Consider the following 72,089-nt stretch of genomic DNA (forward strand, 5'->3'; position numbering starts at 1 on the left):
TCTGACTCCCCTCTGAACTGTCCCCTTGGTCATCTTGTCACTTAGGAACCCACGTGGCATCCGTAACATCATAACCATCCTCTCCAGCTTTGCTTGCCTCAGACACCTCATAAACTGCACCAACAGCAGGTACTTCATCATCCTCCTCCTCACACCTTACGTCCATAGTGTCGCCTAACTCAGACATATGAGGTGGTGTAACTTGCTTAGCACCTTCATCTTGTAACAATAATGGCTGTGAATCAGTGATTTCCCCACCAAATAACTCCTGCGAAGTGTCAAATGTAGCGGATGTGGTACTTGGAGTAGCGCTGGTGGCTGCGGAAGATGAGTTGTTCTGTGTTAAATAATCAACCACGTCCTGACAATCTTGGGAGTTGATGGGACGTGCCTTCTTCTGAGCACTGTACTTTGGTCTAGGGCCACATGAAATCATGTCAGCATGACCTCGAACAGACCTCCTGGGTGGCCTGTCTTTGGGTCTGCCTCTGCCTTTTGTTTTGTCCATATCGGGGTGATGAAGTGAAAGGTATGCACTGACGACTAATACAATGTGCAGTCACACAGGTGCAGTGAAAGGTATGCAGTAACTGGTATTACGATACAATGTGCAGCTGTCACACAGGTGCAGTTAACAGGTATGCACGGACTGGTATACTAAACAGCGTACTGTCACACAGGTGCAGTGAACAGGTATGCAGGGATTGGTATTACAAATGTGCAGCTGTCACACATAGGTACCGTGAACAGGTGCAGTGACTGGTGGTATATTAATGGAGAAGGTGGAGTGCTCCGTAGTGTAACAACGCTTTATTAAAATAAATTGCGCTAATAAAAAATCCACTTTCTAGATATAAGTTAAAAACAGGCATGTAGTTTAGGCATACAGCCTTTAGATCCTTCCTGGGTGGATGCAACCTCAAACTGCCGTGGCCATCGGAGTTGAGTGGATCCAGTGGTGAGCGACCCTGGATGCTCCACCAAGGGGTATACGTGTGCTGGTGACGTTATTACGCGTTTTGGCATTCCACACCTTCGTCAGATAACGCCACCAGCTTGCACACGAGGGCTTTATATACTGTGTTGGAGGGAAATGAAAATGAGGGAGGTGGGGGCCGGAATAGTCCTGCCACTCCCAAATGGGGGAAGTACCAAGAACCGACCTGTGAATAGATGAAAAGACCTGTCTTTCACCTGCTTAGTCGGGTCCTGTGGTGGGCGTGTTTAGCCGTGGGTCAGGGGATTGGTTGGACACCTGTCATTTAAAATGTGACAGCACCATTGAAAACATAAACACAGTGCTGTAATTAGCAGATCTTACCTGGGGGGTAACGGATCATTGGCTCAGGAGGCATCCCATGACTGGTGGGCAACTATGCGGGCAGCGCTGTCTGCTGCACGCTCAGCACAGGGCCAATGAGATGATGAATGAACCGTAATTGCATGCCTGCCGCTCACTAGGTGACGTCAAGTGGGGGGGGGGAGGGGGGCGTGCTTGGGATATGCTAATATCCATGTCATTGGCTGCATTAGTCCGGGCCGCTCACCAGGTGACGTTGAGCGAGGGGGGTGGGCTGGAGATACGATAATATCCGCGTCATTGGCCGCGTTGCAGGCTCTGTGATGTTAGAGCAGCTGTTGTTATAGGCCAGCCTGTGCATCAGTCTCGGGCAGAGTGGGTGGGCGGGAGTAAGGGGCACGGCCAAGCGGGATGACGTCGACGATTGGGTGCCCTGGCAACTTGACACAACAGGTTTGTTGTGGAGAAAGTTGCCATGAACGCACTGTGCTTTACAAACAACCCGGGGAGAGGGATCCCGCGATCTATGGGACAATCTCGCTCTCTATAAATCAAAAGAGTGAAAGGATAAGGGGGAGCGGGGAACAAAAATAGCCCAAAAGTGTTACACCGCCTATATCGGTTTGCATTTGCATAATTATGAACAGACCAAGTTGAGCCTAATGATGTAGTATAGGGGCAGACCGAACTTCTGAAAAAGTTCACGGTTCTCAGCGATCGCGAACCACGGAAGTTCGCCGGTTCCCGTTTGCCGGCAAACTGTTCGGGCCATATCTACACTGGAGTGGTTCTTTGCCTGCAACTTAATGAGGCAACAGCAGCATTGTGCTCACAGCTCAGGGATTCAGTGAGCTGTGGAGTGTCACGAAAAAAAAACATAGGAGACCAATGTGCTAGCCCTCAAAAGGGCTGTTTGGGGTGCTTTCAGTGAGGAACAAGAATACTAGCTAATGCTTCCCCTACCTATCTGCAGCAAGTCTGACCCTGCTCTCACTAACAGTCAGCAACCAGCAGCGAATTAATCCAATATGGCCACCGCTACTGATTTGTGATTGGGGGGTCCAGGAAGGGGTGCTAGCTGATTGGTTGCCATGTGCCTGCTGACTGTGAGGTAAGGGGTCAAAGTTTAGCGCAATGATAATGTATAGGGGGCGAATCGAAACGCCAACTGCTCGCTGCTCACCGGCAAACTGTTTGGGCAATCTTTATTGCCTGGTGGATGATCCTGCTTTGTGTCTCAATGGGCAAATTGAGACTCAGAGCACTACATGTTACTATATTGTATATGTTTCAAACATATACAGCATACATATATATATATATACAATCATGTACAGTGTCAAAGGAGCAGGCAGTACAAGAGTCAAAACAAGCTAAGAGGTTCAGCAACAGGTATAGGTAGGTCTGCGCATGCGCCAGACTGGACGCGACTGAGCAGGTTACCGGGGCTGATCGAGGCTGAATGGAAGACCAACGGAGGACAGCGAGGGACTCACACGTGTTTTAGAGGCGGGAGGAAGCCCGGGTAAGTATCCATTATTTACACTTTGTGATTTCTGGTACACCTTCACTTTCTTAGCATTCTGTTCCTATTTTTGTAGTCTTGTGCTGTAAATTTAGTATATAAATATGTTGAAAAAGAGTAACTCCTACCACAAGTTTTGTGTATCGGGCCAGCCCAGTGCCACTGGGAGATCCATCACAAGACTCTGTGCTCAGCTAGCAGATAAGCAGATCTTGCATAAATGTAACCATTAGGTCACAATACGAGGAAGACACGTATAATTGCCAATTTAAGTAACCCTTCAAGCTGCGTTCTAACCTGAAGGTTGGTGTCAGATGGACTAAGCCTTTCATTATATCATCCTACTGCTCCACATTCACCGCCGGCGATCTTTGTGTTAATAATGGCTACCTCATAAGTCAATATATTCCAGTCACCTGATTTCTTTGCATCACTGGTGAATTTTGACTAGGGGTGTGCTGACATCCTGATGCTTTACCAAATGTCCAGCATTGGATCCTCTCAGCAGGGCTGTCCCAGCTGCTCAGCACATACCACCACCCTTGACAGGCTGTTCTGGGTTCCTGTGGCTCTCTTTTCACTGAGAATGAGGAGAAGACAATGTGATTTATTAGCTGCAGCCAAGCAGCTCGTGAGGGAGCAGGGAGGAGGTGGGTATGACTTCAACATGTCTGTCAGGAGGCGAAAGTGAATGCTGAGCAGCTTGGTGAGAGACAAACAAACAGCAACCGAAGCAAGGGACAGGTCAACTTCATCCCTGTGTGTCTATGTGTCAGCTTTCCTGTGCGTGTCCATGAATACAAAACCTCTGCAGATTTCTCCTTAAAGCATGCCATTAGCGCTTCTACCCCACCAGTAATGTAATTGTCGTTATGTCGTGGCTGGTAGGAATTTTATGTGCCACCGAAAAGCAAAGAATAAACAGTTGCACAGGAAGTGCTTATATCCAGCATCCATCCTATGGCAGTTTTTAGAATAGTTGCAGCTATCAGTGTGTCATTATCTATCTGATTATAGAATCAGCACAGTAAAGGTCAAATGTCTTTGGCCTCTATAACTTGAAATTACAATTAAAATATACATACTTCCATTCACTGTAAAAAGGAGCTCAGTGGCTAAAAACAAATTGGTTCGTCGGCCATGTTTATCAAGACAAGGCACAGAAAACAGCAACCAATCACGTTTTGCAGCTAATATTATTGATTTATAAAGTGCCAACATATTCCATGGTGCTGTACAAAGTAAGAAACAAACATGGGGTACATAATAATACAGACAGTGGTATACACCAATAAACTAAATACAGACTTGGTACACTATACAGAATTGATACAAAATGTAGAATTGGTAATTACAGTGACAAATGATGAATAAAATGTATAACAAATTCAAAGAAACAAAAGAGCCCTGCCTTGTGAGCTTACAATCTAAAGGAATAAGGGGGAAACAGGAGGTGGGGTAGTACACAAAAATCATATGTAGCGGCAGTGTGTTTTTAGAATATCTAGTAGGAGTGCAACTTGGCCTTAAGACAAAGGGGGAATGGTCTAAGGTAGAGCGTATGCTTGTTGTCGGAAAAAGTACATTTTGAGGGAGCATTTAAAGATATCAAAGGATGGAGAGTGATCGATGTTTTGTGGAAGGGTATTCCAGGGGAGGGGTGAAGCGTGTTCGAAGTCTTGTACATGTGAATGCCAAAAGGTAATTTTATAGGAGGACAAAAGAATGTGCAGATCTGAGATTGTGGGTGGGTTGGTATCTGACTGGAAACGAGTGAACAGATGTACAGGGGAGAGAGACTGTGGAAAGATTTGTAGGTTAGGCTTAAGAGTTTGAACTGGATACCCCGGTTAATTGGTAGCCAATGAAGAGCTTGGCAGAGAGAAGCAGCAGACGAAGAGCCGAGAAGAATGATTCTAATTGGTTGTTTTGGTCTCCTGCACCACCTGTGTTTCAGTTTTCTTAAACTGTCTTTATAAATCAGAACCAGCCCTGCAAATATTTATATATATAACATGAAGAATATCACTCCTGTTGTTGTACACTGAGATGGGGACGGTCAATGAGATGTAAATTTTAATGCTAATTTTTGGGGAATTTATGCAGATGGACAAATAAAATCACACACGTGTTTTCCTGTCATTTGCTTGCGAGGGACAGCTTTCCCTGCATCAGGTAATCTCAGGGAATATATTCCATATATTCCCCTACTGACTACCTAATTTTCACGTTAGGACATGTAATTCGGGGTCCAGTTATTGCCGACACCCAAATTACAGTCATTATAGTGTTATTTGGGTTGCACCACTGTAGCCATAGTTAACATTAGGGTCTATGGCAGCTCCCAAATCCAGTGCCAAGCTGCGCATATCAGGCACCGAAATGACCTGCTTCGATAAAATGTTGAAGTGGCTTCACCCACCTGGTCTATTTCAAGCTTCATAGATTTGCATAAAAATTAGCTCAAAATTCACACCAACTCAGAATTACTTGTATCTCATTGACCATTACCACCTCCATATAGTATGAGAGCGTACCTACGCAATCTGGTTATATAACTCCTATAACTGTTATACTGAGCAAAAGCAAGTGCCTAGCCAGTGCACAGGAGCAGCTGACAGTCGTTAAATTCACGGCCTGCAGCAGATACTGACTTAGGTACAGGGAAGCCTCTGGAAAGTCCAGAGGCTTCCTGTGTCCTCCTTGCCCCCACCGTTATCCTCTGAGCCTGTGTGAGTACTGGATGTGCAGTACGGCTCCTCTCATTCACAAAGCGGTGCATGGCCATGAATCGGGTCCCGTGCAATGGTAGCGGTCTCAAGGAGGAGATGGCAAGCCTCTGAAGGATCTAGAGACTTCCCTCTTCTTAGGTAAGTATCACTTTTTTATTTTAAAAATGCCTCGGGTTCACTTTAAATGATACCCGAGGTGACATGGGACATGATGAGATCAACATGTACAGTGTATGTACAGTCCCTAGCACACTAATAACTATGCTGTGTTGCTTTTTGTCTTTCTCTGCCTGAAAGGTTTAAAAATCAGGTATGCAAGTGACAGTCAGGACTGGGTCAGACTGCAACACAACCCTCACTGATAATGTAATGTAGCCATAAAACACTTTCCTATTAGAAAATGGCTTCCGAGAGCAGAAAAGATATAAAGGGAGCAATAGTTCATAGATTTGAGCTCTGGGATACTTTAATGAAGGTGTCACTGAGCAGAAACAATTAATACAGTAAAAACTTAAAAAGTAGATTTGAATATAAAATAAATCTGTGGGCAGTGTTGCTTATCACCAGCTCGTGATCACGGGTAACCTGTGATCGCAAGCTGTTTTTCCTGATCACGAGGTCGGATTCTGAATTCATGGTCGCCTCTAGATCATGGATTCAGTTTTCAGTTCCGAATGCACCCGTCCGGCTTGTGATCACGGGCCGTGATTATTACCTGAACACCCGCCGACTTTAGCGGTTAATAGCAAAGCCCCCTTACATGCTTTTTTCAAAAAGACCTTATAGTTTTTGAGAAAATCAATTTTAAAGATTCAAAGGAATAAAGTATACATGTAAATGTGGGAAATGACAGTTAATGTATTTACATGTATACTTTTTTCCTTTGAAACTTCCTTTGAAATGAAATCGATTTTCTCAAAAACTTTAAGGTCTTTTTAAACATTTCTTGCATGTAAGGGGGCTTTTCTATTAACCGCTAAAATGGGCGGGTTTTGGCGGGTTTTTAATCACAAATACTTTTTTCATTTGAAACTTTAAAATCGATTTTCTCAAAAACTAAAAGTTCTTTTTGATTTTTTTTTTACGTTGTAGCCACTTCTCACCTTTATAATCTATGCAATTTTGGTGATTGTAGCATGCATGGGGGCTTTGCTATTAATGTTAAAGTCAAATTCGGATTCTACATGCTATCACGGCTGAAATACGAGTCGAATTCGGAATTCCGTTTCAAATCCAGATCACATTCACGGCGTATTCGGATTTCGTTACTACTACTGTAATCGGGGGTATCTGAGCAACACTGTGGGGTATCTAAGAAAGTAATTTCTAGAAGAAAGAGGGTTTATGCAATTGTTTATCACATCAGTTAATTTTCATCTTGGGTGTCCTTTAAAGGGGCACTACAGCGAAAAACCGTAAAATGTAAAATATGTGCAAACATATACAAATAAGTAGTACATTTTTTCCAGAGTAAAATGAGCCATAAATTACTTTTCTCCTATGTTGCTGTCACTTACAGTAGGTAGTAGAAATCTGACAGAAGTGACAGGTTTTGGACTAGTCCATCTTTTTATAGGGGATTCTCAGGGATATATTTATTTTCAAAAGCACTTAGTAAATGGCAGTTGCTCTGTCCAACTGCCAAAAAACTGTGTAGGGAGCAGGGAGGCTGGCCAGCATCATTGTTTAAATCCTTTTTCGGGAATATCTTTATAAAGAATAAAAGCCTTGCTGAGAATCCCCTATGAAGAAATGGACTAGTCCAAAACCTGTCACTTCTGTCAGCTTTCTACTGCCTGCCTACTGTAAGTGACAGCAACATAGGAGAAAAGTAATTTATGGCTCATTTTACTCTGGAAAAAATGTAATTCTTATTTGTATATGTTTGCACATATTTTAAATTTTAAAATGTTTCGCTGTAGTGCCCCTTTAAGTAATACAAAAAAAGGTACTTTATGAGCTTACAATCTCGATCGGGGCGGGCAAACCTTTTTTCCCTCCGGTCTTCTGTAGCCAGGAATGATTGGGAGTAATTCACCCAATCGCTCGTTCCAGCTGCGATCTCCATGGTGACACACTGGTATGTAATGACCACAGGTCACATGACACCACCATTGCCATAGAGATTGCCCCTGGAATGAGTGGTTTGGTGAGTTAATTCATATATGTGCGCTGCATGTACCAGCAATTTATCATGAATGATGGGAGGGAGAAGGGGAGAGGATCGGAATGTGGCCCTCTGGTGACAGGCTGCCTTCATAGCACATGTGGGCCAAATCTGGCTGCCCAGACCTCATCTAGATGCATACAGGGTAGAAACAATTCAAGCTCTTGAACTGCTTACAGTGCATGATTTATTTGAGAGGAAATGCATTGTAGAACAGTGAAAGTTGATCTCAATTTACTTCAGTCTGGTGCTGGGAACTTCCTACTTTTTAAATCCTGGTGTAACTAAATGGACGTTTGCAGTGATCCCAGTGACATTTCTGTTATTTGTCTCTCTTATTAAAAAAAAAAAAGTAAATGACTGTTATTACGTTCACAGGTAAATACACAAATGTTGCCAAAGGGAGGACTAGAAGCAGAGAATGCTTTTGATCATTTGCAGTAAATTGTGCAAGGTATAAAGTTAAAAGCTAAAGTCAAATAAATAGAGCAGCCTAGCATACAGCAAGGTTATAGCAGTAACTATACTTAATACTCTACCTTTTCAAATGAAACTGTTTGGAACATATAGAGCCCGAGGGTTTGTTCGGTCTGTGTGCGGTGTCGTCCGTTACAGTGCCCCGCACATAGTGTGCGATCTGGAGACATTAAAAAGGCCATATTGTGCCATTTAATCAGTGCAGTTTCTAGGCTAAAATGCACCCAGGGCAAGTGTGTAAAAATTGCGCCCCCCCCCCCCCCCCCAAGCAAGGTATGGGTGCCCGCAGTATAGGTTAGCCAGGTCTAGTTGCACTTAGTATAGGTCCCCCCAGTATAGGTAGCCAAGAATAGGTATCCCAGTATAGGTAGCCAGGCATAGGTGAGCCAGTATAGTTGCCCCCGCTATAGGTTAGCCAGGTAGGTGCCTCCAGTATAGGTAGCCAGTATAGTTGCCCCCAGTATAGGTTAGATAGGCAGGCGCCCCCGGTATAAGTTAGTTAGGTAGGTGCCCCAGTATAGGTTAGCTAGGTGGGTGCCTCTAATATAGGTAGCCAGAATAGTTGCCCCCAGCATAGGTTAGATAGGTAGGTTCCCCCCAGTATAGGTTAGATGGGTAGCTGCCCCCCAGTATAGGTTAGATTAGGTAGGTGCCCCCCAGTATAGGTTAGATTAGGTAGCTGCTCCCCAGTATAGGTTAGATTAGGTAGCTGCCCCCCAGCGTAGGTTAGATTAAGTAGGTGCCCCCCAGCGTAGGTTAGATTAAGTAGGTGCCCCCCAGTGTAGGTTAGATTAAGTAGGTGCCCCCCAGTGTAGGTTAGATTAGGTAGGTGCCCCCCAGTGTAGGTTAGATTAGGTAGGTTCCCCCAAGTATAGGTTAGATAGGTAGGTGCCCCCCAGCGTAGGTGAGATTAGGTAGCTGCCCCCCAGTATAGGTTAGATTAGGTAGCTGCCCCCCAGCATACGTTAGATTAGGTAGTTGCCCCCCAGTATAGGTTAGATTAGGTAGCTGCCCCCCAGCGTAGGTTAGATTAAGTAGGTGCCCCCCAGTGTAGGTTAGATTAGGTAGGTGCCCCCCAGTGTAGGTTAGATTAGGTAGCTGCCCCCCAGTATAGGTTAGATTAGGTAGCTGCCCCCCAGCGTAGGTTACATTAAGTAGGTGCCCCCCAGTGTAGGTTAGATTAGGTAGGTGCCCCCCAGTGTAGGTTAGATTAGGTAGGTGCCCCCCAGTGTAGGTTAGATAGGTAGGTGCCCCCCAGCGTAGGTTAGATTAGGTAGCTGCCCCCCAGTATAGGTTAGATTAGGTTGGTGCCCCCCAGGGTAGGTTACATTAGGTAGGTGCCCCCCAGGGTAGGTTAGATTAGGTAGGTGCCCCCAGTATAGGATAGATAGGTAGGTGCCCCCCAGCGTAGGTTAGAGTAGGTAGGTGCCCCCCAGGGTAGGTTAGATAGGTAGCTGTCCCCCATAATGGAGGGGGGAGCAGGAGCCGCGGGGAGGGCAACCCGACCTCTCCCTCCCTCTCCTGGGCCGCCCTCCGTGCTCCCCCCTCAGATGTAGAGCGCAGCAGCAGCAGCCAGGGAGGAAGCGCTGTAAACAACATACCTCCCTGCGTTCCAAGCGCTGCTCTCTCGCCGCCGGTCTCTTCCTCTCTGCCTATACGATGATGCACACGCTGGTTCCTGTTAGCCGGAACTAGTGTGTGCATCATCGTATAGGCGGCAGAGAGGAAGAGACCGGCGGCGAGAGAGCAGCGCTTGGAACGCAGGGAGGTATGTTGTTTACAGCGCTTCCTCCCTGGCTGGCTGCTGCTGCTGCGCTCTGCATCTGAGGGGGGAGCACGGAGGGCAGCCCAGGAGAGGGAGGGAGAGGTCGGGCTGCCCTCCCAGCGGCTCCGGCTCCCCCCTCCATTTCAGCGCCCACCTCCCAACAGCGCCCCGGGCGGCGGCACGGGCCGCACGGCGCTAAAAACGGGCCTGCATTTAATATTCACATCAAAGCACGGTGCAACTATGAGAAGCATTACTGCACAACAGAGCAGGATCATCCACAAGGCAATTTAGGCAGGTGCCTGGGGCCTAGTGGGCATAAAGAGGCCCACTTGCCACCTTCTCTGACCCCTTTCCAACCCAGATTACCAAAAGGCCCATAAGAGGGAGTAAAAGTTTCCACCTTAAGTCACAGCTGTAAGTGAAGCAGACACCAAGAAGGATTTGCAGGGTTCAGCCACTTCAGCTCACTTCAGGCCCGGATTTACCTTTCAGGAGCCTATAGGCATAGATGTCCTGGCATCCTAGACTTCAGCCTCCATAAACCTACAAACCCCCGCGGAACCGCACCGCAAGTGTGCTGGCTGTCCCAGCTGTCACATCTCCCATACTTCCCTTGCTCGTCAAAGGTAGCTACAGGTGCCCCTTAAGCTCAACAATCACCATACAATCTTGGTTGTACAGATTTACCAAATCTATGTAGTATAAGGGACAACAGATTGAAAATTCATTGAATGATTGATCAGATAAGCTCTTATACTACTTGAAAGTGGTAAGATTGAACAACCAAGATTGTATGGTGTGTGTTGAGCTTAAGTATTAGGTAGCCAGAAATACCCTCAATATTAAGTAGCTTGAGGTTCCCCCAAGTATTAGGTTGCTAGAGGAACCTCAGTATTAAGTAGCTAGAGGTGCCCCTGACTCATCACTCATCAGTGAAATGCAGAGAGCAGGATGAGTAAACTCTCATCATTTACACTCTCATCAGGACTCTGCTGAGGGAAGGAGGGAGGGAGGCGCTCAGGGAGGTGGAGTGAGCCGCCTTTCCATCATCAGGAGCCTGTAGGCACGTGTCTACAGTGCCTTATGGTAAATCCGGCTCTGGCTCACTTGGTACATCCAGCGTGCTCTGACTTCAGCAGTATACTGAAGTGCGTAAAGAAAAAGGAGAAGTCAGCACTGCTTGTTACTGTATTTATTCCAACATGAGACCCTCAAACATGGCATATGTGCGTATACAAATGCAACATACCGGCGCTCAGAAGCGGTGTGGTAGTGGTGGGTGCTGGACACTGAAAGCCTAATGACCGTTTTGCGCATCAGTGCGCTTCTACAGAGGCTGAAAGCATTCCTGTGTGAAACGGCCATCAGGCTTTCTGAGCACCGGTATGTCACCTTTGTATACGCACGTATGCCATGTTTGAGGGCCTAACGTTGGAATAAATACAGTAACTAGCAGTGCCGACTTCTCCTTTCTCTTCACGCACTAAAGTTACTACCTTGCCTAGGGTCCATTTCATATGAATCCATCTCTGCACAACAATATGCATTATGGTGCACAGCGCAGTGTGCCAATGACATAACTACATCTGGACAGACCAAGTGATCTAAGGGGCCATGCTATTTGGAAGGGAACTTATCTTCTTACCTGGTCTTCTTATGAAAGAGGAGAAACTCCCCTGGTGCTCCCCCTGTAGCACAGTGGTAATGAAAGTAATTACCTCCTTTACTGGCAGCTCCTCCTCTTTCATGCAGCCCCCTATTATCATTAATTATACTCCAACTAGACTTGCCATGCCACATCAGGGAGGCCTCCTCATTCCTCTCTCCTAATTTTCCCTGTAATCTTCACAGCAAGTTGCTTTATCTTCTACAGGGTAAGAAGACATTTGTACACAAAGATTTGTAAACCATGGTGTTAGAATTCTGCCATGAACAGTTGCTAGCAGACCATTTTGGAAATTCAAAGACCATTTACTTGTTGCAGTGGAGCTTCTGGGGACCTGAGATAGCAAAGTACGGCTGTAATTCTATTTCTCCTTGTCCTACTTACACCCATTACAAACCAGGGCCTAGAGTCTGCCTGATGCGTGTTCTTACTTTGGCTTATCGCCACTAGGGATGCTCATTCAGACTCTTCGGAAATGAATTTGCATTTCTGATCAGAAATCAGCATTCCCAGTCGGCAAAAGGAAATTGGATTTCTGTGGAAATACTGCATTACTGCAACTCAGTCATTTAAGCCCAATCACAGAACTTGGACGCTTTTGACCAATCAGAGAATTCAGACTCAACTCGGAAGTATTTGGCCAATTGGGGAAGGCAAAAAATAACCAAAAGAAGATTACTTGGAAATCGGAAAATGGAAATCGGACCACAAACAGGTCATTTTAGCCCAATCACAGAACTTGGAAGCAGTGGACCAATCAGAGGATGCAGAGTCAGCCTGGAAGTATTCGGCCAATCAGAGAATGAAAAAACTGACCCAAAAGAAGACTCCTCAGAAAACAGAATTTCTAATTCCGCGGATATCGGTAATAAGCATTGGCGGAAATCAGAATTTCTGTGGAATCGGAAATCGGCATTTCTGACCATCCCTTATTGCCTTACCCTGTTAACACCCTGGGAGATACCATCAGTGTCATGAAATATGTTGGCGCATTATAAATCAATAATAATAACCACTACAGTGACAGAACCAACTTAGCCCAGACAGTGATAACCTGTATATATTTCCACTGTACTGTATTTAATGTTTAACATATTAACAAAATGGATTTGCAGCAAGAACTGTTTTTACTGTTGATAGAACAAAGGACTCCACTGGAAAGGTGAAAGCAAGAATCTGATTGGTCACTGTGGATACCAAATACTGCCCTTGAAATCATCTTCAAAAGCACAGAAGAAAAGTATTTGTCTCTATTCTCGACATATATGTGATCTGCAGTAAAAACATGCCGTCCTCCAATACATTCCTGGGATTTTACCATGTTGTGCAGACCTGTTCATGTGTCCTTCTAAATGATCAATTAACAGCTTGCTCTGAGGATGCTGTTTGACCATGACGTCTTGCTATGGGCATTTGACTCCATGCCGAGGGGCTTCATTATTACCGACCAGCCAAGCATATATCCCGATTATCCTGCTTGAGAGGCACATTCGCTCATACCTGTTTCATCTTGTACAGAAGAAACAAAATAAAGAGGTAAATAAACAAGAATGTGAAATCACAGGTATACTGCAGCTGTACAAGTACAAAAAACATGCAATTTCTTACATTTTAAGAATAATTTGCTCTACGTGATATTTTCTCCTTTCTATGAAAATGAGTACTTGCCTCCGATAGCCAGAGAAGTCTATGCACAACAGAGAAAAGTCCTTGAGATGTGACAACATGAAAACCGTCATTGTGCCACTGAAAACACAGAAAGCTTTATAATGTAAGAAACAGTGTAAAATGGATCACATACATGAAAAAAAAGCATTTGGAAAAGGGTGCAGGGGATTGCCAATAGTAAAATATTGCTAAGAGTACAATGATTCTACTACAGGATTTTGATATTAAAATATCTGTAATGTTTGTTTACCTGATATTTTACTATGGCTAAACCAAACGCTACCCTCACACTGAACCCTTCCCTGGTGGTGCCAAACCCTAAGACCCCCACTGGTGGTGCCTAACCCTAAGACCCTCCTCCCCCAGAGGTGCCTAAGCCTAAGAACCCCCCTGGTGGTGCCTAACCCTAAAACAAACCCTGGTGATGCCTAACAATAAGACCCCCCTACCCGTTGTTGCCTAAAGGTGCATACACACGTCTGATATTTCTGACTTGTAGTTCAAACAACAAGTTGTTCAGACATCATGTACACACAGAACAAGTTGTTTGATATGTTAATTTACCTAATTTGCATGTCGTTTAACCAACTTGACAATGGACTGGATAGAACAATGGACTAGATTAAATGACTGATCAAACAACTTGTTCTTTGAATGTCTTTTAGTGTCAAACTAATAGACTTTCAAACAACAAGTTGTTTGTACACATGTACGGACCTAACTTTTGTTTGAACAACAGTTAATTCATGCCGATCAGTCAAAACTGCTGCTATCAGTTTAACGATTGTTCGTACACACGCCGTCGTCGTTCAGAAACATCAGACGTGTTTACGTACCTACACCCTGTAGAGAGCAGCAGAAGCTTGCTTACTTCTGGTTCATTGGCAAATGTAATCACTGCTGGCTGAAGTGCTCTAGCTGTGACTTCATTTTTCACCTTCCCTCCACTGACACATCACCCTGGTCATGTCAGCAGAAAGGGAGGGGACAGAGGGAAGACATTGGCAGAGAGATTCTTGTCTGCAATAATTACATTTGCCGATTAGCCATAGACAAGCAAACCTGTACTGCTCTCTACAGTGAAAGTAAACTTTTTTGTACAACCGGACAGGAAAGGCAAAACGCACAGGGAATAGATGAGAATGGAGAACCTGAAGACGGAGAGGACAAAAATAATATTGTGAATTTGACTAAATTTGAGCTAAGGGAGCAGCACATTTCAGTGCTAAACAAAGGATTATCCTCCTCACCTGTTGTAGGTGGGGATCCCTTTGATACCTATAAGGATTTCCAGTTTTTTCTGAGGAATGTTTTGTTTAAGAAGATGTTTGCTAACAAAGAGAATATGTCCTCTCGGCCTGAAGAGACTCCAGAATCTGAACCCACAGTTAGATACGTAGAGGAGAGGTCACTTTTGAGGGATCTAGAAGGGTTGATAGATGAAGGAAGCCCCATCCCCATGGTGTCACAGGGAGGTAAGGATAATGGTGTTGTCTATTCAGACCTCAAAAAACGGTCAAGATACATGCCTCCACTCTCCATGGACAAGAACATTAAAGTGTTTTCTGAATTGGTCAGTCGAGATCTTGAATCTATACATTGGGGACCCAGGTTTGATAACCTATCCCCCTTGGAGAGACAGGCAGTTCTTAAATTAAAAGAGGCAGATGACATCATTATCCGAGGAAGTGATAAGGGGGGAAACATCGTACTATGGAGTAAAGAAGCATATTTTGAAGAAATGAATACACAGCTTAACTGCAAAGATACATACACGAAGCTACGTGATAACCCATTCCCGGGGATAATTAAGAAAAGAGATGAGATTTTAGAACAGGCCTTGGAGGAGGGATCAATATCTGCAGCTGAATATAATTTTATGAAGTTGCAACATTATAAAATCCTGGTACTGTATTTAATACCAAAAGTTCACAAAAATAGGGACAATCCCCCGGGAAGGCCCATAGTAGCTGCAATAGATGGACCGTTAGAAAAGGTTGGGGTCTTCATAGACGAGAACCTAAAGGGCTTAGTGGAAGAGTTACCATCTTTTATCAAAGACACCACTGAGTTGTTGAACCTAATTAGAGATTTTCAAATGGAAGATGATGATTTGTTAGTGAGTGTAGACATAGAATCCCTATATACTTCAGTCCCTCATGAGGTGGGAATTGAGGCAGTAAGGTATTTCTTAGCACAATACAGAGGATGGATGTCTAATAGAAATTGTACAGTAATTGAATTATTGAAGTTAGTCTTGCAGGAAAATTGTTTCATGGCAGATAGGTCTATGTACCGACAGACAAGGGGGACGTCGATGGGGGCAGCGTGCGCACCAGCATATGCATGTTTGCATCTGGGGGCATGGGAAAAAGGTGATGTGTATACCCATCCCATGTTTGGGGCACACGCTGCCCTCTGGCTTCGTTACATAGACGACGTCTTCCTTGTCTGGAGGGGACCAAGGAAAAATCTGGAGATATTCTTGGAGGATTTAAATGTAAACTCCAGAAATTTAAGAGTAACATACAGTATAGAAAGCGAGAGGTTATCTTTTTTAGATGTGATGATAAGGAAGAAAGATAGAAGACTACAGACAACTGTTTTCAGAAAAGATACGGCAGGAAACACATATCTTCATGCCTCAAGCTTTCACCCAAGGAGTCAAAAGTGGGGTATCCCCTATGGACAGCTCGTGAGGGTACGCCGAAATTGCTCGGAAGAGGAAGAGTTTGGGCTAGAAGTAAATAAAATGTGTGAACGGTTCAGGAAACGTGGATATCCTGAACAGGTTCTAGACAATGCCAGAGAGCGTGTTGGTGCAATTGACCGTGACGACGTTCTGAGAAAGAAACAGAAAAGAAAAAACGATGGGCAGGGGAAAGTGAGATTCATAACCACATATGGGTCTCACTGGCCCCAACTCAGGAAGGTGCTTGAAAAGCACTGGCATGTGTTAAGTCTGGACCCAGATCTGTTGAAGATTGTGGGTCAATATCCGTTGCTGACTCCACGGAGGGCCCCAAATCTTAAGGACACTTTGGTGAGGGCTGAGGTTCACTCTAAAAGTATTGATCCCAATTGGAGAAGGGGATTCTTAGGCCCCATCCCAAATGGGATGTTCCCATGTGGATCCTGCAGGTATTGCAGGTTAGTAGAAAAAACAAACGAGTTTGAGAATGCAAAGGGGAACAAAAAGTATGACATCAGAAATTTTGTGAACTGTAATTCAGAAGGTGTAATTTACATGATTACCTGCCCATGTGGACTGAAGTATATAGGGAAAACAAAAAGGAAGATAAAAGAAAGAATTGGTGAGCATGTCGGAAATATAGCTGCTGCTGATGAAAAAAGCCCATTGGGTACACATTTCGCAGTATTCCATGATAGCAATCCAGACTGTCTAAGGTACAAATGCATAATTAAACCAAAAAGGAGCACAAGGGGTGGGGACTTTGAAAAATTATTGTACCAGATAGAGAATAGGTGGATATATACTTTGGGAACATTGATCCCACGAGGATTAAACACAGAATTAAATCTGGTTCATTTTTTGAAAGAATATGGGTAGGGTTAGTCCTTGATTAAGCCAGACCTTCCTTAAATTAGCCCCCCTCTATGAGTAGTGGGATTGGCAGCGGTGGATTGGCATACAAAGACAAGTCTGGATTGCAGGGATGCTGGGAAGTGTAGACAAGTGTGATGCGAATGTCTGAGTGAGAACAGCAAAGAGAGGTGTAAATAGGATATGAGAGGGATGTTACATCTTGACATTATGAAAAAAGTATATTGCAGTATGCAAGAAGGATATATGACTGAAAATTGTAGATTTATGTGTGTGGAGGAAGAAAAAATCGATGGGCGAAAGATAGTCTCACACATATGTGGAAGAGTGATGATTCTGGTATAATGACAGAATTATTAAAGAATGAGGTATGAAAACAGCCTTACCATTGACAGTAATAAATCCTGTGCATATGAGAGGCAGTGATATGAGGCATTGAATAACAAAAAACCTATGGGGCTTTATTTGAACAAATATGGACTATATCTCCTTAAATTCAAAGTATGGGAAACTGACATGCAAAAAATACCTAGAGTGCAGAATCAAAGCGAACCCAAAGAGAGGCGTGGATATATGACATTCATGTTTTTAAAAGGAAGAGGGTGTTCCCACTATCACCCAGCCACAGCGTCATCTCACTGACAAAGCTCACGTTGGTGGGCGTAATGCGTATGTGGGCGTGGCCTACACGCTGGACACGAGGAGCAGCACTGGCGTCCATACGAAGGGATGCGTGATATACGGTCAGCCGGCAAACAGTCACGAATACAGGTACATGTATACTGCGGGACGCCGCAGAAGGAAGTCCTTGCCATTAGAATCGGCGGCGAGAAGGTAATACCTTTATGCTGAAGGGAAACTTTGTTTGGAAATCGTCCAGCCGAGCGGAAGCCAGGTTGTAAGATGATGGCATGGTGTTCAGAAGAGGGACTGTACACTTATATTCACATAAGGAAGTGTTAAAAGACATGGCTATGCAGAAGTATGTTGCAGTTATTGAAGATTAAAACTCTGGACTGTGCATCCATACTGCAGGATTAGCTATCTGGAAGTCATACTCCGGAGTGAATAATTGAAGTGGACTGAGCCACCGCAGACTGAAAATCAGTATATTAGCGTCTATTCATCTAGTTAATGGATTGATCAATCCTTGGTGGATGAATGTGGGTGTTTGAGTATGGTTGTGACCAGGAGCGCTCCTTGGAATTTCCAGTGTGGATTTTGGGGGTTTTAATAGGTGGGGGGTTTTGGAGGGTCCGTTGTTGTTAATTTTAACCTTGATACAATAAAGTGAATACTAGTAGATGAGTGACGGTCCTTGAATTTTGTGCTAAACTTTTTTTTACGCACAGGGATTGCTTGGGAATGCTTTCAAATGTTCTTTTATGCAGCTAAGAGTTACTGAAATTTTAGTTTTCAGATTAATTGACCTGAAAGATTGGATATCAGCAGCATCAACAATACATGAAAAAATGTAAAGGTAAACTATCGATAAAAAGTTTAAAAAAATAACTTTTGGGGTTCACATTACCATTAGTGCTCGGGGCACTTTATTTATTCCTACAGTTCTCTCTGTCTGCTTTAAAATTATTATTCACTCCTAGCACAGCTCACAAATACTTCACTGTGTTCTCCTCACACCATGAAGGAGAGTCTGAGGGGGAAAGCTGATCAGAGGAGGTAACAGGTAGCTAGATGTGTTATAATATTGCTGTAATATAACTAGCAATCAGGGAGATATGTATACACCACTCCTGACTGACTGCTTGTGATGTTACACTTCTGGCTCTGCAGCATGTAACAAAACTCTGGCTCAGTGCTGTCCATGCTGGAGGTGGGACCTTGATAAAGATATACTGATAATGCCTTTCTAAACAGTCAGATAATTAAAGACAATAAACACACATTGCTGTAAACTTAACCCCTTATCACCAGATGAATAATATTCTTTCAGCTAGGTGATTACTAGACTATACATTGGGCAGTTCATAGCAACCCCCCTGTGCAGGAACATGATCGTGCCCTGCACAGCCAACATCTTTTTTAACCTGGAAGCGTCCTTTAAGGGACGGTTTCCACTTAGTTGGCGTATTTCAGGGCACATGCCAGCAACTGCAGTGCTGCGGTAAAATGCCAATAGCTTTGCTGTCCAAATTGCTTGTTTTGGACATCGTGATTATGACAGCAAAGCTATTGGCAGAATAGGCAGCATTTCCACATTCAAATCGCTTGCAGAGAACAAAGAGGATCCCACAACAGTGGAAATAGGCCCTAACACTAGTGCTGACAATATTTGGTGTAGGTCAGTTCAATGTGTAAGTACTACACTGCTATTTTTAGACTGCACAGCTTTCTATATTTGTGCTTTGCATACAGAAGCTCTATTAGGTCATATCTACAACAACCTGAACAAATGGCAGCCGGAGAGCTCAGTGCTGTAGCTGGCTCCACTGCCTAATTACTGGTAAAATCACTTTTCCATCCTTTTTTGCTTTTAAAAACACGCTCCCATTGACTTGCATTAAAATCGTGGTAAAATTGCAGCAAATTGCTGTAACCTTTGCTGCAACCGCAATCTCAAAAAAACACGATCTTGCTGCAATTTTAAAGTCACTGGGAGCATGTTTTTAAAAATGAAAATTGATCAAAAATCGCTCTGCAGTGTATCACTGCCCTAAGGCTGCAGGACATAACATTAAACCTAATAATCTTTTCAGGCACTTCTTAAAACAAGTTTGTTCTTCGAGCAATTACTTAGTGAATAGCACTTTTGCCTTGCGGTGCTAAGGTTTTCATGGTTTTGGAATTCAGTTGTTTGCTACTCCTCCTTTAGCCTTCCCATATTACATGTGAGATATTCATAAGCAATATTTCATATGTACCTCATTAAAAAAATACATTAAAAAGAAAAAGTCTATATTTGAGTATTGAATGTACCAAATTATTAAAAGAAGAAAGAAAAACACTACAGATTAAAAAGCAGCTAAAGAGAAAATTGTTGCTTTCCTGTACTGCAGATTTCTCCACCTCCTCCCCCCTGTATCCTTCCCATCTCCTCCTCTCTCTGAGCTCAGGGTCCACCTATGTAAAGTGCCATCCAGCTGAGAATTACCCTACACATTATGATGTGTGATTGTAGCGTAATAGCAGTAATCATTTTCTTAGAAATTCAATAACATGCTGCATTTTAACCCACAGTTTGCTGTTTGGATTTAACGTCACAATTCAACGATGTGCTGTGTTGTGTACCAAATCAATACTGATTTCAGGTTACATAAATATTGAGTATACAGTCATTTGCTTTTTAGTAGGAGGGCTTTTTGGTCTCTTTTAGCCCCCTATACTTTCATAGTGGTTCTGGATCACCATACGCTATCTGCATATCCTGTAATAAATAAATAAATAAATAAATATATAGCAACTTGGACATTTCCTAAAGGCAAAAAGCATTAGCCAGGATCAAACTTGGGTTCTGATAATCCATAGGCAGTAATAGCTCCTTTTCCCCCCAAACCTTTTAAAGTAAAAATCCCATATACCGTAGCCTGAACTATAGTGAAATTACATTCTAGGTTTGCAAATAAGACTGTCTCACTGGAGTCTCACTATGATTCCTAGGTTCCTAAGTTAATTCGGCACTTTCTCCTGACTCAATACGATCTTGATTGCACAATCTAACCAAATCTATGTGATAGAAGTGTAAACTAAAAGGGAATATACTTTCAATGGATACTTCAGGTCATCTCAGGTATTACATAGAACAGAAGTGGTAAAATTGTACAATGCATATGCATCATTACTGAAAATCGGTAACCAACAGTAATAATCTGAAATTGCTCTAGCAGTGAAACTTTTACAAATTTTACAATTTTGCTATTGTGTGGCATATGGAGTAAAATAAGTAAATACCTGCATATAGCAGGCATCGGGGTCTCATTCACAGTGGGACGTTGCGGAGCTGCATTATAAACTCTTATAACGCAGCTCACTGCACTGCGATGCTAATCCTATAGGACGTTCACAGTGCGATGTTAGCGTTGCGTTGTAATGTGTAGCATTATGGTAACACACTGCTTCAGTGCGTTACCTCTAAACGCACACGTTACCGGGTACAGGAAAGCATACTTTTTGTTGCCTGTATGCTTTCCTGTACCTACTGTATGCAACGGTAATGTGCGTTAATGTGGTTAATGTGCGTTACCACCTATTTTTTTGCGTTGTGTTGTAATGCTGCGTTGTTACTTTAACGTCGCATTACAACGCAACGTCCCACTGTGAATGAGGCCTCGGTTATAAAACACTGCAGAGATTTTGATGTATAAAAAAACCCTACAACTCGGATCTGAGTATTTCAATAACACATAAAGGGCTTGATTCACAAAGCGGTGCTAACCTACTTAGCACGTCTAAAGTCTTTAGACGCGCTAACCAGGGTGCTAAGTAGGTTAGCACCGGATTTCTCAATTAGATCATGCGCTAACTTTGCGCGAGTAAAGTTTTACGCGCGCTAAGTCCCATAGGCTTTAATGGGCACTTCGCGCGGTGCGCCCTGTGCTCTGTGCAGTACGCACGTAAAGTTTTAAAGTTTTGCGCGCGTAAAGTTTTATGCGCGAAAAGCTTGTTTAGACGTGCTAAGGGGGTTTTCACAGGCGTGCTAACAGTTAGCACCGCTTTGTGAATCAAGCCCAAAATAGCATAGCCACACCCCTCACCTTTAAAGAGCCCATCAGCAGACAGGGCATATCTCTAAAATGCTGGGTTGAAATAGCATCCTCTCCCCTATTTATAAACATCTAATTCCCAGGATTCTTTAAGGCTGCTTGCACACCAAGACGTTACAGGCGCACGTTAGTGCGCCTGTAACGCTCCCCCAACGCACAGCAATGTAACACAAGTGGGCTGTTCACACAGCCCACGTTGCGTTACATGTAACGCTGCACGTTCTGTGCAAAGTGCAGCATGCTACGGCGTTGGAGCGGCTATAGCCGCGTTAGACTGTTTGCACATGCGCAGTGGGGGGCGGAGGAGGCGGGGAGAGCCAGCTACAGTAGCCGCGCACATGGCTACTTAATATTCACTGCACTGGCGGGCGCTGATTGGCCGGCGGGACCACGTGATGCGGAGTGTCTCGCTCCGCATCACGTGGTCCCGCTGGCCAATCAGCGCCACTCTGGGAGATATTATGGGCATCGAGCAGCCTAACGCGGCTCACTCTACCGTCGGCTTTTGCAGCACCATACGTTGTGTTAGGTGCACGTTATGCGACCTTAACGTGCCACCTAACACAACGTCTTGGTGTGCAAGAAGCCTAAGGGTAGGGACTACATTGCTTTGTGTCTTTTGAATACTTGGAACCAAGCAGTCCAAATACAAGCACAAATATATATTTCAAAATCAAATATTATCACCATATACTTTGCTAGCAGCATCATAAATACAAAAACTTGTAAGTATTAATAAATCTTGGGCTGAAAGTGCAACCAAGATCTCTGGTGATAAGTAAAACTAGGGGGCCTATTTATAAATGACATGATTGAGAAAAAGGTGTTTGTGCGTGCGCATGAAATAGAGGAAAAATGGGCGCCGGGTAAAGCCAATATAATTGTAAATGATAAATACCATTGTGCCTAACCCTAAAATACCCCTTCCTGAGTCCTAACCCTAAAATATCCCTTCCTGAGTCCTAACCCTAAAATACCCCTTCCTAACGCTGTAATTTTCAAAATGAAAAATTTCAAAATGATAACTTTCAAAATAAAAATCTGTAAGACAAAAAAAAATGTTGCTATTTATCGCATGCCGATATTTGCAATTGTGCCTATGGGTGTCACCCAAATCATCCATTTGCCACAGATGTATGCTCATGTTTGATTTTCAGAATGGTGAACACTAGAGGTGTAGCGAACGGTTCGCCGGCGAACGGTTCCAGGCGAACTTCGGGGGTTCGCGTTCGCCTGCAACAGGCGAACTTTTGCGGAAGTTCGATTCGCCCCATAATGCACTATGAGGGTCAACTTTGACCCTCTGCATCACAGTCAGCAGGCACATTGTAGCCATTCAGGCTACACTAAGCCCTGGAGCCCCACCCCCCCCTTATATAAGGCAGGGTCCGGCGGCCATTACAGTCACTCGTCTGCCTGCTATTAGACAGACTAGGGAGAGCTGCTGCAGACTTGTTCTTCTAGGGACAGATAAGTTAGGTTCTTGGCTGCTTAGCTTGCTCCTGGCTGATTGTTATTGCTTTTATAGCACCCAGCAACAGCTCTTGTCAGAGCTCATCCTGTACTTTTTTTTTTTCTGTGTGTCAAACTGACACTTTTGTTGCATGCACAGCATTGCTAATTGATAGTGTGTATGCCACTGCCAGCAGCCCAGTACATTCAGTGACTACCTGTGTGTGTAACAGGGAGCTGCACATTGTACTATCCAGTACTGCATATACCCAGTACCTGTTGTGTATACTTAACCCACCTCATCACTGCATATACCTAGCTTTGTGTTGAGTGAACCCAGCTCACTGCATCTAAATACCTGTTGTGTTGAGTGAGAACCCACCTGGCCACCTCACTGCATCTAACTACCGGTTGTGTTGAGTGAGAACCCCCCTCACTGCATCTTAAGTACCTTCACTGTTCAGTGAACCCAGCTCACTGCATCTAACTACCCAGTACCTGTTGTGTATACTTAACCCACCTCATCACTGCATATACCTAGAGTTGTGTTGAGTGAACCCAGCTCACTGCATCTAAATACCTGTTGTGTTGGGTGAGAACCCACCTGGCCACCTCACTGCATCTAACTACTGGTTGTGTTGAGTGAGAACCCACCTCACTGCATCTTAAAGGGATACTGTAGGGGGGTCAGGGGAAAATGAGTTGAACTTACCCGGGGCTTCTAACGGTCCCCCGCAGACATCCTGTGTTGGCGCAGCCACTCCCCAATGCTCCGGCCCTGCCTCCAGTTCACTTCTGGAATTTCTGACTTTAAAGTCAGAAAACCACTGCGCCTGCATTGCCGTGTCCTTGCTCCCGCTGATGTCACCAAGAGCGCACAGCGCAGGCCCAGTATGGTCTGTGTCTGCACAGTACACTCCTGGTGACATCAGCGGGAGTGAGGACATGACAACGCAGGCGCAGTGGTTTTCTGACTTTAAAGTCAGAAATTCCAGAAGTGAACCTGAGGCGGGGCCGGAGCATTGGAGAGTGGCTGCGCCAACACAGGATGTCTGCGGGGGACCATTAGAAGCCCCGGGTAAGTTCAACTCATTTTCCCCCGACCCCCCTACAGTATCCCTTTAAGTACCTTCACTGTTCAGTGAACCCAGCTTACTGCATCTAACTACCCAGTACCTGTTGTGTATACTTAACCCACCTCATCACTGCATATACCTAGCGTTGTGTTGAGTGAACCCAGCTCACTGCATCTAAATACCTGTTGTGTTGAGTGAAAACCCACCTGGCCACCTCACTGCATCTAACTACCGGTTGTGTTGAGTGAGAACCCACCTCACTGCATATAGCTAGCATCCCCCCGAGATGGACAAAATGGACAAACCAGGTAGAGGAAGAGGTAGAGGCAGGCCCAGAGGAAGGCCACCAGGCACCGGCAGGTCTGTGCGAGGTGGTGTTTCTCTGATTTCGTGCGGACCTGCCGCAAAATACAGTGCTCAGAAGAAGGCACGTGCCATCACTTCCCAAAATCGTGAGGAGGTGATTGAGTTTTTAACACAGAACACCTCATCTCCCGCAGCCACCAGCGCTACAACTAGCACCACATCCGCTGCATTTGACACTTCGCAGGAGTTATTTGGTGGTGGTGGTGAAATCACTGATTCCCAGCCACTACTGCCACAACAACAAGAAGGCGCAGGTACACCACCTCATACGTCTGAGTTAGGTGGCGATAATATGGACGTAACGTGTGTGGATGGGGCTTGATGGTGGACCACCTAAAGTTGGTGCACTTGAGGAGGTGTCTGAAGAAAGCACAGCTGGCCAGGAGGATTATGATGACGATTATATGGATACCACATATGTTCCCGGTAGAGGAGATGACCAGGGGGACAGTTCAGAGGAGGAGTCAGAGATGAGTAGGAGGAGATGACTCCATGATAGAAGCAGAGGGAGCTCGTCCTCAGAAACAGCTGGGGGCAGTGTCCGGCGCCATGTATCGCCAGCTATGGCCAGCCAGCACACATGCCCTTCAACGTCAGCTGCTGATGCCACCGTAGCGCCATCAGCCCAGGGGGGCTTAGCGGTTTGGAAATTTTTTCACGTGTGTGTCTCAGATCGGAGCAAAGCCATCTGTTGTCTCTGCCAGCAAAAATTGAGCCGTGGAAAGGCCAACTCTCACGTAGGGACAAGTGCCTTACGAAGGCACCTGGAGAGAAGGCACAAACAGCTATGGCAAGAACACCTGAGGAAAAGCAGCACCCCTCAAAAGACAAGCCACCCTCCTTCCCCTCTTCCTCCTTCAGGTGCATCGTCTTCATCCACTTTCTCCCCTGCACCTTCACAGCCACCCTCCTCCACACCGCCTCTTCCCTTGAGCGGTTCCTTCTCCTCTGCCCACAGCAGTACCCAGCTGTCCGTGAAGGAAGTATTTGAGCGGAAGAAGCAAATGTCTGCCAGTCACCCTCTTGCCCGGCATCTGACAGCTGGCGTGGCGGAACTATTAGCTCGCCAGCTATTACCATACAAGCTGGTGGAGTCGGAGGCTTTCCGTAAGTTTGTGGCCATTGGTACACCGCAGTGGAAGATACCAGGCCGCAATTATTTTTCACAAAAGGCCATACCCAAACTCTACCATGCAGTTGAGAGGCAAGTGGTGTCATCTCTGGCACACAGCGTTGGGTCAAGGGTCCACCTGACCACGGATGCCTGGTCTGCCAAGCACGGGCAGGGCCACTACATTACATACACAGCCCATTGGGTCAACCTGGTGACCGATGGCAGCAAGCAGGGAGTACGTGGCTGCGCAGCAGACCGACTTGTCACACCTCCACGGCTTGCTGGCAGGCCTCCAGCCACCTCCTCTCCACCTGCTACCACCACTTCGCTGTCGTCATCCTCCTCCTCCTCCTTGGCTGGTGCCACGATCTCCTCTCCAGCTACACAGCCCCAGCACCCCAGGGCCTATGCTGCATGCCAGGTATGACGGTGTCACGCAGTGTTAGACATGTCTTGCCTGAAAGCGGAGAGTCACACTGGAGCAGCTCTCCCGGCTGCTCTTAACAAACAGGTGGAGCAATGGCTGACCCCGCACAAGCTTGAAATCGGCAACGTGGTGTGTGACAACGGCAGCAATCTGATTGCTGCGTTGAATTTGGGAAAGCTGACACACATACCCTGCATGGCACATGTGCTGAATCTGGTCGTGCAAAGATTTGTGTCCAAGTACCCAGGCTTAGAGGACGTCCTGAAGCAGGCCAGGAAGTTGTGTGGGCATTTCAGGCGCTCTTACAAGGCCATGGCACGCTTTGCGGAGATTCAGCGTAGAAACAACTTGCCGGTGAGACGCCTGATTTGCGATAGCCCGACTCGCTGGAATTCCACCCTGCTGATGTTCTCTCACCTGCTAGACCAGGAGAAAGCCGTCACCCACTACCTGTGTCATTACAGTACAAGGACACAATCTGGAAGGATGGGGATGTTGTGGCCCAGCAACTGGACACTGATGCGAAATGCATGCAGGGTCATGGAGCCCTTTGAGGAGGTGACCAAACTGGTGAGTCGCGATGAGGGCACCATCAGCGACTTGATCCCCTACGCCTACTTCCTGGAGCGTGCTGTGCGTAGAGTGGTGGATACAGCTGTGGAGGAGCGTGAACGAGAAGAGTTATGGCAGCAGGAGTCGTGGGAGCCATTTACACACGAACCCGATGTTCCCACAACACCTGCGGCAGCACAGAGGGGCGAGGAGGAGGAGGAGGAAGAAGAGGAGTCGTGTAAGGGGAAGGAGAGGAGTCAGACTCTGATGATGGTGATGATGAGGAAGGTGTTTCTGTGGAGGAGGAAGAGGCGGCGGAAGAAGAACAACCGCGGCAGCCGTCACAGGGGGCTTCTGCTGCTCCACGTTCCCGTGGTATTGTTCGTGGCTGGGGGGAGGAAGAGGAGTTGCGTCCCGTCACTGAGGAAGAGCAAGAGGAGATGGAGAGTACGTCTGCATCCAGCTTTGTGCAGATGTCCTCTTTCATGTTGTCCAGCCTGTTGAGGGACCCCCGTATCAAAAAACTCAAGATGAATGACCTGTATTGGGTGGCCACGCTACTAGACCCTCGGTACAGGCACAAAGTGGCGGACCTCTTAGCAACTCAACAAAAGGCGGAAAGGATGCAGCACTTGCAGAACAAGCTGTCGATGATGCTTTACAATGCATTTAAGGGTGATGTGGCTGCAAAACGCAATCAAGGTACCACAGGCAGTAACCCTCCTCCTCCCAGTTCCACGCAGGCAAGGACGCTCCAGCGATCTCAGGGTGATGTCGGACATGCGGACGTTCTTTAGTCCAACTCCTCGCCATAGTCCTTCCGGATCCACCCTCCACCAACGCCTGGACCGGCAGGTAGCCGACTACCTGGCCTTGAGTGTGGATGTAGACTCTGCGAAAAGCGACGATGAACCCTTGGACTACTGGTTGCGCAGGCTTGACCTGTGGCCAGAGCTGTCCCAATTTGCCATACAACTTCTCTCTTGCCCTGCCGCAAGCGTCCTGTCAGAAAGGACCTTCAGTGCAGCTGGAGGCATAGTTACTGAGAAGAGAAGTCGCCTAAGTCACGACAGTGTTCAGTACCTGACCTTTATCAAGATGAATGAGGAATGGATCCCGGAGGGCTACTGCACGACCGAAGACTAAGTCAGTCCCCACACACAGCATCTCTGCCTGCAGGCCGCTTGACTGCCTTCTCCGCCACCACCAACAGGGTCCAGGACTCTAGGCGGATTCCTGAATTTTTAAGGCCGCTGCTAGCAGCGGCCGCTACACTAATTTTTCTGGTGCGTGTACATGCCTGCCTAATTTTTCTGGCTGCACTGCGGGCGGCTGCAACAACAAAACAAAAGGCATGTACATGTGCCCATCCCCCTTCATGATCATTACCTTGCCGCGGTGAAGGGGCTTGCGCATCACAATGAAGCAATGACCGCCGGCTATTTGAGTGTCTCGGGTGGGGGTGGCACACAAAAGATAATAAGGTCGTTGCTTCATTGTGGTCAGACCAAATTTGATCAGCTGGACAGTCACTGTTGTTCTATCATTGAGCTACCACAGCCCGGCGACCATATGGGCTTGAAAAACGCCACGGCCTGCACTCTCGCCATGGTGCACACCAGTCCAGTACGGCCGTCACTACGCAAACAGCTGTTTGCGCTGCGTTACACAGTGAGTTTGGTGTGTCAGTGTGTAGCAGAACTCTAATTACACTCCCTGATTGATGTATACCCATGCAAGACGTTTTAAAGCACTTTAGGCCTGCAATTTAGCATTCAATGTGATTTCTGCCCTTAAAATGCTGCTTTGCGTCAAATCCAGATTTTTCCCCGGGACTTTGGGCATGTATCCCACTCCGCCATGCCCCCCTCCAGGTGTTAGGCCCCTTGAAACATCTTTTCCATCACTTTTGTGGCCAGCATAATTTTTTCTATTTTTGAAAGTTCGCATCCCCATTGAAGTCTATTGCGGTTCGCGAACTTTTCCGCGAACCGAACCTTCCGCGGAAGTTCGCGAACCCGAAAATCGGAGGTTCGCGACATCGCTAGTGAACACTATTCGGCTATCTATAAAGTGCTGTTCACACTGGATGCTTTATAAATATGACAGAATTTCTCTCTCTCTCTCTCTCTCTACATATATATATATATATATACATATATATATATATATATATATATATATATATATATATATATATATATATATATTTATTATATATAGTATACAAGCAGTATATATCAAATGTTTAAGCCAGTGTTTTGCAGAAAAGGCTCTTTTATCTAACAGCTTATTTTCTGTTTTCCCTGAGGATTATAAAGCTGGCATAGTTAGTGTTCCTGTTTACCATCATCCTTAGTAAGGATCCTTAGGGACACTGAGGGTTAAATGTCCGTGGATGCCTTTTTTTAACCAAAGCTGAAGACAGCACAATGTAATTACCAAGATTGCTGTTTAAAGTGATATTTGGTGCTACTTTACCATCTCATTAGACATAACACATTATTATCTGAGGCTTTGAGTCATTTAGATGGTCCCGATCAGGGAATCTGGCCTGGGGACATTACCGTTTTTTTTTACACTAAACTGGTTGACAGCACAATGCCAATGCTGCTGACATGTTTACACGGGCGTAAGTGAGTTCCAAGTGGAAAACATGGCAGAGAGAAGGTCACCCTCTCTCCATATATGTCTGTTTTATTTAAAGGATCATTAAGACAAAAGTGTTATCTTTGATTTCTTTTTAGACAAGTAGTGCCGCAAGTATAAAAACCTACTTTAATGATTACACCTTGTTGGTGCACCTGTCAGAAATAATTGTCACAATGCCAGCGCATTGCAACACAAGTACTTGTTTTTATACAAATGTGATCATCATTTCATGGGTGGAAAGCAAAACGGTCAAATCAGTGTCAGTTTTATTTTTTTTTTATCTTGCTTTAATAGTCATCATAACATGACAATTGTTGATAACAATTTTCAAAGTTGGGACATAACTTGTACTTTAGCAGGTTTCCCCTTTAGGAGTAAGGCCCCAGAATTCGATACCTTTAGGCAGGTGGATATCTCCTAGTCACGTGCCAAGTGCAAAGTAACAATTTGTGCAAAAACGTAGTAAACAGCCTGTTATGGCCCGTACCCACTACGCAAATTTTCAGGAGATTTTTTCAGACAACCAGTGATTTTTGAAACAAAAAATGATAATTTCCGCACTCTTGTGATGTGGGTTCAGGCGCCTAAACATGAGAACAACGTTTAGTGACCTGACCTGCGGCGACAATGACCACCACAGCGGATCGGATCTTAAGATCTCCGACAACTCCACGCAAAGTAGTGCGATTGATTGACTTCCTGTTCGTGCCCGTCATGTGCCGTCATGTGACGTCTCATGTACCTGTCTGCAGGAAGATGGATCCTGGAATGCTCCTCATCAGGGTGACATGGCTGGTTCCATCTTCCTCCATCGAGTGGTGAGTATTTAGCTTAAAGGGTAAAAGGTTTTAATAATGGATGTAAAATGCCTACACCAAACCTTAGATACAACCTAGTGGTACTAGGTACCTCAAACTGACCAATCTCCCTCTACGTAATAGCACACTTTTTTTCACACTTGTAAAAATAGATATGCATAAGGGATGGTGAATGGGTTATTGAATATGGCATCATTTCATTTGGTGTTTTTCCTTTATTGTTTTTGGAACTTTGGTCATGTGACAATCTAGTTCTCTGGGATGTTGGAATCACAGTTGCATGTATTGTGTATGGAAACGAAACTTTGAAATAAAACATTAAAAAAATTTAAATAATAGATATACATAATGTTACTTACCGGTACTTCACGGGCCTATATAGCATTTGGACCTGATACCAGCACTAAATCACTAAAATCTGAGACACATGTCTGCACTTGTGTTGATGTAAATACGCATCTAATTCCCTTTAGTTGTGCTGCGCACGGCTCAATTCCATACGTGCTGCGGGAAAATGCTAATGACCGTCCATTTCTCCCCGCACGTGACTTTGGAAACAGACTATTCCTTTCAATAAGCTGCGAGAGAGGAACTCTAGCAAAAAGGGGAAAAATAAATCAATACACGTTAGAAGTTAAAAAAAATAGAGAGATCAAGAAATGATTGATATTTGCCATGTATTTTGTTCATATTGTTTGACCCACAATCAACCTGCAGGTAATCATTTTACTACCGACTGACATGAAAAAAACGGAAGCAGGAGATTTGGGCGCATGAGACAAGTGGACAAAAAGGGCGCCCCATTCACTCCCATTATAAATATCGTTTAATGGGCGCCGAACAGGGAAAAAAAGGCGCCGGAGATTATTAACGTTTTACAAACGGCGCCCGGAGATTTTTAAGGTTTTATAACTGTGCTTGTGATGATTTAATTTTACAAAATGAGCCCGTGACGAATAACGTTTATAAAGATACTAAATCACTATTTCTAAAACATTTCTAAAACATTATTATCCACCCCAAAAAAATTATTTACATTTTTTTATTTACATTTTTTATTTATTAATGTTTGTAAAACATTATTATCATTAGGGGGTCTTAGGTTTAGGCACCACCAGGGGGGGTCTTAGGTTTAGGCACCACCAGGGGGGTCTTAGGTTTAGGCACCAACAGGGGGTCTAGGGGTTAGGGATAGGTACAGGGAGGGTTTTTAACAAACGTAAATATAAGTTTCAGTTTAGAAACAGGGAAGATTAACGTTTTAAGAATTGCCGATCTCATACACATTATTTAATGATTTATAAGTTCTTAAAACACTATTTGTAAACAAAATTCTACACAATATTTTTATAAATGATAATAATGCTCATCGTTTACACCACGCACCCTTTTTTCCCGACGCCCTTTTTTGACAGCACCAACTGTCATTATCTATAACCACATCCACTAACAATGCAATAGGCTAAAAGGTTGTTTTTTAATAGATATACATATGGGCAGAGGGAGATACTGGTTGCTTGGCAGTTGGAAAGAGCTGTTATTTCTCACAATGCAACAAGCCTCCCATAGTGTGACGTCAGGACCTAGGTCCTGACGTCACACTGTGGGAGGGGTTTCACCACAATATCAGCCATACAGACGTTGGTAATGATATGTTTGAGGAAAGGTAAACATTTCTTACAAGGAATATTAGCTACTAATTGGGATAAAGTTCATTCCTTGGATACAGCTCCTTTTTAACTAAACCCTAATTCAAACATTAGCACAAGACCCAGTCCTTGCTAAAAAGTAAACTACTATCGATAAAAAATAAACTATGACTCGGGGCTGAAATTAGGAACAAACCCTTCCTGCGCCAGACTCCCCGAAACAACTTCTGAACACAAATGCTTTGCTAAAAACTATATATAGTCAGATAAGATTATTATTATTATCATATAGCGCCAACATCTTCCGTAGCGCAGTACATAGTACAAACAAATTATGGGGAACAAATATACATAAGAAATACAAGACACTGTACAGTCATGACATTGAATAGAATTAAAAATACAAATACATACATAGTTGATGTGTAGTTAGTTGGTACATGTACATATGTTAAAATTACAGCAGTATGAGAAACACTAGGAGGAGGTCCCTGCCCTTGCGAGCTTACAATCTAGAGGGTAGTGGGGAGGAAACAAAAGGGAAAGAAACACAAGGATTAGTGGGTGAGCCAGTGTGCCTTCAGTGCTGCCTATAGAAAATGATAGGCTTGTCTGAACAGGTGTGTTTTCAGAGTACGTTTGAAGGTTTCCAGACTCGTGGCATGACGAACCGGCTGAGGGAGAGAGTTCCAAAGGAAAGGGATAGCCCGTGAGAAGTCTTGGATGCGAGAGTGAGAGGAGGTGACTAGGCTGGAGGACAAAAGGGTCTCCTGTGAGGAACGGAGGGTCCGGGCAGGGAGGGATCATAAGATAATGACGTATTCCCTTTAGTGTACGTCTATACACGCTATATTCTAGATATTGCTTGAATGCCAGCCACCAACAACAAAGTTAAAAGATACTAATGGGTAAGATCCTTTATATTGTGAAGGATCAAAACACAGTTATTTTTGAATTCCTTATTGGTTTTTCCCATTGAGCCATACAGGTTTGCATTGATCCTTTATGCCATTTTTCTAAAAATCTATATGTTATCTATTTCTTGCACTATTTAATATCCTGTGCACAAGGTGATACAGTTTCCTGTCTTGGACCAATGGGTTAATAGGGGGACTGATATTTACTAGTCCCCATGGTCTATATCCCATTGGGTCTTTTGGGTCAATGCTTTACTTTTCTCTTCTTGTTTTCCTTCTGCTGAATTAATTATTTCTTTTCTTCATCTGGATATACTACCTGGGTATCATTGCTTTTGAAAAGATTCTGGGTACACACTTTATTGGTAACCTTTTAGGTGTATAAAAGCTCTTGGATTAATTTTGGTGCATGTGCTATTAATCCTGTTTGGTGATGGGTTCCTTTTTCCTTGTGACCACCTCTAGTGGTCCTTTGAGGAAGTGTACTGTGTGACTTCTAATGTGTTGTTGTTTGCTTTTTTTTATATAGAATTGGGTATCTTGGCCTGATGAAGGGCAGATTCACTGTTATAGAAGCCCGAAACGAACGTGTGTCGTTGCCTTGAAAAAACAAATACCCATAAAGCTACAACTACTCTCTAAGTCAAATTAAGATTTTGTTCATATATTCTGTCTCCATGAGGACCCATTGTTTGAAATTCAAGAACCGTGTTTTTATACATTTTCTACTTTTTGATATACCTGTTTTGTATATGTGTCAATAAAGCTTTTTCATGAGGATTTTTTTTGGGTGATCCTGAGATTGCATCAATTATATAAGTCCTTCTTTAAAGCAATAAGCCACCAACAACAAGCCACAGAGTGTCTGTCCATTTTAGAGGTGGTAAAAAGATCTCTACGCACATCACATCAGCTTGTAGACCTGACACTTCTACAACTTAGTTTCATAACAGGTGTCCTAAGTCCAATTAAGGCAAAGAAAAGACTAACAGCGCAATCCCTCCTCAATACGGAGATGACTTATTTTGACTTCTAGTTATAAAGTGCATCTCTCAGGACCTCTGAAATACCTCTGCACAGGTGCTTGGGAATAGACCTGCTCCTCTTGTCTCATTACCAGCAGCTTATGAGAAGTGGCTCTGCCATTAGAGTATAGCATGCCAGTTTTATGTCTAATGACCCCAGAGGTTATGTCTAATTGCACTTTTATTTTAATAGAACATAAAAAAAGGCAACTGTCCCAGAAAGCAGGGCTGTCTCACATCGCAGAATGTAAAAGTAAAATTTAATTCCAATTAGAAGGTCAAGGTTAGGTCAGCTGCTTTTAATGATTCTAAAATATTTGCTGCAAAATGTTATAAATTTACATTTGGTGTAAAATTTAACATCTGTAATTTGGCAGAAGATCCATATCATGAATTTAGTGTGTGGCCAGGCTTGTCCTCTTCACCATACATAGCGAGCTTGTCTGTGCCACATTCAATTTAAACTATGCTTAAAGTGGGATAAAACTGACATAGCATTCAATAAGAACGTGATTTCCTACTTTTTATTATCCATACAGTTATCATATTTGCTTTTTTGCACAATATTGTTTGTTGACTAATTACAAATTCCCAAAGCACAATTTACCTGCTCTGAAAGCTGCCATTGCATTTTATTGCATAGCTGTTTTTTTTAAATATTAAAATCAATCTAGTGATCATTTCTCAGCTCTTTCTGCTTCTACAGCTCAGTACACCTCAGTTTCAGCAGTTTGCAAATGTTTACTAAATGTATGTGACAAAGGAATGTAAACAAACGATAATGTTATCCACTCTTTGGATGCAGCCAGAAACTTTCCACTGAAGCAAGGAGGTTTCCACTGAAGAACAAAGTGCTGTCCTTAACTGTTTGAATGCTGTTCTGCTACAATTTTCTTGTGGTATTAGATTTTATGCTGTAAATAATGTTTAAGAGCAAAGAGGAAATGCTGAGTTGCATACCACTTTAAAGGGTCATCCGGCCCACAGTGGCAGATTTTATTATCAGGCTGAGTCAGCTTAGCTTTATTCTTATGGTATTTTTGTTACTTTAGTGGTGAGACCTTGCTACTATAGTTCCTGGTTTTATTTCTACTGACTCCTTTTCTTTGTATGAATATTTTAGTAAACAGACAAGAGGAACACACTCACTGTCATCTTTTAACATTTTCCATTTGCCCTTCTACAATGTGAACTAAAACATAAAAAAAATGCAATGCTTAAAGTAGAATCCCCACTTAAAAGCAAGGATCTTATTGTTTTTCATTGCTATCACTATTATTATTGATTTATAAACCACCATTATCTTCCATCAAGCTGCTCAAAGAAAAGTCTAAACCTTTGTGCATAATACAAAGGTAGAGTACAACATGAATAAGATAGTGGCTAATACTGACTATAATTATTATTATTATTGATTAATATAGTGCCATCAACCTTCGCATTGCTGTACTGTACAAAGTAAGAAATATTCGTGGGCACATGATGCAAACATGGGTACATAATACAGACATAGACAACATAATTGTTACAGTAATTAGTACAGAACATAAGGCAAACACAAGAAGCAAAAAGGGTAAGACCACTGCCATTGTGTGCTTATAATGTAAAGGGATAGCGGATGATACAATAGATGAGATAGAGTCCACTTGGATTAGGAATCTAGTGTGTGTACAACAGCCATTGATGTACAGACAAGAGATTGTCGCCGGACTGGCGAATCTTAGAGCCACCCCTAGAGGAAAATACAATAGATGAAAAAAAGGGATATCGATAAATTGGGTGGCAATGAGTTCCGGAGATACATTCTGCAGGAAATAGAGCTTGGCCAGTGGCTGAAGGGCCTATTATTACTTAGGATTTCTACGGAATAGTGCCAACATCTTCCGCAGTGCTTTTCAGAGTACATATAGTCATGTCACTGTCTGTCCCTCAGAGGAGCTCACAATCTAATCCATGCCTGAAGAGGGGGAAAGTACATCCTTGCATGAAGAGGGGGATTCTAAGGGCCCACATAAATGCTTCAAGATTTATAAAGAGGTAAATGTGTTGTGGGAGAGAATTCCAGAGAAGTAGAGAAGCTTGTGAGAACTCTAGTAAGTGTGATTGTGAGCTGGCGATTCTAATAAAGGATGGAAGAAGGTTGTGTCTAGAGTTTAGGCTGCAGTTGGAGATGGAATCAGTAAATAAGTGAAGAGATATTTGGAGGAGGGAGGTTTTGTAGAGATTTGTAGGTTATAGTCAGGCATCTGAACTGAATCCTTTGTGCTGAAGGACTCGGCATAGGGAAGCTAGGCGAGGTCCACAATTGGAGGATTTGTGTGCATTTTTCCTGCATGCAGAATTGCACCCGATGTGTACGGAATATGTTAATCAATGTGCAGTCCATGACAGTGGACACTTGTACAAAGTTTACATGTAGGACATTTATCCATGTAAGATGCATGTTGTGATGGCTATGACACAATTAATACTTGTTGTCATTGAGACGGATGGTGCATGCATTTCTTCTTCTCAAGTGAAAGTTTAGATGCAGTATCACAAAATGCAACTGCCATGGTGTACGGGGGCGTGGTCTTTGGCAGAAGGGATTAACTTCCCTATGCCTCTGTCTCTAGATAATGCGCCGCATGCTGCTCTCCATTTTCCTGACACTTTCACCTTCTCAATCAGTTTGGCTTTGAAGGCAGACGTATCGGGAAGATTATAAGCCATGTGCAGTGCAGTGGTGAGAGGCGGCGGCGACCAAGGACATAACAATAGCGCCCCGAACTCGGTGACTGCAGCTATTGGGGCCTGCTTCTCCTCCCACCCATCTGATCCTGATGCTGCGCATCTCCTCCTGGGAGCCAGTAGCTTTGAGCGAGCACACACGCCGGAACTACTTCACATTTCGAGAAACTTTCGAGAAGTGAAGGTTAGTAATTGGGGGCCCCTCACAGCTCTGGGCCCCTCTGCAATTGCAGGGGCAGCTCCCCTGTAGTTACTCCCCTTTATCACATCTACAAAATTAACACACCGGTAAGCACAGGATTTTGTCATAAAACAGGAATACAAAGAATCATTTTAAGTTTCGCAATTATTACTTTGTATTTATTTTCCTAAATGTGTGCCCCCCAGACTAATCCCTACGTAACTTTACACTGTTGTATTCAAATTTCCTCATTAACACATAGGGCCTGATTCACAAAGCGGTGCTAACAGTTAGCACCGTGGTGAAAAGTCCTTTATCACGCCTAAACTCTGTTTAGGCATGATAAGTTTAGGTGTGATAAGTTTAGGTGTGATAAGTTTTTAGGTGTGATAAGTTTAAGTACCAACTGGGCTAGCACCGCAGTGCACAGCTGATCAAAAGTTTTGCGCTAGCAAAGTCTGGTGCACTTTGCATAGAGTTTAATGGCGCTGCTTTGCGTGCGGGACTTTGCGTGCGATCTAAACTTATCTAAACTTAGCATGCCTAAACTTATCATGCCTAAACTTATCATGCCTAAACTGAGTTTAGGCATGATAAAAATGGTTATCACGCCTAAAGTCTTTAACTGGGTTATCACCGCTTTGTGAATCGAGCCCATAATGTTGGTATCACTACATATGGTAAATCAAGCAGAAAAGCAATAATTTCTATTTCGACATTTCTAATAAAATGTCAGTGGTCCTTTTCAGCAATATTTACAAAGTTAGAGTGCAATAGTTAAAGGGAACAATTATTTTTCAATTAGAGATACAAAGAAAAAAATGCCACCTGAATTGTGCTATTGTGCCTGCATTGTGCGTTCGTGTCGCCAACAGCATGCATGTGTGCCATCTAGAGTTCAAACTTTTTAGAGCAGTTGTCCTTTCACTGAATTTGTTGTGCTTTTAACTCTGCACTTCGTTATTTTATAATATGTTGTATTTTGCCTGCTTATAAGGCAGATATGAGTTTTGCTCTACATTTCTTTAGTGTAATAATACCCAGGCACGGCTGGTATCACACACTGCAATGGACACACATTCAAAGGGCCTGATTCACAAAGCGGTGCTAACAGTTAGCACCGTGGTGAAAGCCATTTATCACGCCTAAACTCTGTTTAGGCATGATAAGTTTAGGTGTGATAAGTTTAGGGGCTCGATTCACAAAGCGGTGCTAACCCAGTTAGAGACTTTAGGCATGATAACCATTGCACCACTCTGGTGAAAAGCCAGTTTAGGGGCTTGATTCACAAAGCGGTGCTAACAGTTAGCACGCTGGTGAAAAGCCCTTTATCATGCCTAAACTCAGTTTAGGCATGATAAGTTTAGGTGTGATAAGTTTAGGTGTGATAAGTTTAGGCATGATAAGTTTAGGTGTGATAAGTTTAGGCATGCTAAGTTTAAGCGCCAACTGCGTTAGCACCGCAGTGCACAGCTGATCAAAAGTTTTACGCTAGCAAAGACTGGTGCACTTTGAATAAAGTTTAATGGCGCTGCTTTGCGTGCGGGACTTTGCAAGCGATCTAAACTTATCTAAACTTATCATGCCTAAACTTATCACACCTAAACTTATCACACCTAAACTTATCACGCCTAAACTTGCTTTTCACCAGCATGGTGCAATGGTTATCATGCCTAAAGTCTTTTAGGCATGCTAACTGGGTTAGCACCGCTTTGTGAATCGAGCCCTAGGTGTGATAAGTTTAGGCATGATAAGTTTAGGTGTGATAAGTTTAGGCATGCTAAGTTTAGATAAGTTTAGATCACTTGCAAAGTCCCGCACGCAAAGCAGCGCCATTAAACTTTATACGAAGTGCACCAGTCTTTGCTAGCGTAAAACTTTTGATCAGCTGTGGACTGTGGTGCTAACGCAGTTGTCGCTTAAACTTATCACACCTAAACTTATCACACCTAAACTTATCATGCCTAAACTTATCACACCTAAACTTATCACACCTAAACTTATCATGCCTAAACTGAGTTTAGGCATGATAAAGGGCTTTTCACCAGCGTGCTAACTGTTAGCACCGCTTTGTGAATCAAGCCCTATGGGCTCGATTCACAAAGCGGTGCTAACCCAGTTAGAGACTTTAGGCATGATAACCATTGCACCACTCTGGTGAAAAGCCAGTTTAGGCATGATAAGTTTAGGTGTGATAAGTTTAGGTGTGATAAGTTTAGGCATGCTAAGTTTAGATAAGTGTAGATAGCATGCAAAGTCCCGCACGCAAAGCAGCACCATTAAACTTTATACGAAGTGCACCAGACTTTGCTAGCGCAAAACTTTTGATCAGCTGTGCACTGCGGTGCTAACGCAGTTGGTGCTTAAACTTATCATGCCTAAACTTATCACACCTAAACTTATCATGCCTAAACTTATCACACCTAAACTTATCACACCTAAACTTATCATGCCTAAACTGAGTTTAGGCATGATAAAGGGCTTTTCACCAGGGTGCTAACTGTTAGCACCGCTTTGTGAATCAGGCCCTAGGGGCTTGATTCACAAAGCGGTGCTAACAGTTAGCACGCTGGTGAAAAGCCCTTTATCATGCCTAAACTCAGTTTAGGCATGATAAGTTTAGGTGTGATAAGTTTAGGTGTGATAAGTTTAGGCATGATAAGTTTAGGTGTGATAAGTTTAGGCATGCTAAGTTTAAGCGCCAACTGCGTTAGCACCGCAGTGCACAGCTGATCAAAAGTTTTACGCTAGCAAAGACTGGTGCACTTTGAATAAAGTTTAATGGCGCTGCTTTGCGTGCGGGACTTTGCAAGCGATCTAAACTTATCTAAACTTATCATGCCTAAACTTATCACACCTAAACTTATCACACCTAAACTTATCACGCCTAAACTTGCTTTTCACCAGCATGGTGCAATGGTTATCATGCCTAAAGTCTTTTAGGCATGCTAACTGGGTTAGCACCGCTTTGTGAATCGAGCCCAAGGGGCTCGATTCACAAAGCGGTGCTAACCCAGTTAGCATGCCTAAAAGACTTTAGGCATGATAACCATTGCACCACACTGGTGAAAAGCCAGTTTAGGTGTGATAAGTTTAGGTGTGATAAGTTTAGGTGTGATAAGTTTAGGCATGCTAAGTTTAGATAAGTGTAGATAGCGTGCAAAGTGCCGCACACAAAGCAGCGCCATTAAACTCTATGCGAAGTGCACCAGACTTTGCTAGCGCAAAACTTTTGATCAGCTGTGCACTGCGGTGCTAACGCAGTTGGTGCTTAAACTTATCATGCCTAAACTTATCACACCTAAACTTATCATGCCTAAACTTATCACACCTAAACTTATCACACCTAAACTTATCATGCCTAAACTGAGTTTAGGCATGATAAAGGGCTTTTCACCAGCGTGCTAACTGTTAGCACCGCTTTGTGAATCAGGCCCAAGGGGCTCGATTCACCAAGCGGTGCAAAGTGTTAGCACCGTGGTGAAAAGGCCCTTATCACGCCTAAACTCAGTTTAGGCATGATAAGAAGGGCTTCGCGCGAAGTTACCGCGCGTACGCGCGTTCGCGCGTACGCGCGTAAGTGCGCGCGCAGCACCCGACGCTTCGCGCGAAGCTCCCATTAAACCCTATGGGACTTTGCGCGCGCTCTCACGCGCGTACGCGCGAACGCGCTTACGCGCGGTAACTTCGCGCGAAGAGCAGGAAAAAACGGTGATAACTCAGTGGTGAAAAGGTCATCACGCCTAAAGTCTTTTAGGCGTGATAACTAGGTTATCACCGCTTTGTGAATCGAGGCCCAGGTGTGATAAGTTTAGGCATGATAAGTTTAGGTGTGATAAGTTTTTAGGCGTGATAAGTTTAAGCACCAACTGGGTTAGCACCGCAGTGCACAGCTGATCAAAAGTTTTGCGCTAGCAAAGTCTGGTGCACTTTGCATAGAGTTTAATGGCGCTGATTTGCGTGCGGGACGTGTAATAAACTTATCTAAACTTATCGGGCTCGATTCACAAAGCGGTGCAAACCCAGTTAGAGACTTTAGGCATGATAACCATTGCACCACTCTGGTGAAAAGCCAGTTTAGGTGTGATAAGTTTAGGCATGATAAGTTTAGGTGTGATAAGTTTAGGCATGCTAAGTTTAGATAAGTTTAGATCGCTTGCAAAGTCCCGCATGCAAAGCAGCGCCATTAAACTCTATGCGAAGTGCACCAGACTTTGCTAGCACAAAACTTTTGATCAGCTGTGCACTGCAGTGCTAACGCAGTTGGTGCTTAAACTTATCACGCCTAAACATATCACGCCTAAACTTATCATGCCTAAACTTATCACACCTAAACTTATCACACCTAAACTTATCATGCCTAAACTGAGTTTAGGCGTGATAAAGGGCTTTTCACCATGGTGCTAACTGTTAGCACCGCTTTGTAAATCAGGCCCTTTTTGTGTTCCTAATAGTGGATTAGACAGTACTTCTACAAATACTGTAATTCAAAACTCTAACCCAAATCCTAAAATCAGAGATACTCTCTACAAGTAAACTGAATTTTATATTCCACATCAAATGCTCTACACTTACGGTACCTTCAGCTAACTTACACAACAAGCCCACAGTTCTCTAACATGATAAGTGACTGGCAAGAGTTGATTCCATTTAACATGATTACACACCCACCCACAATGGCTTGATATCCCCTAGCTCTAAAGTCCTGCCACATCAAGAAGTGAGCCGGGAGACCGAGCCAGGTCCAGTAAGCAGGGAAAGATGCTCTCATATTTTACAGAGTTTCCACCCATATACCTGACCAGTTATTGTAGCTTTATTACCAGTGGCTGGATAGTGTAATAGTTCAGGGCTTCTGACATAGGAGACTTGGGTTCAAATCTTGGCTCTTCCTGTTTAGTAAGCCAGTACCTATTCAGTAGGAGCTCTTGGTCAAGACTTCCTAACACTGCAACTGTCTACTGAGTGCGCTCTAGTAGCTGCCTAGCATTCCTTTTGAGTCCAACAGGAGAAAATTGCTATACGTATTACAATACACAAAGCCTATCTCACCCTGGTTAAGGAGAGTAAAATGCAGCCAGGGCACTCCCTGACCAAGAATGTAAATACAAACAGTGGTCCCACAGTGAAATCTTGTTGGGGCTCCTCTACCAAACTTCCCCACTCACCTCATCATCATAATCCGTGCTGGGCCATACAAAAAAGGGCAGCCTCCATAATTGACCTTTGCCCCATAACATGTGCTGCCACCATCCTTCTGCTGGTAAGAAGCGTGGCCCTCAATTACTCAATAAGTGCTGCCACCATCTACTCCCCCTTTTCCAATAACAAGTGTGGCCAATACCTCCCCTCCTGGACCTGTAATACAGTAGCTGGTGTGTAGCTGCTGACTGGGATTGTGAGATGGGCACAGGGGTGTAACTACAGAGGAGCAGCGCCTACAACCTCAGGGGGGCCAGAGCTGTAAGGGGGCCCAAACTACCACTTCACTCCCTCTGATATAGGGGTTCATCCTTCTAATCAGGTGTTTTTGTGGCTACACTTGTTTTGAAGTGAAAAGATTATAATGTCCACACCTGCTTTATGATCCTTGCAAGACCAGTTCCCATCCTGGGAGGGTCATCAGAGGTTGCCAAGGGAAAGGGGGTGTGAACATTGTGCGGCCACATGAAAATTTTACTCGGGGACCCTATGTTGTATAGTTACGCCCCTGGATGGGCACTAGCTAAGTTACTTTAATTTTACCCTTTTTCAATTTCCTCTTTTCTGATATACTGGTTGCACTCTTACTAGACTAGAGTATATTAAAGCTGTATGTTAGAAGGCAAAAATGCGTACAAAAAGTATTACGTTTTTCCTCCCATGTCTGTACATCTATTAGATGCATCTCCTTTCATTTCACATTCTTTCTTGATCTGTGCCCCAGACTGATTCATGCTGAGCTTCATACTGTTGTATTCTGACACTGAATACTGTAAAAGGCATTGTGTTTGGCCTTCAGTAAGTATGGCTCATCTCTCTGAGTTTAATAGGAAAGCATAAGGGAATGTTGTGAAAGCATTAACCCACAATTATGGAGTATTACATAAAAGATGTGATGTGTATTGGAGAGAAATGCCTTTTTACATTCAGGAGGAGAGCTGCTTTGGAAATGAACAGGTAACTGAGGTTCCTCAGATTTACATTTATGCCAATATAAATTGTGAGGGATTAGCTTCAAGTGGGGCTTGGACAGCGTTACAGACAGGCTCAGGCACAGGCCTCAATTCACTAAGCTTTATCAAACACTTTATCAAACGTTTGATAATTTACCTCATGGGTAAAATCTAATTCTGTAATCACTAAGGTGTTATAGATCTATTGAACGTTTTATCGATAAAACATTTGATAAATATATAACAACTTTGTGAATTCAAAATTAGATTATACCCATGATGTAAATTATCAAACGTTTGATAAAGTGTTTGATAAAGCTTAGTGAATTGAGGTCACAGTATCTCACAAACAAATGGTGCTTTATTGTGGCAAACAAACAAAAAAAAAGAAACAGTGCAGCAAAACAAAACAGTCGTTACTTGGTGGTGGTCAAACAGTGTAAAGGTGCCCATACACTAACTCGATTTCCCGCCGATCACTGTGATTGAAACTGCTGTAAAAATCGATAACGCAAACACGGACTGATCAACTGATTTCCATCTGAAATCCATTGATTCCGTCAATCTGTCCATGTGGATCGGGTTAGTGGCGTTCAATTCGGTGACAAACGACGCAGCGATAATCTCACCCTTTCTCCGGTTTAAAAATCCAAACATCAAGTATACCAGCACTCCGTATTCCAGAAGAAAAACGCTCTTTTATTGAGCCATTATATCCACAATAGTACCGACAATTGTTTTGAGGGCCTCGCATGGTCCCCCTTCATCAAGGCGGTAATATTGTGGATATAATGGCTCAATAAAAGAGCGTTTTTCTTCTGGAATATGGAGTGCTGGTATACTTGATGTTTGGGTTGTTACGATTGGCATGCCTATGCCATAATACCAAGCACCCGGCTTTTTGAACTATTGGTGTGCCCACTCACAACCTTTTGATCTTTCTCCGGTTTGTCTTCTTCTGCATCTTCACTGCACTTCCTGCCCCGCCCTGTGACCAGCGTAAGTTCAAACAGTACAAGGCGCTCTGCTGTTTGAACTTCCCCTTCTCACAGGGCAGGAAGTTAAGAGAAGATCAAGAAGGCCAGCCGGAGAAAGGGACAGCAGGGACTGAGTCTTGTGCCGGCGGAACAGATAATGTATTGGTGCTGGTGGGGGGAGCAGAGTGACCTGCTGCAGCGGCAGCTCCTCAGATTGTGAATTGATTTCATGCTGAAATCGATTCAAAATCTGTGTTCAGTATATGGGCAGCCATTAGATCCCCCTCTGATCAGATTCGATCAGAGAGGGATCTATCTGTCTTGGTCGATCTGGTGGCAATCGGCCAGTGTATAGCTGCCTTAACACACAGTGCACAGAAAAGACCTCCAAAAATGCTGCTAGTGTTCCTAGCTCCAGAAACTTCTTTTCCTGACACTCTGTCAGTCTGTCTCCTCACTCTCTCCATCTGCACACTTTTCTGCTGCCTATTTAAAGGGATACTGTAGGGGGTCGGGGAAAAATTAGTTGAAGTTACCCGGGGCTTCTTATGCTCCCCCACAGACATCCTGTGCCCGCGCAGCCACTCCCCAATGCTCCGGCCCCGCCTTTGGTTCACTTCTGGAATTTCAGACTTTAAAGTCTGAAAACCACTGCGCCTGCGTTGCCGTGTCCTGACTCCTGCTGATGTCACCAGGAGCGTACTGCGCAGGCCCAGTATGGTCAGGGGGAGCGAGGACACGGCACCGCAAGCGCAGTGGTTTTCAGACTTTAAAGTCTGAAATTCCAGAAGTGAACCGGAGGCTGGGCAGAGCATCGATGAGTGGCTGCGTGGGCACAGGATGTCTGCGGGGGACCATTAGAAGCCCCGGGTAAGTTCAACTCATTTTCCCCCGACCCCTAAAGTATCCCTTTAAGCATTAGCACCTGATTAATCAGCAGGTGCACATCAGAAAACCTGGTGGACAACTCCACCCTGGATTCAGCGGCCAGGAGCACCCACCCAGCACTACTCCTGGCCAGCTCCAGACCCAGACCAGGACTTCGCTAATGCTATCCTGCATCAGCGAAGTCCAACTACAGCCTCTGGAACTGCTTACCAGAGACAGCACTGAAACCTGGGATCAATATACCTCCCATCTATAACACAGGACAAAGTAAGTGGTGTCTCACCACTCACTTTGTCACAAAATATATTTTAGAAATATGGAACTCCAGTCAAAGAGATCATTATAAATACCTTATGTTATACTTAAAGTGGACCCAAGATAAACTTTTACTCATTGCATAATTGTGTTCCTTTCATATAGTTTATAGGGCATTCCTCAAGCCAAATACTTTTTTTGTTTTGTTTTAACTCTGATTCCCTATAAACTAAACAAGCCTTACCCACAGATTTTCAGAGAGCCTTGGCACTCAGTCCCAGGTAGTAGGGGCTTATGGGAGCTCAGTCTGGGCAGGAGGAGGAGGAGGTTACAAGCCAGATATTTCAGAGGCAGAGGGGAGGAGGGACAGGAGAGGGGACTGAATTTACACACAGGCAAGCTGATAGCATCTGCAGCCCTCAGCCTGCGACAATGTGACAAACAGAACATGGCTTCCCTCATTGTATCACAGGAATAAATAATAATAAACTTTTGAAGATGTTTGCAGCTATATATGCTGTGTAAACTATCTAAACTTTAGATAAGATATATAGAGAACTTATTTGTTATAGTTACTTTTTCATCTCGGATCTGCTTTAACCACTTCCCGACCGCCCACTACACAGGGGCGGCGGGGAAGTGGAGCCCTGCAGGACGGCCTCACCCACAGAGGCGGCGGTCCATTTAAGGGCATGGGCGGAGCGATCGCGTCATCCGTGACGCGATCCTCCACCGGCGCCTGTCACCGCTCGCTCGCCGCAACATCCCGCCGGCTATACGGAAGTGCCAGCGGGATGTTAACCCCGCGATCGCCGCATACAAAGTGTATAATACACTTTGTAATGTTTACAAAGTGTATTATACAGGCTGCCTCCTGCCCTGGTGGTCCCAGTGTCCGAGGGACCACCAGGGCAGGCTGCAGCCACCCTAGTCTGCACCCAAGCACACTGATTTCTCCCCCCCCTGCCCCAGATCGCCCACAGCACCCATCAGACCCCCCCCTGCCCACCCCCCAGACCCCTGTTTGCACCCAATCACCCCCCTAATCACCCATCAATCACTCCCTGTCACTATCTGTCAACGCTATTTTTTTTTTTATCCCCCCCCCCTGCTCCCTGCCCCCTCCTGATCACCCCCCACCCCTCAGATTCTCCCCAGACCCCCCCCGACCACCCCCCCCTGTTTACTGTATGCATCTATCCCCCTGATCACCTGTCAATCACCTGTCAATCACCCGTCAATCACCCATCAATCACCCGTCAATCACCCCCTGTCACTGCCACCCATCAATCAGCCCCTAACCTGCCCCTTGCGGGCAATCTGATCACCCCCCCACACCAATAGATCGCCCACAGATCCGACATCAGATCACCTCCCAAATCCATTGTTTACATCTATTCTCTCCTCTAAACACCCACTAATTACCCATCAATCACCCATCAATCACCCCCTATCACCACTTGTCACTTTTACCTATCAGATCAGACCCTAATCTGCCCCTTGCGGGCACCCAATCACCCGCCCACACGCTCAGATTGCCCTCTGACCCCCCCTTATCAATTCACCAGTGCATTAATTACATCTGTTCTTCCCTGTAATAACCCACTGATCACCTGTCAATCACCTGCCAATCACCTATCACCCATCAATCACCCCCTGTCACCCCCTGTCACTGCCACCCATCAATCAGCCCCTAACCTGCCCCTTGCGGGCAATCTGATCACCCACCCACACCATTAGATCGCCCGCAAACCCGCCGTCAGATTACCTCCCAAATGTATCGTTTACATCTGTTATCTTCTCTAAACACCCACTAATTACCCATCAATCACCCCCTATCACCACCTGTCACTGTTACCTATCAGATCAGACCCTAATCTGCCCCTTGCGGGCACCCAATCACCCGCCCACACGCTCAGATTGCCCTCTGACCCCCCCTTATCAATTCACCAGTGCATTAATTACATCTGTTCTTCCCTGTAATAACCCACTGATCACCTGTCAATCACCTGCCAATCACCTATCACCCATCAATCACCCCCTGTCACCCCCTGTCACTGCCACCCATCAATCAGCCCCTAACCTGCCCCTTGCGGGCAATCTGATCACCCACCCACACCATTAGATCGCCCGCAAACCCGCCGTCAGATTACCTCCCAAATGTATCGTTTACATCTGTTATCTTCTCTAAACACCCACTAATTACCCATCAATCACCCCCTATCACCACCTGTCACTGTTACCTATCAGATCAGACCCTAATCTGCCCCTTGCGGGCACCCAATCACCCGCCCACACGCTCAGATTGCCCTCAGACCCCCCCTTATCAATTCGCCAGTGCATTAATTACATCTGTCCTTCCCTGTAATAACCCACTGATCACCTGTCAATCACCTGCCAATCACCTATCACCCATCAATCACCCCCTGTCACTGCCACCCAACAATCAGCCCCTAACCTGCCCCTTGCGGGCAATCTGATCACCCACCCACACCAATAGATCGCCCGCAGATCCGACATCAGATCACCACCCAAGCGCAGTGTTTCCATCTATTCTCTCCTCTAAACACCCACTAATTACCCATCAATCACTCCCTATCACCACCTGTCACTGTTACCTATCAGATCAGACCCTAATCTGCCCCTTGCGGGCACCCAATCGACCGCCTACACGCTCAGATTGCCCTCAGACCCCCCCTTATCAATTCGCCAGTGCAATATTTACATCTGTTCTCCCCTGTAATAACCCACTGATTACCTGTCAATCACCTATCAATCACCCATCAATCACCCCCTGTCACTGCCACCCATCAATCACCCCCTGTCACTGCCACCCATCAATCACCCGCTGTCACTGCCACCCATCAATCAGCCCCTAACCTGCCCCTTGCGGGCAAACTGATCACCCACCCACACCAATAGATCGCCCGCAGATCCGACATCAGATCACCACCCAAGCGCAGTGTTTCCATCTATTCTCTACCCTAAACACCCACTAATTACCCATCAATCACCCCCTGTCACTGCTACCTATCAGATTAGACCCCTATCTGCCCCTAGGGCACTCAATCACCCGCCCACACCCTCAGAATGCCCTCAGACCCCAGCCCTGATCACCTCGCCAGTGCATTGCTTGCATCCATTCCCCCCTCTAATCACACCTTGAGACACCCATCAATCACCTCCTGTCACCCCCTAGCACACCTACCCATCAGATCAGGCCCCAATTTGCCCCGTGTGGGCTCCTGATCACTCGGCCAAACCCTCAGACCCCCTTCCGATCACCTCCCCAGTGCATGGATTGCATCTATTTTCCCCTCTAACCACCCCCTGAGACACCCATAAATCACCTCCTGTCACCCCCCTAGCACTCCTATCCATCAGATCAGGCCCAATACAACCTGTCATCTAAAAGGCCACCCTGCTTATGACCAGTTCCACAAAATTCGCCCCCTCATAGACCACCTGTCATCAAAATTTGCAGATGCTTATACCCCTGAACAGTCATTTTGAGACATTTGGTTTCCAGACTACTCACGGTTTTGGGCCTGTAAAATGCCAGGGCGGTATAGGAACCCCACAAGTGACCCCATTTTAGAAAAAAAAGACACCCCAAGGTATTATGTTAGGTGTATGACGAGTTCATAGAAGATTTAATTTTTTGTCAAAAGTTAGCGGAAATTAATTTTTATTGGTTTTTTTTCACAAACTGTCATTTTTCACTAACTTGTGACAAAAAATAAAATCTTCTATGAACTCGCCATACACCTAACGGAATACCTTGGGGTGTCTTCTTTCTAAAATGGGGTCACTTGTGGGGTTCCTATACTGCCCTGGCATTTTAGGGGCCCTAAACCGCGAGGAGTAGTCTAGAAAACAAATGCTTCAAAATGACCTGTGAATAGGACGTTGGGCCCCTTAGTGCACCTAGGCTGCAAAAAAGTGTCACACATGTGGTACCGCCGTACTCAGGAAAAGTAGTATAATGTGTTTTGGGGTGTATTTTTACACATACCCATGCTGGGTGGGAGAAATTTCTATGTAAATGGACAATTGTGTGTAAAAAAATCAAACAATTGTCATTTACAGAGATATTTCTCCCACTTAGCATGGGTATGTGTAAAAATACACCCCAAAACGCATTATACTACTTCTCCTGAGTACAGCGGTACCACATGTGTGGCACTTTTTTACACCCTAAGTACGCTAAGGGGCCCAAAGTCCAATGAGTACCTTTAGGATTTCACAGGTCATTTTGCGACATTTGGTTTCAAGACTACTCCTCACGGTTTAGGGCCCCTAAAATGCCAGGGCAGTATAGGAACCCCACAAATGACCCCATTCTAGAAAGAAGACACCCAAAGGTATTCCGTACGGAGTATGGTGAGTTCATAGAAGATTTTATTTTTTGTCACAAGTTAGCGGAAAATGACACTTTGTGAAAAAAAACTATTAAAATCAATTTCCGCTAACTTGTGACAAAAAAATAAAAACTTCTATGAACTCACCATACTCCTAACGGAATACCTTGGGGTGTCTTCTTTCTAAAATGGGGTCATTAGTGGGGTTCCTATACTGCCCTGGCATTTTAGGGGCCCTAAACCGTGAGGAGTAGTCTTGAAACAAAAATGACCTGTGAAATCCTAAAGGTACTCATTGGACTTTGGGCCCCTTAGTGCAGTTAGGGTGCAAAAAAGTGCCACACATGTGGTATCGCCGTACTCGGGAGAAGTAGTACAATGTGTTTTGGGGTGTATTTTTACACATACCCATGCTGGGTGGGAGAAATACCTCTGTAAATGACAATCTTTTGATTTTTTTACACACAATTGTCCATTTACAGAGGTATTTCTCCCACCCAGCATGGGTATGTGTAAAAATACACCCCAAAACACATTGTACTACTTCTCCTGAGTATGGCGATACCACATGTGTGGCACTTTTTTGCACCCTAACTGCGCTAAAGGGCCCAAAGTCCAATGAGTACCTTTAGGATTTCACAGGTCATTTTGAGAAATTTCGTTTCAAGACTACTCCTCACGGTTTAGGGCCCCTAAAATGCCAGGGCAGTATAGGAACCCCACAAATGACCCCATTTTAGAAAGAAGACACCCCAAGGTATTCCGTTAGGAGTATGGTGAGTTCATAGAAGATTTTATTTTTTGTCAAAAGTTAGCGGAAATTGATTTTAATTGTGTTTTTTCACAAAGTGTCATTTTCCGCTAACTTGTGACAAAAAATAAAATCTTCTATGAACTCGCCATACTACTAACGGAATACCTTGGGGTGTCTTCTTTCTAAAATGGGGTCATTTGTGGGGTTCCTATACTGCCCTGGCATTTTAGGGGCCCTAAACCGTGAGGAGTAGTCTTGAAACGAAATTTCTCAAAATGACCTGTGAAATCCTAAAGGTACTCATTGGACTTTGGGCCCTTTAGCGCAGTTAGGGTGCAAAAAAGTGCCACACATGTGGTATCGCCGTACTCAGGAGAAGTAGTATAATGTGTTTTGTGGTGTATTTTTACACATACCCATGCTGAGTGGGAGAAATATCTCTGTAAATGGACAATTGTGTGTAAAAAAAATTAACAAATTGTCATTTACAGAGATATTTCTCCCACCCAGCATGGGTATGTGTAAAAATACACCCCAAAACACATTATACTACTTCTCCTGAGTACGGCAATACCACATGTGTGGCACTTTTTTGCAGCCTAACTGCGCTAAGGGGTCCAAAGTCCAATGAGCACCTTTAGGCTTTACAGGGGTGCTTACAATTTAGCACCCCCCAAAATGTCAGGACAGTAAACACACCCCACAAATGATCCCATTTTGGAAAGTAGACCCTTCAAGGTATTCAGAGAGGGGCATGGTGAGTCCGTGGCAGATTTCATTTTTTTTTTGTCGCAAGTTAGAAGAAATGGAAACTTTTTTTTTTTTTTTTTTTCTCACAAAGTGTCATTTTCCGCTTACTTGTGACAAAAAATAATATCTTCTATGAACTCACTATGCCTCTCAGTGAATACTTTGGGATGTCTTCTTTCCAAAATGGGGTCATTTGGGGGGTATTTATACTATCCTGGAATTCTAGCCCCTCATGAAACATGACAGGGGGTCAGAAAAGTCAGAGATGCTTGAAAATGGGAAAATTCACTTTTGGCACCATAGTTTGTAAACGCTATAACTTTTACCCAAACCAATAAATATACACTGAATGGGTTTTTTTTAATCAAAAACATGTTTGTCCACATTTTTCGCGCTGCATGTATACAGAAATTTTACTTTATTTGAAAAATGTCAGCACAGAAAGTTAAAAAAATCATTTTTTTGCCAAAATTCATGTCTTTTTTGATGAATATAATAAAAAGTAAAAATCGCAGGAGCAATCAAATAGCATCAAAAGAAAGCTTTATTAGTGACAAGAAAAGGAGCCAAAATTCATTTAGGTGGTAGGTTGTATGAGCGAGCAATAAACCGTGAAAGCTGCAGTGGTCTGAATGGAAAAAAAGTGGCCGGTCCTTAAGGGGTAGAAAGCCCTAGGTCCTCAAGTGGTTAACATTAGAGATGAGCAAGCTAAATTTTCAAGTTTAGTCTTGCTGCGAATCATCCCAAGGGCTCGATTCACAAAGCGGTGCTAACCCAGTTAGAGACTTTAGGCGTGATAACCATTGCACCATGCTGGTGAAAAGCCAGTTTAGGTGTGATAAGTTTAGGTGTGATAAGTTTAGGCATGCTAAGTTTAGATAAGTGTAGATAGCGTGCAAAGTCCCGCACGCAAAGCAGCGCCATTCAACTCTATGCGATGTGCACCAGACTTTGCTAGCGCAAAACTTTTGATCAGCTGTGCACTGCGGTGCTAACGCAGTTGGTGCTTAAACTTATCATGCCTAAACTTATCACACCTAGGGCTCGATTCACAAAGCGGTGCTAACCCAGTTAGAGACTTTAGGCATGATAACCATTGCACCACGCTGGTGAAAAGCAAGTTTAGGTGTGATAAGTTTAGGCATGATAAGTTTAGGTGTGATAAGTTTAGGCATGATAAGTTTAGATAAGTTTAGATCGCTTGCAAAGTCCTGCACGCAAAGCAGCGCCATTAAACTTTATACGAAGTGCACCAGACTTTGCTAGCGTAAAACTTTTGATCAGCTGTGCACTGCGGTGCTAACGCAGCTGGCGCTTAAACTTATCATGCCTAAACTTATCACACCTAAACTTATCATGCCTAAATTTATCACACCTAAACTTATCACACCTAAACTTATCATGCCTAAACTGAGTTTAGGCATGATAAAGGGCTTTTCACCAGCGTACTAAGGGCTCGATTTACCAAGCGGTGCAAAGTGTTAGCACCGTGGTGAAAAGGCCCTCTTCACGCCTAAAGTCACTTTAGGGGCTCGATTTACTAAGCGGTGCAAAGTGTTAGCACCGTGGTGAAAAGGCCCTCTTCACGCCTAAAGTCACTTTAGGCATGATAAGAAGGGCTTCGCGCGAAGTTTCCGCGCGTAAAGTTTTGCGCGCGCTCCCGCGTGCGTGCGCGCGAAGCGCCCCGCACTTCGCGCGATGCGCCCATTAAACCCTATGGGACTTTGCGCGCGCGCCTGTGCGGGTGCGCGCGCAAAACTTTGCGCGCGATAACTTCGCGCGAAGTGCAGCCAAAAACGGTGCTAACTCAGTGGTGAAGAGGTCATCACGCCTAAAGTCCTTTAGGCGTGATAACTGGGTTATCACCGCTTGGTGAATCGAGGCCTAACTGTTAGCACCGCTTTGTGAATCAGGCCCCTAAACTTATCATGCCTCAACTGAGTTTAGGCATGATAAAGGGCTTTTCACCAGCGTGCTAACTGTTAGCACCGCTTTGTGAATCCGGCCCCAAATCTCACTTAGCGAGATTCTTGCAAGTTTGTGATCAATTTTGTAATGAAGCCGCTTTAAAGTACAACTGTAGCAAAAAAAAAAACAAAAAAAAAAAACAAAACAGCCCCTATGGGGTATTCACCTAGGGAGAGGGAAGCTTTCGGATCCTAATGAGGCTTCCTCTTCCTCTGTAGCCTCAGAGTCAGGATCCAGCGCTGACTCTCCAAAAAATTCCCCTGACAAGCGCCAACAAGCACTGCACTGCACAGGAGCAGCAATATTTGTCTTCAGTGCTGCAGGTGCAGTAGTGGCTTTCTGATGGGCTCTAGCGGAAAAAGCCGAGCCCGATCAGGTCCACTCTACTGTGCAGGAGTGAGTCACCTTTGCCACCGCAGTAGAGCAGACCCGATCCGGCTCGGCTATTTCGGATGGGAAAGCTGCTACTGTGCCTGCGATGGATCTCAGGAGGTAAATATTTACCTCCCCGGTGGCTCCAGAGGCTTTCAGCACTGGAACACCGGGATGGAGGAGGAGGAAAGGGGAAGCTTCATTAGAATCCAGAGGCTTTCCCCTCCCCAGGTAAGTACCCCCCAGAAGCTGTTTTTTTTTCATTATAGGATTACTTTAAAGAGACACTGAAGCGGAAAAAAAAAATGATGATATTATGATTTGTATGTGTAGCACAGCTAAGAAATAAAACATTAAGATCAGATACATCAATGTAATTGTTTCCAGTACAGGAAGAGTTGAGAAACTCCAGTTGTTATCTCTATGCAAACAAGCCATTAAGCTCTCCGACTAAGTTAGTTGTGGAGAGGGCTGTTATCTGACTTTTATTATCTCAACTGTTCCTGGACTATTTACTTTTCCTCTGCTAGAGGAGAGGTCATTACTTCACAGACTGCTCTGAAAGACTCATTTTGAATGCTGAGTGTTGTGTAATCTGCACATATTATAGAATGATGCAATGTTAGAAAAACACTATATACCTGAAAATAAAAGTATGAGAATATTTTCTTTGCTGCTAATCTTCTAGTAATTATTCATAGTACACAACCAATTCACTATATCATATTTTTTTTCCGCTTCAGTGTCTCTTTAAGCGAGAATAAGGATTTTCCATCAAAATAATCATGACTAGAAGTACAAATGTTAGTATTATCCTTCCATCAATTTTAGCCCTTTTAAATGTGGTCAGATTAAATATACCCTTACCCATCGGTATTGCGGCTGCGCATATAAACCATGCTGGGGCAAAATTAGATGCATTTGCCAGGGATAACTGTATAGCTGTAATAGAACTGTATTGGGATCCCTGGAAAATATACTACTATATTTTCTAAATATGCTAGGGTTGCCGTGCAACGCCATGGGGGGCCTTGTCCATCGCCCGTGTTGAGGGCTAGAAAACTCCTGGCTGGTGGATGGGAGCAGCTGACCGGCAGTGAATTCACTGCCTTCAGCTTCTTGTAGAAAAGAGGCCTAGGCTACAGGTAGCGTTGGGAATCACACAGGAATCACACAGGCCACAGGTAGCGTTGGGAGTCAGAAGCTAAGTTCTTCTCATTCAGTACCATCTCAGAACTGTTTTAGATTAAAACAGAATACTTTCTATTGCCTCTACACACTTAAAGGACATCCGAGGTAAAAATAAACTGATGAGAAAAACAATTGTATCTATACTCAGTCTCCTAAAAATGACTTTAGATATCCCACAGTTTTATTTTATATTTAAATCTAGTTTTTAAGTTTTTACTGTTTCGTTGTCTCTGCTCAATAACACCTACATTTAAGTATGCTAGAGCACAAATCTATGAAATATTAACCCTTTTTATCTCTTTCCTGCTCTCAGAAGCCATTTACTGCCAGGAAAGTGTTTTATGACTGTAATTACTTATCAGTGAGGGTTATGCTATAGTCTGACCCGGTCCTGACCCAGGCAGAAACTGTCACTTGCATACCTGATGTTTAATTTTTTCAGGCAGAGGGGGAAAAAAAGGAACACAGCCTAGTTATTTGTGTGCTTGGCACTGTACATACACATGTCTATCTCATCATGTCACCTCAGTTGTCCTTTAAGGATATAAATAGTCAATGAAATGCTAATAATTCTGAGTTTATGCAAAGTTGATGATAATTTTATGCAATTTGGAAATGGACCAAAAAAAGCAGAAGCTGATGTTTTTGATTGGTCCATTTCAAGGCTGCATACATGGGGCTTGATTCACAAAGCTGTGATAACTCTTATCATGGACGTGCTAGCGTTAAGCGCGCACTATAACGCGCATAGCATTTTTCGCACGCGAAATTGCGCCTGTTTTTGCGTGAGAATTAGCGTTTGCGCTCGAAAATTTGCGTTTTGCACGAAAATGGACGTGATTTCACATGAAAATTCTCGTTTGCGCACAGAAACCGTTATGCGTGCTGTGACGCTAGCGCAACCATGATAAGAGTTATCATGTCTTTGTGAATCAAGCGCATTGGCATAAAATGTTTACAAACTAAGGCCTCGATTCATCAAGACTTATTGAATAAATTACCGACAGCTTGGTAAAATACCGAACTCGATAAGTTGATTTTAGGATTCATCAAAGTTATCTACAGCTGTTAGCGAGCATTCGGTAATCATTCGGTAATGATGCAGTAAAACGGAAGAAAGTGCAATTCAAGAAAATGAAAGTGGGCGTGGTTTAGCGTTAAATTAAGGATAAGTTATCTCCTTCACTGCTCTGTCGTTATTCCTGTCAGATCATTGCTGACAGAGAAGATGGAGCCATTTGAAGTGGTTATGTATCAGCTGAGAGTGATTCAAAAGCGCAGAAGGGCAAGAATAAGGTCTAGAACTACATCAATTTGCAAGAGAATGGATTTATTTGCTATACCAGGACATCTCTTGAATCATCTTGTAAGAGAACACAGGCAGTGCCAGGGTTAACTAAATTGCTAGCTGCACTACATTTTTTCAGAAAAGGCTCCTATCAAGCCGTAGCTGGTGAAATTGTGGGATTGTCCCAAACCACTTCCAGAATCCTGGTCCAGGTGTTAAGCCCTATTCGGAATGTTGCTATGTGGTGTTCAAAGGGCTGCCTTTTTACGCACAATTCCACAGGAATCTTATGGCCTTGTGTTAAATTACCGCTGTAAAATGGAAATATCGACACGTTACCGAATGGTTACCGAATTCATACCGAATGCGGAAAAACCTTGATGAATACGACTAGAAATCGATAAACTTCGAATTCAGTAATTTAACAAACTGGAAAAAGCTATTGCAAAGACAATGATGAATCGAGGCCTAAGAATGATTACCATCACACTGTCAATGTGTACTTACTGTAAGAACTGACACTTGAACAAACAGTACTTGTATCTTCTGACAATCCTGCTGTATCTGATAGAAGGGAGGTGCTTTTTGTTCACATCACAATTTAGTAAAAATCATTGTTTTAATGTACAATGTCACTTCCAAATACTAATAATAATAATAATTTGCAGATGCAATGCAAAGTGGATGAACGGAGTAGATTTTATTAAATGTTAATTGAACTGTTTTATATTTTAGTTAGTCCCTTATTTTCTATAGCACTGTCATATTTGTCCTTTTTTATGAAGGTATAGCCAAGTTATGCGATTCATTCTGTCATATCTTTGTCTGGAATTTGTAATGTTTTCCCCTTAAGGTAAGCCTGAAGTAAAATATATGAGGCTAGGTTCACAGTGGGTGCTGTGCTCTTGTTTTGAAGAGGACCTGAACTCTAAATGCTTTTTATTTGGGAGGAACCACCCCTTCAGGGGATCATGCAAGACGAAAGGAATTCCCAAGAGTGGACTGATTTGTATTCCCCATGGGCTCATCAAGGTGGCTGCACAAGGAAACCCATCTATTTTCTTGTGTGCTAAGTTAGTAAGTAAACAAGATTAGTTTCCTTATTTATTTTCTCATCCCTTATTCCCTTTTTAAAGATCTAACATGACCATGACCGATGCGACATGGCGCAACGGAGGTATCAAAATCGCCGCAATCCCATTGCAAAGTCTGCAGCACATTGCCACATGAACCGTGCCTACTGCATGGATCACACAGTAATGCAAGTGAAATGGGTGACACAGGCAGTGTGCACGACGGGGGCATGGTGTGAGGCTGCGCGCATGTGTGGACTGACGGGAATTCCAGTGACGTACTTCCTGCCCAGCAGGAAGTACGTCACTATCCAGGGCGCAGGGTCATATATAGCCTCATTTCTGAAGTGTGATGTGGTGTGCATACTGCATCGCACACGATAGGTGCGCAACCCGCCTTAATGTACTATATGCTTCACTGTATGCATCACATCCAACTCCTAACACACATTGCGACTTTTCATCCCCCTTTGGGTTGTGATCCTATCGCAAACAACCTGTATAATAATGTGAAAGTAGCCAAAACCAGATATCTGCTCTGGTCCACAACAGCACCTTATTAGAATGGTGCATGGTGCCCCTGTATGCCGGGACCCACCCACTCTATCCCTAGAGGTAGTCAATGAGTTGCTAATAACTCCAGCTTGTATGCAAAATTAACACAAATTTCATGCAGCTTAGAATTCGGCAAATCAAAATGAACAGGAAGTGCATTTGTTTGACTCAATTCCAGGGTGCATAAAAGTTGCAGGAAATTTACCAGCAAGTCAGAAATATCCACATCTCATTAACCCACTTTAATTATCAGTACAGAACCCGCTTCTACACTGTGGGCTGGTTCCAAAGTGGTCAGGAGAGCAACTAATTAGTGATGGAGCAGCGTGGTCTGTGCACAAAGATAGACACCTAGTATAACAAGTTAGAACTCTTTACTGAAGAAAAACAAGCAGAGATATATCATACACCACGGCCAGAGAAAATGAAGCTTACTTAGAGCAGAGTGGAAAACAGAGAGTGGATACAGGAAATAACAATACCATAGAGATCATCATCATATTTTACAGACAGTCAGTGACATCTTATGGTTGTTTTACTATACTGCGGTTTAGGTAATAATCCTGTTGATACTTACAACAATTAGTTCACCCCAAGTCACTTGAATGGCGCGGAGATCATGTGTGGTCAAGGACAACAGATGCTGTTACACTTTTATTCTCTCCTCCAAATTCTACAGTGGGAGAAGAAAACAGGCTGATGGTTGTCTTTAGTTTACAAAGAACAAAAAATCAACTCTTTGTTAAAAGTTAATACAAGTGTAATTAAAAAATAGATAAAATGTTAATTTATTAATTTTAGTGTACAAAAGGCCTTTTATTGAAATGTACAAATACAATAGCAAAAGTAGTACAAATACAGGACAGTGGTAAAATCACTTGTCCTTAGACTCATTGACAAATAATCAAAAACTACAAACTAAAACATCAGAAGAGAAAGTACAATCGGGGGTATTAACAGGCACCATAAAACATACAAACTTTGCATAAAAGCAGAAAATGAAAAATAGAAAATTATAGCAATATATTATCTAATAAACCCTCATAGAATTCCAATATAATGCCCTTCTGAAATAAACAATAAACAGCACATAATAAAATTCCAAGTATCAGACTCTCCATTAACCTACCAAAATGAAATGCAATATTCATTTTTTTAATTTTATGTAAAATAAAATAAAAATAACATCAATTGTAAACATATCCATTATTTACCTGTAAATTCATAGTAAAATAATAAATAATAATAAGATAGCATAATAGTCAAAACAATAGCGGTAATAAGAATCATTATTGTATTATTATTATTATAACTACACAAAACTCTTTCCATCAGTCTTTTTGGCTTAAAAAGACACTGAAGCGAAAAAAAATTATGATATAATGAATTGGTTGTGTAGTACGGAAAATTTTATTTTCAGTTGTATCGTTTTTTTTCTTTACAACATTGCATCATTCTCTAATATTTGCAGTTTACACACTACTCAGCATTCTAAATGATTTTACAGAGCAGGCTAGTGAACTTTTGACCTGTCCTTTGCAGAAGAAAAAACAATACAATGACTGACAGTTGAGATAACAAGCTTCAGAAGACAGAGCTCTCTGCGACTGTGAAAGTCGTGGAGCTCAATGGCTTTTTTGCATAGATAACAACTGGAGTTTCTTAACTCCTCCTGTACTGGAAATAATATTAGACTTATGTCTCTGCTCCTAATGTTTTATTTCTTTGCTGTACTACACATACAAATCATTATATCATAATTTTTTTTCGCTTCAGTGTCTCTGTAAAGAAGCTTACAATCTAATACTCTACTAATGACTGGTTTCATACTGAAACACCTCTAGTAAAAAATGTCAGAATTTGCCTGTCCCTCATTGCAGCATCAGCGCAGACTGGGGGTCTTCAATATGTTTTGGTGAGACATGTGGTGTACACAGAGCTGAAAGCAAATTTTCTCAGCTTTCATTAAATAAAAGTCTGAAAAATATGTCTCATGTCTAACGTGGCAAACTGTTTTCTCACAGCACACATGGATTGTTTAAAGACCACTGCAGCGCACAACGGCATACAGCGTCTCTTGGCTGCATGCCGCAATACAAGTGCACAAACAGTCTAACAGACGCTTTACTATGAAGGTGACAGTTACTAGGGGTGCAGGGCTCGGAGGAGGAAATGAAAGCATGTGACACCGCTTCTGGAAGAAGATGCAATAAACATAATTGTTGCCTGCTTTTCCTAGCACAGCATGAATTGTTTTCACTGTTTAAGGATATGGAAAATGAACAAACGCAGACTACCAGGCATATATGACTGATATGTTTTATTATTATTAGTTGTATGGTTTATTTATAAAGTGTCAGCATATTGTGCATGAAATAATTAGGTGCGTAGGCTAAAATATAGAGATAAACAATTATAATAAGACGCTGGAGGTGTAGAGCACGATGAGCAAGCTTCCTATTGAAGGATATGTATGTAGCATCTAACATAAGTTAGTCAAAATACCTTGTCTAGATTTTGAGAAGCTCCCCCCTCTATCCCTCCAATGTAGAGCTCCACAACTAGTGATACAATTGGAAGTGATAGTACAAAACCCTGAAGTTATTATTGTGGACAGAGGTGTAACTACAAATCATGAACAGACACTACATGTTACAGACCATACAGTCCCCTCCTCAGGGGCATAACCGGTTATACACCTGAGGAAGGGCCTGTATGGTCCGTAACATGTAGCATCTGTACCACAATACAAGCATCCATTTGAAGCCAGTGGTGTGCCGCCTCTTTCTTTCAATTTTGGTTGATCCTGTTTTACTGCCTGAGGAAGTGGGCTGTGTCCCACAAAACGTGTCGCATATTTTGGAGTATATTATTAAAGAATTTTTGATGCCAATCTCGTGTTAAATCTTCTATGGGGAGGTGAGTACTACTTCCTCTATTTTTATTAATTTAATTTATTTAATTAATTTCATTTTAACATTGTTTTATCCTGATCAGTGATGCTCGGATACCCCCAATCCCGAATTTGAGTAAATCCGGCGAGGCAGAATCGAAATCCAGATACACTGTGATTGTGATCCGGATTTGAATCAGAGCTCTGAATTCGACTCGTATTTTTGCCGTGATTACATGTAGAATCCGTGATCACGGCCATGATCACGGATTTGACTTTAACGTTAACAGCAAAGCCCCCATACATGCTACAATCACCAAAATTGCACAAAATAAATTCAAAAAGAACTTTTAGTTTTTGAGAAAACGATTTTAACTTTTCAATTGGAAAAAGTATTCGTGATTAAAAACCGCCCAAACTCGCTGACTTTAGCGGTTAATACCAAAGCCCTCTTACATGATAGAACTACCAAATTTGCCAGATATGTTAAGAAGAACAATGGGAACAGTAAGAAAAACATTTTTCAAAAAGACCTTATAGTTTTTGAGAAAATCGATCGAAGTCAAAGTAAGTTTCAAAGGAAAAAAGTATGCATGTAAATACATTAACTGTTATTTACTGCATTTAAATGTATACTATTTTCCTTTGAAACTTTAAAATCGATTTTCTCAAAAACTATAAGGTCTTTTTGAAAAAAAAATTCTCCTTGTACCCACTGTTCTACTTATCATATCCTGCAAATTTGGTGTTTATAGCATGTAAGGAAGCTTTGCTATTAACCGCTAAATTTGGCGGGTTTTCAGGTAATAATCATGGCCCATGATCACAGCTAAATCCGTGATCATGAGCCGGATTTGGACCACAATCACGAGTGCATTCGGAACTGAATCCGTGATTGAGAGGTGATCACGGATTCGGAATCAGACCTAGTGATCAGGAAAAAAAGCTGGTAATCACGGGTTACCTGTGATCACGAGGCCATGGAGAGCAACACTGATCCTGATTGGCGCCTCTGTTTCATCGTTATAACATACATTGAGTCCACCTATGGTGGAGAGGTCTAACCCCATTCTTCTTATCTACAGAGAGCTACATTTTAACATCCCCTGAGGAGACGGGCTTAAGTTTCCCTGCTGCCTAAAAAGTGGTAGCCTCTAGGTAACCTACAGTTGTGAGTATAACTCAATACCATTATTTTACTCCCTTTGGAAAAAAAACCTACTACACCATAGTGAAACAAGTGTGGCCATCTGGATATGCCCATAATATGTGTAGCCACAAAAAACCCTGATCTGTAGATTGGACCCCTTTACCAGAAGGAGTGAAGTAGTAGTTGAGACCCCCTAACAGCTCTGTCCCCCCCCCCTTTGTCTTATATTTACTTCATTGTATTCTAGTTGTTGTGATCGTAGTCAGCAAGTGCACAATATTAAATGTTTTAATGCACATTGGAGCATCTTCTCTCTTGTTTTTGGTCTAGGTAAAACTGTGGTCATCAACTCATCATAAATCTAGAAGCTACTTTGGACTATTGCATTTCCGTTCACAGTGGGGACAGAATTGTTAAGGTTTTGTAAGTAAAGTGTGTTGATGGACTTTATTGGTATTCTGAAAGTTGTTGAGTAGAGTGTTTTGAATTTTCAACAGTATGCTATGGAGAAGTGCAAACTTGCACTTATTATGCATTATAAGCTTCACATTGCATTAGAATTTGTAAATGCAGCATGTCCTAATCTGCCACTTTTCATCTGCTTCTTGTATTGCTGTCAATGCGAATGCATTATAGAAGCATGGCGAAGAAATTACAATCACATCACAAAAACACGTGAAGGCATTGCAACAGCGCACCATCTTTTCCTGACTTTATGCTTTCTCCAGCCACAGTTAAAAGCATTTAAAAGGTGACTCTTTTTTTAAATCTTTTTTCAGAGAAAGCTTTAGATACATCCTTTGATCAATAGGGCAAATATATGCAGCATGGTGGAATAGTGGTTGATAGAAGGGAGGGGTATAGGCACCCGAAATATATCGATGTTGAAACATAACGTGTAAATGACAGTTAATTGCTTGCCTCTTCAGAAGATACAGACACCAGTTCATACATAGTACATAGTTATACATAGTTATTTTGGTTGAAAAAAGACATACGTCCATCGAGTTCAACCAGAGAAAAAAATACAACACCAGCCTGCTCCCTCACATATCCCTGTTGATCCAGAGGAAGGCGAAAAAACCCTTACAAAGCATGGCCCAATTAGCCTCAAAAGGGAAAAAAATTCCTTCCCGACTCCAGATGGCAATCAGATAAAATCAGATAAAATCTGATTAGGCATTACCTATTAATTGTAGCCAATAGTTATATAGTTCAACTGGAAAAATATTTATTTAAAAGATTGAAGACACGTTTCGCAGGTCCTGGTCCACTTCTATTGAATAGAGGTACCTACACTCAACACCTTATGCTGCTAAGACATTTTTATATTGACCTGAGGAAGCGGGCCATCACCCGCAAAACGCGTTGTTCATTTTTTTTAATAAATATTTTCCCAGTTGAACTGGTGTCTGTATCTTCTGGAGAGGTAAGCAATTAGACAAGACAAGACAAGACAAATAACATTTATATTGCGCTTTTCTCCTTGCGGACTCAAAGCGCCAGAGCAGAGCAGCAGCCACTAGGGCGCGCTCTATTGGCAGTAGCAGTGTAAGGGAGACTTGCCAAAGGTCTCCTACTGAATTAGTGCTGGCTTACTGAACAGGCAGAGCCGAGATTCGAACCCAGGTCTCCTGTGTCAGAGGCAGAGCCCTTAACCATTACACCATCAGCCAACTTTCATTTACACGTTATGTTTTTACGTCAATATATTTTGGGCTCCTCCGCCCCATTTTTCTATCAATCAGACCTCCTTTGGAGGTAATAGTTTTACAATTTTTTTGAACTACAAGAAAGGGACTGTCCAGTATTTGGCAGGACCTGGAGCACCGGGCGGGGATGGTGAATTCCCTGCAGGCTTATACGGTGGTTGCAGGAACTGGAGCCCTCCTTTGTGAGTACATAACCTTATATACAGTACTTTCGTCCCCCTATACCTAACGATACTGCACCATTGGGCTCCTGGTCTTTCTCTACTTCTCGTTTAGGTGCTCTTCGTCCCTACAAGAACCACCGAACCTCTTCTATGGAATAGTGGTTAGCCTTGCAGCACTGGGTCCCCAGTTTCAATCCTAGCCAGGGCACTATCTGAAAGGAGTTTGTATATTCTTCCCGTGTCAGTGTGGGTCTCCTCCAGGCACTCTTTGTTCCTCCCATCTCAAAAACTTACAGAGAAGTGAATTGGCTTCCCCCTAAATTGGCCCTAGACTACAATACATACACTACACAATATGTATGACTATGGTAGGGATTAGATTATGAGCCCCTCTGAGGGACAGTTAATTAACAAGACAATATACTCTGTACAGCACTGGGGAAGATCTTGGCACTATATAAATACTAAATAATAATAATGTTATTGGTATTGATGTTACTTATGCGATATTGGAAGACAAGCAAAGCCCCTTATTTGCTTATAGCTAAACAAACGTAAATGTAGTGAATCTTGTCTGCTGCTCTTATCCAGCAGTGCTAACCCTGAAGCTTCATACACACACTAGAATGAACTCATCTTGGCTGATCTTTTTTTGTGTACAGCTGCCCTGCAACAGGTCTTTAACCAGCTGCCGCCCGCGTCACGCCAGTAGGCGTGGCCGCGGCGGCAGCCCCAGGACCGCCTAACGCCGATTGGCGGAAGGTCCTGTCAAACAGAAATGCGGGCGATCGCGCGCGCATGCGCGCGCACATCGCCCGGCATGACTTGCGGCCCCCCTGTGTCATCAGCCCGCCGGCCAATTAGCAGCGCCGGTGGGCTGCGATCTTTCAAATAGACCTATCTCAAGTGTATAATACACGTTGTTATGTAAACAACGTGTATTATACTGGCTGCCTCCTCCTCTCCTGGTCACAGCGTGCCCGGACCACCAGGAGAGAGGACGGCAGCCCTGCTCAGTAAGCCACACACGTTTCCCCGCTCGATCCCACACCCGATCGCCGCTGATCACCCCCACTATCCCCCTCACTGGCCCTGCCAAGGCGTCTGACTGAGGTCTGAGTGTCATCTGGTCGCCTGTCACAGCTCTGATCGAGGTCTGTGTGACATGTGAGTGGCATGTGAGTGACATCATTGCCTGTGCACAGTTTTTTGACTTCTGATTGATTGATTGCGTTGTGATTATTGATCATCTGTGATTGCCCTGTGTTTTCAATTGCTGTATACATTGGTTGGCATCTGACAGCGGCACTGTGATTGATATCTGGTCGCCTGTCACAGCTCTGATCGAGGTCTGAGTGACATCTATTGTCTGTGCACTGATTTTTGACATCTGATTGATTGATTGATTAGTGATTGGTATTTGATCATCTGTGATTGCCTGAGATTTCAATTGTTGTTTACATTGGTTGGCATCTGACAGCGGCGCTGTGATTGATATCTGGTCGCCTGCCACAGCTCTGATCGAGGTCTGAGTGACATCTATTGTCTGTGCACTGATTTTTGACGATTGATTGATTGATTAGTGATTGGTATGTGATCATCTGATTGCCTGAGTTTTCAATTGCCGTTTACATTGGTTGGCATCTGACAGTGGCACTGTGATTGATATCTGGTCGCCTGTCACAGCTCTGATCGAGGTCTGAGTGAGATCTGAGTGACATCTATTGTCTGTGTACTGATTTTTGACATCTGATTGATTGATTAGTGATTGGTTTTTGATCATCTGTGATTTCCCTGTGATTCCAATTGCTGTTTACATTTGTTGGAATCTGACAGCGGCACTGTGATTGATATCTGGTCGCCTGTCACAGCTCTGATCGAGGTCTGAGTGACATCTATTGCCTGTGCACTGTTTTTTTGGCCAGTGAGTTAGCTAGGCCCCTTTTGTTAGGTAGTTAGCGCCCAGCCCACTACACCGCAATCACTATAAGTCGCTGATTAGCGTCATCACTGTCGCTAATCTGCATTGGTACTATATAGTATCTGTAAGTGATCAGTACTGATCACAGTCAGATCTATATAAGTACGTTAGGGTCACCTTAGAGTAGGCTCCACTAAAAACGCAGTGTTTGCCCGATCAGGCCTGATCGTTCTGCCGCACTTGCGTTCAGCCCTCCCCACCAAGTGAAAGAAATTTTTGTTTTCTGATCACTGCAAAAAAACAATAGCTGCGACGCTATAAAGATCAGTTTTGATTTTTTTTTTTTTTAAATCAAAACTGAGCTATCGCAGCTCTTTACTTAACAAATACTCCCATTTGCTAGACAGGTGCATTTTTTCCTGGGTGGTCTCAGAGGAGAACCCCCTAAATTTAGCAGCCCAAAATGGCAAAAAAGATGTATTCCCTGCAAGAGGCCTACAGTATTATGGCCGAGTCGGGTGAGAGTGATTGGGACTTCTCATCCGATGAATCCGGCTCAGAATATGAACCTGTAGAGGACAGTGACTCTCTGACCGATAGTTCTGATGACGAGGTTGTGGTCCCTGCTAGCGCCAGGCGTTCCCGACCCCATGTCAGTGGACCACAGGTTGCGCAGGATCAACCTCAAGGCCAGCAGAGTGGTGCTAGCGCTGATCCAGATTTTGATGGTGAGGCATGCACCAACAGCGCAGCACATCCTGGACTTGAAACCAGTACTGCCGTAGACCCTGGTGAAGTGGCGAGCACCAGCATGGCAGTTGAAACTGGTTCGGTGGTACGTGCAGTAAGACCCCAGTCGCAGCCACCAGAAACACGGGCCCGTAGTACCCCTAGGCTCCCAGAGGTGCTGGCAAACCCTCATTGGAAGTTCCCTAATTCCGCCGCACCCGTAGTGCCCCCTTTCACCGCCCAGTCTGGAGTCCAGGTGGAGACAGATCATCTAGGATCGGCCCTAGATGCTTTTCATCTGATCTTCACCGAGGATCTCTACGACTTAGTCGTGGCAGAGACCAACCGTAAGGCCACACAATTTATCACCGCCAATCCGAACAGCTCCCATGCCCAGCCTTTTCGGTGGAAACAGGTCACAGTTTTCGAATTTAAAATCTTTTTGGGCCTTCTCCTTAACATGGGTCTAACTAAAAAAAATGTATTGCGGTCCTATTGGTCTACGCACCCAATACATCACATGCCCATGTACTCTGCTGCCATGTCCAGGTCACGTTTTGAGGACATCCTGCGCTTCCTGCACTTTAATGATGATACAACCTGTCATGAAAGAGGCCACGCTGACTATGACCGGCTCCACAAATTTCGGCCCCTCATAGACCACCTGTCATCCAAATTTGCAGATGCTTACACCCCTGAACAGAACATCTGTATAGACGAGTCCCTCGTACATTTTACCGGGCGCCTTGGCATTAAGCAGTACATCCCAACCAAGCGCGCCCGGTATGGGGTCAAGCTGTATAAGCTCTGTGAAAGGGCCACAGGCTATACATATCGCTTTAGGGTCTATGAGGGCAAAGACACAAAATTGGAGCCGGTCGGATGCCCTGACTACCTGGGGTGCAGTGGCAAGATTGTGTGGGACTTGGTGTCACCCTTATTCCACAAGGGGTACCATCTATATGTGGACAACTACTACACAAGTGTGGCCCTCTATCAGCATTTGAAGATACTCGGAATTCCTTGCTGTGGCACCGTGCGGCCTAGTCGCCGGGGCTTCCCCCAATATCTCACTGCTACCCGACTTGCACGGGGGGAGAGGGCTGCCTTGTGTAATGACGACCTTCTTGCAGTGAAACGGAAGGACAAGAGGGACGTTTACCTTCTGTCGACCATTCACGAAGACACGACAGTCCAAATTCAGCGAGCAACTGAGGTTGATGAGAAACCCCTCGCCGTCCATGACTATAATTTAAACATGGGAGGGGTGGACTTCAATGACCAGATGTTGGCTCCCTATTTAGTTTCCCGAAGGACCAGCCGCTGGTATAAGAAAGTGGCTATTTACTTGATTCAATTGGCAATGTACAACAGCTTTGTTCTCTACAGTAAGGCTGGGAGAACAGGATCCTTCCTTAAATTTCAGGAAGAGATCAATGGGATTTCCTGTCAACTCATCAGTAAAGGACTGATCTGCAATACAATAAAGGATTACCTAGCTACACATCAAACACAAATCTACAAAGAGTAAATAGACATTCAGCAAAAAAGTACAAGAATTGCCTGTTTGCCTTCCTACAGTGAATACAGTGAGTACAGATTGCTTCAGAAATTGTACATTTCTTCTGTTTGGGACTATCGCTATTAAGTTTAAAAAAAATAAATAAAAAAAAAATCACCCAGTGATAAGATTCATAAGCATCATATCTGCAACCATAGAGCATGTCTATTTCTATGCATTCTATTAACATGGAAGATGAATTAATGCTCGGTCAAGATGATTCAGATAAACATGTTGTACTACCTGAGAGACCAAGGCGGTCAATACATCTTTCTCTAAAGGCAAGAGAGAGGTATGAAGCAGAAAGTGAAGGAATGTTCCATAGTCTGTCTGAATTGTGGATAAAAACGCTGCAACACATATCTGATATTGAGAAGACTGGCAGTAATGGAGAGCAATTAAACAATGCACTTACAAGACTTAAGAAGACATATGAAAATTACAGGAAACTCTCTGAAAAATATTCTTCCTTTCTATCGCAAGTTAGTACAGAACAAGCGTCAAAAGAGTTGGATGACTTTACCACCGCTGATCAACAGAGACATGTTGCGTTTATGGAAGCGAAGTTACAGTTAGAGAATAGGATAGCAAATTTGATCGAAACTACATCCTGTACCTCTATTTCTTCTAGACACTCAAAAAAACTGTCAGTGCAAGCAACCTCTCACAGATTTACTAGATCAAGCAAATCGCTGCAGTCACTCTCCCAGAGGTCAGCATTAAGCATTCAGTTAGTCAAAGCCCGTGCAGAAGCAGAGGCTGCGAAAGCACAATCTTATTGCTTTGAACAAGAATCGACTCTTAAAGCGGACGCAGCACGCAAACAGGCGGAAGCAGCACGCAAACAGGCAGAAGCAACACGTGTGCAGGCAGAAGCACAGGCAGAAGCAACACGTGTGCAGGCAGAAGCACAGGCAGAAGCAACACGTGTGCAGGCAGAAGCACAGGCAGAAGCAACACGTGTGCAGGCAGAAGCACAGGCAGAAGCAACACGTGTGCAGGCAGAAGCAACACGTGTGCAGGCAGAGACAGAGGCCCAGTTAGAACTTCTGCAAAAGAAAAGAGAAGAAGCAGCAGCTCTAGCAAGGTTAAAGGTCTTCGAACAAGCTGTGGAAGAGGAAGAAGGAATTAATTACCCTAGCCTAAAGTCTGCTGACGATCCTGCTAAACGAACTTTGCAATTTGTTCTGAACCAGAACAATGGATATACTCCCCTACTTACAGCTGAAGTCTCTGCACCTACCTGTTCAGCAAGTAAGCAGCCAGAATGCATATCGTTAAAACATGAATCTCAGCTTAACACTGTACCTTTGAAGGATTCTGCTATGCTGTCCAACACTACAAGTCCAAGAGAACAAATCTATACACCTTGTCAGACCTCAGCAAGATATAATCACAAAGAAATATCACAACCAATTGGAGCAAATCCCATGAATCTCATAACACAGTCTTTTTCAAGCTCCCATGCTCCAAACATCACACAGATCAAACCCTCGCCTGGAGTAAACGCATCTGCATCTCCATTCTCTACATCACCACTGGAACAGCACAAGCCACATACTGTCTGCAGTGGTGACGCATTTCCACGTACAGAAATAAAATCAGAAAAGTCTGAAATTGAAGAAGTTGGCAAGTATATGATTCGCCGAGAGCTTCTTAACTCTGGACTAACGAAATTTGATGATCAACCAGAAAACTACAGAGGTTGGCGAGCTACATTCAAGACTATAATCCAGAACCTGGAGATTGAACCTATAGGAGAACTTGACCTACTTATCAAATGGTTGGGACCGCAGTCATCAGAACAAGTTAAAAGACTGAAATCTGTTCATTGCGATGATCCAGCAACGGGTCTTAACATAGTTTGGGAGAGATTAGAGAGAGTTTATGGATGTTCTGAAGCTATTGAGCTTGCCTTATTCAAGAGACTTCGAAACTTCCCAAAACTGTCTAACAAGGACAACCACCAGTTTCAAGAATTAAGCGACCTTCTTCTTGAAGTAGAAAGAGCCAAGGCAGACCCACACCTTCCAGGTCTTGTCTACTTGGATACAGCTCATGGTGTAAACCCAATTGTACAGAAGTTGCCACCGAATATTCAGAGTGAATGGGCAAAGAAAGGATCTAAATATAAACAGGAATATAAAGTATCCTTTCCACCTTTTTCTTTTTTCTCCAAATTCATTAGAGACATAGCTACTGTAAAGAATGACCCAAGCTTTTTATTTTTTGATACTACAGTTCTTCCTTCAACACCTTTAAATTGCGATACTCAAGGCAAGTTTAAGGACTCACGGAACTCTATCTATGTCAAGAATACTGGAATCTTCTCAAGTTCTCAAGACTCTGATTTTAAATCACAGCAAGTCAAGGAAAATGATCCTAGGTATCGATGTTCTATTCATAACAAGCCACACCCTCTTAGAAATTGTCGTGTGTTTAAACAAATGCCCTTTGAAGAGCGCAAATCTTTCCTCAGAGAACACGATATTTGTTATAGATGTTGTGCATCTACAGACCACTTTGCTAAAGACTGTAAAGTTCCTGTCAAATGTTTTGACTGCAACAGTGATAAACACATAACGGCTTATCATCCTAGTTCTCCCAAAGAAGTGCTTCAAACTGCTCAAGCCTCAAAGACCACACCAAGTTATGGCGGGGAGAGTACTGAGGAAATGACAGCATCTGTATCCACAAAATGTACTGAGGTATGTGAAGAAGGATTCCACAGAAAGTCATGCAGTAAAATATGTCTGGTCAAGGTATATCCAGAAGGACGACCACAGAGCGCAGTGAAGATGTATGCTATCCTTGACGACCAGAGCAATCGTTCATTAGCAAGTCCAGAATTCTTCAACGTGTTCAATATTCAAGGAGAAACCTGGCCCTATACTTTACGAACTTGCTCAGGCCTGGTTAAGATATCTGGAAGAAGAGCACATGGTTTTGTGGTAGCATCTGAGTATGGAAACACAGAATTTTCACTTCCAACACTTATCGAATGTGATCAGTTGCCAAACAATCGAGAAGAGATCCCTACACCAGAAGCGGCTCTTTATCATCCTCATATGAAACACATCGCCAGTTACATTCCACCGCTTGATGATGATGCAAAGATTCTCCTTCTTTTAGGCAGAGATATCCCAAGAGTCCATAAGGTGCGACAACAATGCAATGGACCAAATGATGCCCCTTATGCACAGAAATTAGATTTTGGATGGGTCATAATAGGAGATGTTTACTTAAATACATTTCAAGAGTCTTATGATGTGTTCTCATGCAAGACCAGCATCAGAGAATCTGAATGCACCTTTCATTCACTTAAACATCCTTTTAACTTTCAAGTTCAGGAGAGTTTCAGTTTAAAGACTTCATGCGATGTACAAAAGCAAATCAGTTGTAAGAACAGTTCTCATCAAGACTTTGGTGACACTATATTCCAAATAACTCGTGATGACAATAAGACAGTTCCTTCCATTGAGGATAAAGAGTTCATAAACATCTTGAATAATGAATTCTTCAAGGATGAAACTAACAGTTGGGTAGCTCCTTTACCATTTCGTTCACCAAGAATTAGACTTCCAAATAACAAGAAACAAGCTATTTCTAGGCTAACTTCACTTAAAAAAATTCTGAAGAACAAACCCGATATGAATGATCACTTTATAAAGGCAATCACTAGTGATGATGGAAAGGTTCGCAAGGTGAAAGTGAAGACAGCAAGAAATGGTAGTGTTAAGACTTTGTTTAGACCCATCACGGAGACAGTCTTACTCTTGCCTTCAAATGAAGATGTCTTATCTACTCGATCCAAGGGAACAGCCTGATATGCCTTCGAGTCTACTGAGTTACATCCTTTCTCCAGTGATGGAAGATTCTTCAAAGATCTGCATTCAAGAATTAATGTTTATGTTTTATGTTTTCTCTCTTCTCTACAAGTCTTAATTATACTTATAGTTTTCAATGTTAAATTGTATTATATATAGTGGTATCTACCGATACCAAGCGGGGAGTGTGCTGTCACAACAGCCTCCTTTAATGTTATTTAACATTATTTATATTCTTTGTATTAGTATATTCCAGTCCCCCTGCAAGATTTAGTTATTTAGCATTTCCCAACTGTAACTCCCTGCTCAACAGCCTTGTCTAGATGTTTCTGCAACAGTTGAGTTCAGTTAGTGAGGAGATCCTGCTGTGCTTGTAGTCGCATCATATTTTTACCTATGAATATGCTCTAAAAAACATCTTTGTATGCTTTCAACGCAAGTAAAGATACTACAGATTATACTTGGAGTCATTATTTCATCGAGTAAACTGCCTGTGGAGGTTTCCAAATCAGTGTGGAGTTGTACTGCTATACAGACTGGGTCTTCTGGAGTATGCCTCACACATAAAGCGGGAATTCGAAACAGAACATCGGAACTCCTGTATCCAGGAGGGGCCGTGGCCAATCCCCCTGATGTAGTTAGCCGGCTACATGAAAGACACTATGCTTATGTCTTTCCGAGTACCCCAGGTCAACGCACCCCAAGAAAACATTGTCGTGTCTGTAAGAGGAATGGAATGAGGCGTGACACCACTTTTTATTGTCCCTACTGTCCTGACCAGCCTGCCCTATGCATAGGGGAGTGTTTTGAAAAGTTCCACGAACACATTCGCTATTGGAGTAGGGAACGTGAGACACAGTAGTAGTCTCTCAAGGCTCTTTCACACTGGAGCGATGTGTTGCAGCATATTGCCTAGCGAAAGTCCCACTTTGCGGTCCCCCCTTACGCCGGAAGTGGTTGACTTAAAGCTAGTGCATACCTACGCTACTGCGCGGCT

At 43.7% G+C, this 72,089-nt stretch overlaps 1 long non-coding RNA gene across 2 annotated transcripts; it reads right to left on the reverse strand.

The window, feature by feature from the left end:
• Nucleotides 1-12,771: 12,771 nt before the first annotated feature.
• On the reverse strand, nucleotides 12,772-57,801 carry LOC137517761 (uncharacterized). Of its 2 annotated transcripts, none has more exons than XR_011020659.1 (3): nucleotides 57,713-57,801; nucleotides 13,304-13,381; nucleotides 12,772-13,144 (listed from the first exon to the last, which is right to left on the reverse strand). It is a non-coding gene; the product is annotated as an uncharacterized lncRNA (long non-coding RNA). The 2 variants fall into 2 exon arrangements; XR_011020660.1 differs by lacking the exon at nucleotides 57,713-57,801 and adding an exon at nucleotides 56,015-56,054.
• Nucleotides 57,802-72,089: the final 14,288 nt, after the last annotated feature.

Source organism: Hyperolius riggenbachi, chromosome 5 (assembly GCF_040937935.1).
Source record: "Hyperolius riggenbachi isolate aHypRig1 chromosome 5, aHypRig1.pri, whole genome shotgun sequence".
In the NCBI taxonomy this organism is placed as follows: domain Eukaryota; kingdom Metazoa; phylum Chordata; class Amphibia; order Anura; family Hyperoliidae; genus Hyperolius; species Hyperolius riggenbachi.